Raw genomic sequence first — 72,089 nt, 5'->3', positions numbered from 1 at the left:
CTGTTATAGATCGGCTAATAGAGATTTTTTATATAAATTGGCAAATAAAGATGATTGATATAAATCAGACAATAGATATAAATCGGCAAATAGAGATGACTGATATATAAATTGAAAAATAGAGATGACTGATATAAATCGAAAAATAGAGATGACTAATATAAATTAGAAAATAGAGATGACAGATATAGATCAGAAAACAAATATAGATCGACAAATAGATATAATAGATATAGATTGGCAAATAGAGATGCCTGATATATAAATTGAAAAATAGAGATGACTGATATAAATCGGCAAATAGAGATGACTGATATAAATTAGAAAGTAGAGATGACAGATATAGATCAGAAAACAGATATAGATCGGAAAAATAGATATAGATTGGCAAAATAGATATAGATCGGTAAAACAGATATAGATCGGCAAATAGATAAACCAGAGATGAATTGAAAAATAGAAAGATGACAGATAATGATCGGAAAAATAGATATAGATCGAAAATACAGATATAGATCGGCAAATAGATATACCATAGATGAATTGAAAAATAAAGATGACAGATATTGATCGGAAAAGCAGATATAGATCGGCAAATAAATATATCAGATGATTTGAAAAATACAGAGATGACAGATAATGATCGAAAAAGCAGATATAGATTGAAAAAATAGATATAGATCGGCAAATAGATAAACCAGAGATGAATGAAAAAATAGAGAGATGACAGATAATGATCGAAAAAATAGATATAGATCGAAAAAATAGATATAGATCGGCAAATAGATATACCATAGATGAATTGAAAAATAAAGATGACAGATATTGATCGGAAAAGCAGATATAGATCGGCACATAAATATATCAGATGATTTGAAAAATACAGAGATGACAGATAATGGTAAAAAAAGCAGATATAGATCGAAAAAACAGATATATACCGGCAAATAGATAAACCAGAAATGAATTGAAAAATAGAGAGATGACAAATAATGATCGAAAAAACAGATATAGATCGGCCTTTTTCGGGCCTTAATGATTTACTATATGACCTTTTGTTTACAAAGCTGCGTGTAAGTTTGATGTCATTGGAAGGAAATGGGGCCTATAGAAAGAAGGGTGTTTATTTCGAGGTCCCACAGTGGGCACCAATTGTTCTTGTATGGATACCTGAAGGGAGAGCTCGTCCCTGGGAGTCGACGCCGAGTTGTTATTTTCGGTGCCGACCTTTGAGTTTTTGTGGAAGTCCGAGCTTTTTTTCAAGAAGATGTCCAATTGCGTAGAGTGTAAGCAAGGAACAAGGGGGGAGTGTACCTGCCAAGGCACTCCGAAGATTAAGTCAGTATTGAGAATTCAATGTCCCATTTGAAGATAAAATATCATACCTTTATAGGTGAGATAAAATAGGTCGGTTACGTTTCTATTGATCATCTGAATTGAAGAGCAATTAATAGGTTTTAACAAGTGATAATGTCTGATTGTAACGTATAACGCCGAGTTATAACGTAAAGTGTCGAGTTATGATGCATAATACCAAATTATTGTATATAATGCCGAATTCTGACATCAAATTTGTAATGGCCATATCAGTATATAATTTATAATTTTAAATATATGTACACATTTTAGATACTGTGACAAAAAATTCTTTAAACATATAAATCGAATACTGTGTATTTAAAATATGATAGAAGGTTAAACAAAAATATATCCGAGATATGACATAACTGCGAAATTATATATAGACTAGTTATACATAAACCAGTATCCAAAATATATGCATAACAAATTTAATGTTAATTTATTCGGAACATGTCTATTATTGGAACGATTTAATTATAATATTATATATCTGTATTATTGTATTTGTATAATTAATTAAATATTTTTTTTGGTGGCTTAGTTAATTAAATATTTGATTTAAAATATTAATAATTTAAATTTTAAATTAAAAAAATTAATGATATATATTTTTTAAATTTCTATCATATCCTGAATATATAGTATCCGATTAGCATTTTTAATTTATAGATTTTTGTGTTATAATATTTGAGATGTGTATGCGTATTTAAAATTATAAATATTCTACATATTATATATTTTTAATAAATATTATATTTATTTAATTTAAATAAAAAAATTTATATGATCTAATTAAGTCTTACTTACTTGTATTTTTTAGAGAAAATTTTACTCCCCTCTCCTGTGAGATGCTAAAACGACACTTCCCTCCCTTCTATTTTATAAATGTACATTTCTCTCTCTTCTAACTTTTAAAAAAACCTCATTTTTAATCCATTTTAAACTTTTTGTGTTAACTAATATTAACTTTATCCATTTTTTAAGAAAAAAAATTATTTTTAAAAAAATTATTCATTAGCAAAAATTTTATTTTTTATTATTAAATTTTACTTAATAAAATATTCTTTAATAAATTATTTTTTATTGATTAAATTGTATTTTTAAAAAATTTAATAATTATGTTATTTTTTAAATACCCTTTAATAATTTTTTAATTATTAAATTATAATTTTAACAAAATTTTTGTTAACAATTTGTTTATATTTTACTATTAATTTTTCGATATCTATATATTATTTTAACATTAAATAAAAAATTTTAGTAAGATTATTTTTCAATATCAATAAATATTAATTGTTATACATATTATCAGTGGTAAGATTTTTTTATTTAATATTAAAATAATTAATATAAAAAAATTAATAGTAAATATAAAAATAATTGTTAACAAAAATTTTAGTAAAATCACAATTTAATAATTAAAAAATTATTGAAAAATAGGTATCTTAGAAAAAAATAATTTAATTATTAATTTTTTAAAAATATTTCGTTAAAAATACAATTTAATTAATAAAAGAATAATTTATTAAAGGATATTTTGATAAGCAAAATTTAATGATAAAAAATAAAATTTTTGTTAATGGATATTTTTTCAAAAAATAATTTATTTTTTTCCATAAAAAATGGATAAAGTTAACATTATTAACACAAAAAATTTAAAATGGATTAAAGAGAAGGTTTTTTAAAAGTTAGAAGAGAGGAAAATGTACATTTATAAAATAGAAGAGAAGAGAGTAATATTTTAGCATCTCGGGAGGGAAGTGGCATTTTCTCTATTTTTTATGTGTGCATGTGACTATGAATATGTAGACTCTTATATAGAAATACAATCATGTACAAATTGTACAATTTAATAAAATGATATTTAAAATTTTATATTGCTGATAAAAATTATTTTAAAAATATAATAAAATAATAAAATATCATATATATCTTCTTAAAGGATTTCAGTAATTAGAGTTTGATTAGATTTTTTGTAAATATGATTATAAAAATAAGATTTTTATCACTAACATTTAATAATTTTAAGTTAAATGAATATTTTTGCGTAAATGGCCGAATTTTTAAATAATAAAAAAAACATTATGATGATCAAATTTTATAATAAGCATTATTTAATATCAAAAAACATTATCTTTGATATCTCCTGAGAATAAATAAGCATTATTTAATCAATTTGAATTAATTTAATAGTTAATTTAGTAATTTATTTAAATAAAAATATTTAATAATTAAAATAAATTAATCAAAAATAATAAAAATTCATTTTATTTAATATCTATTAATTATTAACAATAAATAAATATTAAATATAATTGATTGTTATATATAAGTTATTCAAATAAACAAGTCCAAACAAATAGTTTTGACCTAATTCACTTTACGCATTATTATCTTTTTTGCGCTTTTGCCATATGGTATTCTCCTTCGTCATTCCTAATACTTCGTCTTCTTCTTCTCCTTCTTTTTTGTTATTTTTCGCTTTCATTATCGTCACCACCACCACCACCACCACCTCCTCCTCCTCCTCCTCCTCCTCCTCCTCCTCCTCCTCCTCCTCCTCCTCCTCCTCCTCCTCTTTTTCATTGGAATTTCTTCTCTTCCTTCTTTTTCTTTTTTCTTCTCCATCATCTTCATCATCGTTATAGTCATCGTCGTCTCCTTCTTATACGTATCGTCATTATCATTATTGTTATCATTGTTATTGTTATCGACCCATAGAATTTTCGCCATATTGATGATATTGCCTGATCCAAAATTAATTTAGATGTGTTTTTGTTGATAATTCAGTCATTTTTTTGTGTTATTTTCAAAATAAGTTTGTGTGTCACAATCATTAAATAATTTTGGTACATTTCTGAGTTAATTAAGATTTGTAGCAAAATTTTGGTGTAAAGTCTAAGAAAATTATGTGTTATTATTAAGAAATTTCGGTGTACTTTTATTCTGATAAGTAGTGCATAATTCAAAATTCTTCTTCTTTCTCCTCCTCGCCTTTTACTACTTTTTATTCTTTTTTTATCATCATCATCATTTTTTTCTTATTCATTTTTTCCTTCTTGTTTTACCATCTCAAATTTTTTCTTGTTTTACTCTCTTAACAAGAATAAAAACAAAAAAATTAAACAAAGAAGAAAAAAAAACACATAATGCTGCAAATCTATTAGGAAGAAGATGAACCTACATTTATTCAACTAACAAAAGAAATAAATAAGAAAAAAGAAGAAAAAAATACAATATTAAAGAAAATATTTTTGTGTATTTGTAGCAAAATTTCGGTGTAAAAACTAAGACATTTATGTGTTATTGTTAAGAAATTTTGGTGTATTTGTATTCTGATAAGTTTTACATCATTCAAAACTCTTTCTCTTCCTCCTCTTCATCTTTTACTATTTCTTCTTTTTTTTATCATCATCATTATCTTTTTTTTTCTTATTTATCTTTTTTTCTTGTTTTACCTTCTCAAGTTTCTTTTTGTTTTACTCTTTTAATAAGAATAAAAAAACAAATGAAAAAGAAGAAGAAACACATAATACTGTAAAATTACTTAAAAGTGGATAAACCTACATTATTCAACTAAAAGAAAGAAAGAAATAGAAAAAAAAAAGAAGAAGAAAATTTATGCATGTTTTATTGAGTTGCATGCCTTTTAAACTCACACTGTCTAATTAAAAAATAATAGGGTGTATTTTAGTTTGTGTTTTGATATGTTTTTGTTTGTCTTTTGGTGTATTTAGTGTGAATTGATGTGTACTTAGTGCTGTTGTCTTTTTTATACTGTAACTAGATAACAAAATATTATTATTGTGTTTCTAATGTTATTTTGTATATATTTGAGTGATTTGTAACCGTTTTTGTCCATTTATTAGAAATTTTGATCATCAATTTTTTGTAACAAATTATAGAATTTTGTTCTAATACTTTTGGTATCATTTTATGTATGTCTTTTTGAACTCACATTGTTTTATTGTCTTAATAAAAATAAAAATAAAAAATTAAACAAAGAAAAAGAAGAAACATATAATGCTGCAAAATTATTTGGAAGATGATGCACCTACATTCATTCAACTAAAAGAAAGAAAGAAATAAGAAAAAAAAGAAAAAAATGCATTAAAGAAAATATTTTCGCACATTTGTAGCAAAATTTCGGTGTAAAAACTAAAAAATTTATGTGTTACTGTTAAGAAATTTCGGTGTATTTTTATTCTAATAAATTCTGCATAATTTAAAACTCTTTCTTTTCTTCCTCTTCATCTTCTACTGTTTCTTCTTCTTCATCTTCATCTTCTTATTTCATATTTTTTTATAAATTTTTTTGGAGGAAAGAATCAAACAAAGAAGAAAAAAAATATATAATGTTATAAAATCAATATATAAAAAAAGGAAGAAAAAAATGCAGCAACACTAACAACAATAAAAAAACGATGAAAAAGATGAAATATGTGAAGAAGAAGAAAAAAAGGAACGCAAAGAAAAAAGAAAAGGCACGCAAAGAAAAAGGAAGAGGAGGGAGAAGAGGAGTATGAAATACAAATGTTAAAGAAGAAATACGGAAAAAAAAAATGGCATGATTTCATGTGTATATTATGTAAGTGAATTTTATTATATTAGAATTAATTTGTTTAGACTTATTTATCAAAAAAATTTAAATATATAGTAAAACTGTATTAAATAAAGCAAATTCTTGCTTTTTTTAATATTATTATTGTCTAAATAAATATTAAAATCCGAATATCATCTTGTATCAATAATAATTAATTGATTAATAATAAATTTTTAAATAAAATTTTAATTTGTAATATATTCATCTTTGATGTATCCAACGAGCGCACAACCAAAAATACGAGCATGTGAAAATAAATGCAAAGATGAGTTTGTTTAGTTTTACCCAGAATGAAGCTTGTGAGACAACGTGGGGCAAGTCCTCAATTAATGCAACGGAAATAGCTACCTGTGTCGAGTTAGTGTGAACAGTCAATATTAGTGTGTTATTTTAGGTAAGCTTTGGTCCGAGAGATAGAAATTAAAAGATTGAGATAAAAATTAAGAGACAGAAACAAAAATAAATTTTAATATTTTATTTGGTGTAAAGTAAAAGACAGAAATTAAAATAAGAATAAAATTTTAATTTAATTTGTATAAAAAATAAAATTAGAATTAATTAATTAAAATGAAAGTATTTTAGGTATAAAATATTATTAAAGTTTCAATCTCTATCTCTAAAAATTTCAATTCCTTGTATCCTCACTTTTTAAAGGTACTAAAATACTAAAATTTTAGGAATAAAAACAAAAATTTTAATACCAATTTCTGAACTAATAAACATGATACTAAATTTCAATTTCTACCTCAATACTTCAAAACAAATGATACCTTATTTTCTATTTTTAAGTTTAAGATCCAAATTCTTTTGGGTGCTCTAAATATAATTAACCATAGTTGCTTGTGCACTTCCGGGATTATTTATTATTACTTGAATAAAAGCAATTTCATTCTTAATATGACCAGCTCTATAATACAACAAAACAGCGTGTCGGTGTTTTATTTTGTTTTTATAGTATTGATTAATTTGCCTTTGATTTCGTTGCAAGAAAGAATGTACGAAATTCCAAGGCAAATTGGGTCATACATTGACAAATCACATTACTATAATAATCAATCAATATAATTGATTCCGCGGCATATGAATTTTAATCTAGATGTGCATCACTATCATTCTTAAGATATTAAATAAGAATAATATTTAACCGATAATAATTTATATTTTATTTAATTTAATATTATGTATTTATTTTAATTTAATGACTGCAAACAAAAGATATAAAAGATAAAAAAAAAAAATCTTAAACAGTTACTGACAATTACTTTAAAAGATAACTTTTAATAAAAATAAATTTAATTCAGTTTTTGATCTTTATTTTTTTGAGATTGATTAGTCTTTGTACTAAAAAAAAAAGTTGATGTTATTTTTTTGGTACAAAAACTAATCAATCCAAAAAAAATCAAGAATCAGGTTGGATATTTTTTTTAGGAACCTCGTAATCTTTTCGAAATAATTGTGAAGAGTCGGATGAAGTATTCACTCAAAGATAAAATGATATTATTTTTGGCTTTCAAATTTTGTTCTATAATATTTTCGTTAAATAAATGGTTCAATTAAGAATATCTTAATTTAAACAAATAAAATTTAAATAATTATATATACAACTTATATATGTTTATATTTATTTTTATTCTTAATTTTTTAAAATTAATATATATATTTACATGTCATTAAATAAAACTTTAAAAATAAACACTTATTTAAAATAGAAAGAAGTAATTGATTCCGCGGCATATGAATTGTAGATACGCATCATCACTTCTTAATTTGGTTCATGACGGAGAAATAAAAAATAATAAAAGAATACTAAATAATTAAATATACAGAACATGAAAGTGAAGGAAATAGACCATCCTAATAATTAATAAATCAGCGTACCCAAATCTTGACTTAAGTGCATATTAGTATATTACAACTAAGCGGCCTTGTGAGCTTTTTTTGCAGATAATAATAATAATTATTCTCTTTTTTCTTTTTTCTTTTTTCTTTTTTTCATTTTATTTATTATTTTTTTTACGCGTTTACAAGTCTTCGACTACAACCCTGTCTGCTGCCAGAAACTTCCAAGGGACCATGCCTTTTGCTTTTACATTAACGGGATAATCCTTCCATTTACAATTTACAAAAAAAGAAAAAAAAAATTCTAACAAACTTTTAATTGCAAACAAATTTTTAAAATTATTATTTTTTGATAAATTGATTCATTTAATAATAATAATAATAATAATAATAATAATAAGATTAAAGTACTTTATTAATTTTTATAATTTAATTAAATTTATAATTAAATTTCTATAATTTAAAAATTTTTAATTAAATTTTTATATTATTAAATTTTGTAAATTAGATTATTGTTGTATAAAAAAGATTAGAATTAACAAATCATTTTTCTCTAAATTACGAAAGAAAAAAACTCATATTTAAGGGTTAAATTTCTAAACTTAAACAAACATCTTCTTATTTTTTAAATATTCTATTAATTTTAATATTTTTATAAAAAAATTAATTACAAAATTTAAAATAATGTAAATATTCAATTAAAAAATTTTAAATTATAAAAATTTAATCAATGTTAGAAAGTAATAGAATAATTTAATCTAATAATAATAAATTTGTTTATCAACAAAGGAAAAATCACAGAAATGAGTAATGTTATCTTAAATGCCATAAATAGCGACAGGTAAAATCCAACCTCTGAAAAGGAATACGATACGAAAAGTAGATTTTTATAATGTAGTATTTGGAGTTATTTGGAGCACACTGCTGGTGAAACTACTTATCACCTCTCATTCATTTCTATTTCTAATTGGCATATATGTTTAATGTTTACTCCACTAACCATCAATTTATGCCATTTCCTTGTACCAAAGTAATTAATTTTTGCCCTATTGACCTTACAACAATACTATATACATTAATAGTCATTATATGTTTGTATATATCTATATATTATATTATATATTTTTAATATATATTTTATATTATGGTGAATATTCTATATAAATAATTAATTTACGAATTTTTTATGTATATATAATATATATTTATTATTAATATAATAAATTTAATTTATTTTTAATATTTTAACTTGTTACAAAATATTTAATTTGAAATTCTTATATATGTCATGATTAATAATAAAATATTAAAAATAAATAAAACTCATCCATTTAATGATAAATATATTATTATTATTAAAATTACATAATATAAAATATATTTTATGATTAATAATAAAAATTAAAAATAAATAAAGATATTATAATAATAAATATATTTCATACTATTATTTTTATTACTATGATAATATTAAATATATATTACTATTTATGTAATAAATTTTAATTATTTTTAATATTTTTTATTAATCATAAAATATATAAAAAATTTTAATTAAATATTTTTGTAATAAGTTAAATTATTTAAAATGAATAAAAACTATTACAATAATAATAAGAATATATTTTGTATTATTTTTTATTGAAACAATAAAATAATTATCACTCATGTATATATAAAAGTAATTATTAAAGAATGTTTTAATTAAATAAACTAAAATAAACTAAAATATATGTTATTTAACTCTTGAAGAAAAGAAGAATATACGCTTTAGAAATAACAGGAAGAAGAATATTATTTAGATATCTCATCAAAAAGGAGTATCAATTTTTTTATAATATAAAAATTTAATTATAAATTTTTACTATAAAAATCTAATTAAAATTTAATGAAACTATAAAAATTAACATAATAGTGAAGCCAAAAAAATACTATTCTTCTTAATTTTTAATTTCATAATATTTACTATAATAAAGTTAGATATTTAAACCTTTTTAAACCAAGTTATAGCGCACTTTTTTAAATGTGTGTATACGTTACTTCTTCTCTTATTTAATTTGTTATTCTCTTATTTTTTTATCTTTTTTTATTATCATCATCATTATCTTTTTTATTTTCTTTTTTTTTATGTTCAAAAAATTAAAGAACAAAAATTGATTTATAACACAAAAATTTTAATACATAACACAATAATTTTTAAATGGCTAGATGTTTAAAAATATTGACACTCAATCAACAAAATACACATAGTATAAAATTTTAATATATAGTACATAAAATTTGGTACAAAACACGTAAATATTTAAAGGATTACATATCTAAAACATTGACACTCAAGCAACAATATATATGACACATAAATTTTGGTATACAGTCCAACTAACAATATATATATATATATATATATATATATATATATATATATATATATATATATATATAACACATAAATTTTAGTGTATAGTACAAATTTTTTTACATTTTATGTACAATACAAAAATATTTAAAAGACTACATATTCAAAACATTGACTTATCCAATTAACATAAAAATTTATATAATATGTACAAAAAATTTTTATATTATATATAAAAATTTGTTATATTAATAAAATTTTTACTATATACCAATTTATATGCTATATCAATAAATTTATACGCTCTCTAAAAATTGTGTTGAAAAAATAAAAAAAAAACGCATGTATGCATATTTTTTTGTTAGACTTATATCAATTATTGACTACAAAAACACTTATAGATATAACATCATTCTATTTACTATTTCAACATTTGATATATTTAAACATTTTTTAATGCAAATATATTGATATCACATTTTCACATTAACAAATATTGGAGGCACAAATGAAGCTTAGTAGTAGTAGTATGCTAGGGTGGCACAATTATCATCGAAGGCATCTCCAAAAGCTGAAAGCAATGAGTAGTAATCTAGAAACAGATAAAGTAAGTCCCAATCATGAGCAAAAGGTAAACTAATTAAATACAGAAAGTAAATAAAACAACAACAACAAACAAAATTTAAAAAATAATCACAATAATAAAGGCAGGAAAAGGGAAAGAGACAGAGTAAAAAAAAAAAAAGAGTTCTTGATGTCGCAATATATATAATTTGTTCAATTCAACAACAGTTTCTTTTCCTTTTACACAATTTCTTTCCTTGGAAATACAATATAAAAAAAGAAAAAAAAAAAAGAAAAGGGGGTGAGAGGTCTACAACCTTTGTTGGCAGACCCCACCCACCATTATTGCAACCTCCTTCTCCCAGCTCACAGATCTACACTTCCCACTTACCCCTCTCCCATTTCTTCTTTTTTTTTTTTCCCTATGCCAGATTCATATATATCTATAAATTCTACATTCCACCATCCCCATATGTGGACGTGGACCACAGCAATACTAATAATATTATTGATATTAATTATAATTAACAAAAAATAAATAACAGTTCAACAAAAAAGAAACTAAATAAGATTAGTAGTAGTAGACGAGCACCGAATCGAAAGAGAGAGAGCATGTGATGATGGTAACAATCAAGCGGAATCCTCGGGTTGCTCACTGGCGTTGGGAATTTCCTTTTTTACCCTTGGCTGGATCCCATAATAGCCAACGTACCACTTCACGAACTTCCTCAAACCAGAGGCGAGATCCGTGGTTGGCTTATACCCGAAATCCCTAAACGCCAGGCTGACGTTAGCGTGCGTGTATGGGACGTCGCCGTTTCGTGGCATCTTAATCACGTGCTTCTTCGCCTTCACATTCAACAGACTCTCCAATATCCCAACTAACTTCCCCACCGGCACCGGTGACGTGTTCCCCAAATTATAGATCCTCAGCTGCGCCGGTCCCCTCTTCTTCCCCCCGCTTCCGGTGCTCTTCTCCGCCGTATCCAGCGCCCCCACGCACCCCTTCACCACGTCATCGATGTACGTGAAATCACGCGCCACCTCCTTCCCGTCCTGCGTCTGGTAAACATCGATCCCCTTCCCTTGAAGAATGTCCTTCGTGAAAAAGAAGTACGCCATGTCTGGTCTCCCCCAAGGTCCGTACACCGTGAAGAATCTCAGCCCGGTGAGGGAAAGACCGTAGATATGGTTATAAGTGTGAGCTATTTCCTCTCCGGCTTTTTTCGTGGCGGCGTAGAGGCTCGCCGGTTGGTCGGTGCGGTGAAGCTCTGAGAAAGGGTTCTGTGTGTTGAGTCCGTAGACGGAACTGGAAGAGGCCCACACTATTGACGGTTGGGGGTTCGCGGCTTTCGCTACTTCTAGAAGGTTGACGAAGCCGGCGATGTTGGATGCCACGTAGGATTGGGGGTTCTGCATGGCGTAACGGACGCCAGCCTGTGCGGCAAGGTGGAGAATGTGTGTGAATGGAACGACATCGAAGAGTTTCTTGAGCAACGGCGTGTCGTTTAGATCACCTTCGACGATGAAGATTTGGTGCTTTGAGAGGAGGTCTTGGCGTGCTCGCTTCAACGACGGATCGTAGTATGAGTTGAAGTTGTCGAGGCCGAGGACGCCGTCGCCGCGTTTCTTGAGTGCGAGAGAGCAGTGGGACCCCACGAAGCCTGCGGCGCCGGTGACCAGCACCGACATGCCGTTGGGGCGGCGTGGGGTGGAGGAGTGGCGGACTTGCTTCTCCCAGGATGCGCCTCCCACGCCTCCTCCGCCGAAAGCGGAGGAGAGGAAGCGGTGGCGGTGGTGGTTGTTGTTGTTGTTGTTGTTACTAGAAGGAGATGAGTTGAGTGGAGGGTAGTTGAAGGTGAAGAGGAATACAAGGATAAGAGCTACGAGAATTGTTGCTCGGAAAAGAAGCTTGGAAGAAGCGTTCAAAAGTTTGGTGCTGTTTACTCTTCGGATGTAGCTGTTGTATCTTTCCAGCTTTATTGTTTTGCTTTTATCTGGAGGAGAAGCCATTCTTGATTATTGATGCTGTCACTACTGTGATTCTATTCTTCCAGCTATATATATTTATATGCTTGTGTGCTCTTTCTGATGAAGAAGGGCTGCAACTACTCAAATAAGTGTGTATTGAGTTTTTTTTCCTCTTTCTATATGTTTTTCTTTTTTGGTGAGAGCTTTTGTGTGTGTTTTTTTGAGGTTGAGCCCTGAAGCTTCGAGGGTGTGTGAAGGATCAATATAAAGGAGAGGGAGGGAAGGAGAGAGAGAGGAGAAGTAAGAGTTTTCTTGGGTTGGTGTTGGTTGGAGACCACTTTCTTAATTTTATTTTATTTTATTTATTTTAACTTTTAATTTAATTTTTTTATATTAAAAACTCTTGTCACATTGATGGAAAGTGATGGTGTTCATGTATTTAAAAAAGGGAAAGTCTTAGGGCCAGCAGTTTTTTGAAAACTTGGCCAGCATTTAACTATCAAGAGAAAATTGAATGATCCCACATCATTGGATTTAATCTCACACCATTAAAAACATTCTTGATGGCTACTTGATGGTTAAAAAACATAAAAAATGCTGGCCCCCTAGCATTGCTCTTTAAAAAATATCGTTATGAAATATAATTATTTGTTTTTTGTTTTAATATAATGTATGAAAATATATTTTATTGTTTCTAAGATTAAAATAAAAAACCTTTTAGTTAGCATTTGTTTGTATTTTTATTAATTTGTCATGTATTATCATTGTTAAACTACTCTTTTATTTTAATTCATGATAACAATAAAAAAAATTTTTAGCCCATAAATTCAATCCAAACAGAATACATAAATTCATTTATAATTTTAGTTTTTATTATTATCTTATCTTTATCTTATCTTTATTTGTTCTTATCTTATTTTTATTTGTTTTATCTTTCATAGGCTAATACTCTATATATATTTAGTTTTACCTTCATAATTTACAATTCAATTTAATACCATTCAATCAATTAATTAGGGGTATAAGTTATCGAACCAGACCGAAAATTATCGCAAAACCGAATCGAAAATTACAACAACCGACTTAAAAATTGAAAAAAATCATTTTTTTTTTACAAAACCGATTGGTTCGGATTGGTTTTTGGTTGGCTCGATAAAAACGAACCGAAGATATGCATATATTTCAATGTTTTAACCATTTTAACCTTTAACCTAACAACAAAAATTCTCAACCCCTGACCATTTCAATGTTTTACTCTTATTATTTTAGTTTATTGACTATTTTGAACCTCTAATTATTCTGATTCATATTCTTCTCATTAGGAATTAAAAACCGAAAAAATCAACCGAACTAAACCACTGTTGGTTTGGTTCGGTTCAATTTGGTTGCTGTAATGGAACATATCGATTCGCTTGGTTTTTGTTCCAAAACCGAATCAAACCAAACCGATAACACCCCTACAATTAACAATCAATACAAATTTCTTCATCTTTTCTTTTCCTATTCTTTCATAATTTTATCATGGTATCAGAGCCTTTGTATTCTCTTTGAGGAAGATACATAAGCTATCATCTTTCCCGTGAAAAATCACCCTGCTTTTTTTTTTCAACCTCCTCCCACAATGAATAATCAATCTTCGAATTTAGCTTAGAATCCAACCAATCTCTATTGCATACATCCAAGTAAAAATCTAACATCAGTCTTGGTTACCCTGTTCTAGGGGTGACAAACGGGCCTAAACCTGCGGGGCCGGCCCGCGTAACCCACCGAAAAAGGCGGGCTAGGCTGAAAAATCGAGACCGCCAAATAGCAAAAGTCCGCTTAAATCACGGGCTTTGGTGGGGCGGGGCGGGCTTCTCCGCCAGGCTAAGGTTTTTTTTTAGTGACGGGGTATTTTTGTAATTTTTTTGCCAAAACCTAACTTCCCCCAACCTAACTTACAAGAATATGAAGATAAAAATTGAGTGTTTTGATTTATGTTTATGTTATTTTGGAGACAATATTTATAATTATGTTTTGGATTATGTTTATTTTGCTTTGGAGAGAATATTTATACTTATATTTTGAATGAAAATTTGGTTTATAATTATATTTATTAGATATTTATAATTACAAAGACTTTAATGTTTGTGAATATAAAAATATAATTTTTTATGCCATTAGAAATTATAAATTTATTAATATGATTGTGAAATTATATATATTACTTAGTAGTTAATAATAAAAAAAGGAGGCTTAGCCCGCCAGCCCGCAGGGCGGGCTGGGATTCTAGGACCGCCTCACTAGGCGGGGTGGGGCGGGCTTCTCCGGTTGCCACCCCTACCCTGTTCTAACATAAAACAACTCTCATTCATGGAATAGTCAGTCTTGGTTACCATGTTCTAACATAAAACAACGGAATAGTCACTATGGCCTGTCTGCGCCTTCTTTCGGCAGTTCTGTATGTATTTTGTTTCAGCAGTGATGTCTGCATTCTGTTTAAGCACTGCATTCTATTTTAGCAATTTCATCTGCACTCTTATTGCGCCATACGCTCCCTCTAAAGATCAATTGTATTGCCCTCTACGCGTTTATTTTTTCCTTTTTTAGATCGCTGCTCAAGCACAACATCTCCTTTTATATTTTTACCGTCGGCAACTCTAGCTCAGCATCTCCTTTTATATTTTTGCCGTCGGCAGCTCTAGCTCCGCCGCACGCATCTCTCATCACCTCTTTTTTTCATATCCACAACTCGGATACTGATGGTACACTCAAATCTAATACAAATCGAATAATAAAAGGATTTGTCAGTGAAAAAAACGTAAGAATGAGAAAACAATGAGATGGTCCTGATTTTTCTTGTCTATCAAAAAATCTCAATATTTGAATCGAGGATTCACACGGTAAGACTTATCTGATCTTTTAAATTTTTGAAATGTTCTAATTTTTAGTTGCGAATAAATTCCAAATTTTTTTAGGGTATTTATTCCAATTGACTATTTCATCAAAAACTTACAGCAGCTTACCAAACAAAAGCTAAAAGAAAAAAGAGTAAGGGTATTACTGGCATAATATCTACAATTGGATTCAAAAAAGCATAGGCTTCGAGTAATTTTGCCAACAGAAAACTATTTGAATAAAGAGCGGAGTTAATATAAATACAGACCAAACTAAAGATATTAAACATAACAAACATTTTGTTCTTTAAAATTTGTACAATCTTTATTTATTGTCAAAATCTTTATTGTATATTTTTGTACATATAAAATGTATATATTCTAATATATTAATAAAATATAATATTAGAATTATTAAAATAGAAAATATTGCTTTTTATGAATATATAATATTTTATATATTAAATTATGAATATATTTAATAAAATTAAATGAAATAAATATATATTATAGATAATATATATAATAATAATTAAAATTAGGAAAAATAAAAAAAAATCAAATACGCATCTTCCTTAACAATTTGAACTTTTTCAAGCTGTGGATTATTGATATCTTCCATGCACTGATGTACTAGTTTGCGGGAGCATATTAAACTATTCTTCCAGCTTAACCCATGACAACAATAAAAAAATTAGTCTTTATTATTATCTTATCTTTATCTTATCTTTATTTCTTTTTATCTTTTATAAAACAATGCTCTATATATATTTAGTTTTACCTTCATAATTTACAATTTAATTCAATACAATTCAATCAATTAATAATCAATAAAAAAATTTTCATTTTTTTTAATTCTTTCACAATTTTATCAATCATTATTATTGTTTATTGTCACCTCCTATCAAACCTTTAAAAGAAATTGTAGGCGAAAAATACAAGATTTTATAAAAGGATAGGAACAAAATTGGATCATAATATAAAATTTGAGGTCATATAGCTATTATTATTTGGCAAGAAAATCTGCATCTACGGTAGTCTCTCTTAAATTCAAATTGAATAGAACATCCCAATTCAACAACAACATAGAATATGCACACTGATATAAATACAAGATATAATATAATATGATATAAGATATATAAACATACGAATTTTAAATTTTTATAAGATGTGGAGACACGATATATATATAAAATATAAGATATTTTATTAAAATTAATTATAGTAATATTTTGATATTTAATTGATATTAAAATAACAACGGTCAGCATAAATTATATATAGAAATATCAATTAAAAAATTTTGTTATTTATATATATAGCAATCTATTATATATATTTCTTGTAAGAATAAATTAGAATAACAAATCAAGCTGTTATATTAGGAAAAAATTTGCTGTGATTCGATTCAGTAGGGTATATATATACTGTGATTCGGTTCAGTAGGATATATATATATATATATGAAAGTTTATATCAAAGACAAGACAGGCCGATTACTATTTTTTATTATGGTATCAGAGCCTAACCTAAGAAACACACAGAATATAAGACGACCAAATAAACCATGGTGATAGAGACAGAGAAGACCATCGGAGACAAACCACACTCCTCAAGAGCAAACTAGAAGAAGACTCACTCGCCGAATGACTTCAACGCGAGTGATAACCTAGGAAACATAATCGCGCAGATGCAATTGTGTGGGAAAAATTATTACGAATGAGTGAGGGCTGTGAAAATTTCTCTTCGAGCTAAAAAAAAGTGGGGATTCATTGACGGGATTCACACAGAACCAAGAAAGAATGCACCTGAACTAGAAGATTGGTGGATGGTCTAATCCATGATCGAGCTAAGCTTGCGGACCATCATGGCGTATGCGGAGAATGCGAAGAAGCTATGGGAGGACATCAAAAAATGCTTCTCTATTGTGAATGGACCTCGAATACAATAGTTAAAAATAGATTTGACAAGGTGTAAGCAAGAAGGTGCGTCCATGGCTGTGTACTATGGGAAGTTAAAAATACTTTGGGATAAACTTGCAAACTGTGACCAGATTTCCAAATGCACCTGTGGTGGGTGCAAGTATTCAATTGGCTCTCAACTTGAGAAGCGGAGGGAAGAAGAAAGGGTTCACCAATTCCTCATGGGCCTTGATGATGTCGGCTATGCCACTGTGAGGTCGAGTATCCTTGCAACCGATCCCTTTTCTTCGCTTAATTGCATGTAAGCAATGTTAATTCAAGAGGAAAGGGTGCAGACAATCACAAAGTCAGCGGAAGAAAGGGGACTGGTTGTGGGACTTGCGGCGCATGTCGGCAACAAGGCTAGAGGTAGAGGTGAACATGGAAAAAAGGCCGTGACGTATTCCAAGTGCGGCAAAAATGGCCATGATGTAAAAGAGTGTTTTCAAATAGTGGGTTACCTAGAATGGTGGGGTGACCAGCCAAGGCACGAAGGAAGAGGCGCTGGCAGAGGATCAGGAAGACAAGGGATGCGCAACTGAGGGGCTCAAATGCGTGCTAATGTGGCGTGTACTAGATGAAGTAGAAGTCATGTGAACAACCTAGAAGAAAAGAATCTTGACATGACAGGTTTAACTAGTCTGAATCTGAGAAAATGACTTTGTGGATCATCAATAGTGGTGTTTCTAACCACATGACAGGTACCTTGAAAAATTTGTGTGGAAAAAGGACCTTTCCAGGATACCCAGTGAGGCTGCCTGACGGTGAGCAAGTGTTTGCTTGCAAACAAGGAACTGTAGTTCTTGACGAAGGACTTCAGTTGTAAAATGTCCTTTATATACCATAATTAAAATGCAACTTGCTTTCTATTCCACAATTGACTGATGAAGAAAACTGTGTTGTGCAATGCACTGACAAGTTGTGTATTATGCAAGGCTACACTTCGAGGAAGATGATTGGAGCGGGTGAATAGAAGAATGGACTCTATTGGTATCGTGGTGTGCACAAGGCTCAAGTAAGTCATGTCAAAGTTGAAAATCAATTGACTCTTTGGCATAAGAGATTGAGACATCCATCATTTAAAATTGAGCAAATGATCCCCAATGCGAGTGACACATGTACTAGCGAAGAGGTGAATAAATTTTGTGAAATTTGTGAAAAATCTAAACAAACAAGAGATAAGTTTCCATTAAGTGATAGTCATGTTTCGAGTATTTTTTATTTGATTCATTGTGACTTGTGGGGGCCTTATAAAACTCCGTCGTCATGTGGAGCCTCATATTTCTTAATCATTTTGGATGATTGCTCACGGACTGTTCGGATATATTTGTTAAAAGAAAAGACGGAAGTGTCTGTTACGTTGAAAAATTTCTTTGCTTTAGTTGAAAAACAATATAATAAATGCGTCAAAATGGTGCGATCCAATAATGAAATAGAGTTCATGTGTTTAAAGCAATACTTTATGCAACAAGGAGCGGTTCATCAAACTTCGTGTGTCGAAACTCCACAACAAAATGGAAGAGTAGAGCGCAAGCACAAGCATATTCTAAATTTTGCCCGGTCTTTGCGATTCCAAGGTAATCTCTCTATTGAGTTTTGGGGAGAATGTGTTTTAACTGTTGGGCACCTAATCAATCTCACACCATCCTCAGTGTTGAAAGAAAAATCTCATATGAAATTATTCATGTAAGAGTTCCCAATTATGAACACCTGCGAGTGTTTGGTTCTTTGTGTTATGCTTATAATCAAAGTAGGAAAAATGACAAATTTGACAGTCGAAGCAGAAAATGTGTGTTTGTTGGGTATCCGTTCGGGGAAAAAGGATGGAAGTTGTTTAACTTGAAAAATGAAGTTTTATTTGTCTCTCGTGATGTCCATTTCATTGAAGGTGTGTTTCTCTTCCGTGAAACCTAAAGAGCAAACTCGCGAGTTGACCAAATTGGGCCCCCAATGCTGGAACATATTTTTGAAGAGGACACTCCAATTGGGTCAATTTTCACTTCCCCCACAGCTGAGCCCATTCCTCCAAATCAAAATGAGACTCTAGAACATTCATCCACTGCACCTAACATGAAAGACAAGGGGGGACATGATCTCCGAGACAACCCAGACGAGGACGTCGATGTCCCCTTCAAAACTAGCGCCAAGGAAATGGTGCTGATCTCCGATCTGCCACCAGCCATAACCGAAGTCCCCCATTGGCCATGGACACCACGTGAAAACGTTCTCCATCAAGCTGAGTGACTTTGTCACCACCGCAACTGTCCAAAAGAGCCCCTCCTACCAGAATCCAACTTCATCAACTTCCTCAGGTGTGTCTCATCCTATACAAAACTTTGTGAATTGCAATAATTTCTCTGACCAATACCACATTTTTCTTGCTTCATTACAAGCCGAGTAAGAACCGTGGTCCTTCTCCCAAGCTATCACAGATTTGCGATGGCGAGATGCCATGTCCAAAGAAATTCAAGTACTGAAAGTTAACAACACGTGAAAGTTCACACCTCTTCCTCCAAGAAAGAAAGCTTATGGTTGTAAGTGGATTTATCGAATTAAATACAATTCTGTTGGGTCAGTCGAGCGATTCAAAGCATGGTTGGTCATCCTAGGAAATCATTAAGTAGAAGGACTAGATTACAATGAAACGTTCTCTTCGGTGGCAAAGATGGTGACCATTCGAACAACTCTTGCCGTTGCAGCAGCCCAAGATTGGAAACTTCACCAAATGGATGTCCATAATGCCTTTCTGCAAGGCGAACTTGATGAAGATGTGCACATGAAGCTCCCACCTGGGTTCCAAGTATCTCAGCCAAGCTTAGTGTGTAAACTTCAAAAATCCATCTATGGCTTGCAACAAGCTATGCATTGTTGGTTTGCAAAATTATCCTCTACCCTTACTCGATTTGGTTTCCAGCAGTCACAAAATGACCATTCATTGTTTAATCTCTGTAAAAATTATGTCCACCTGGTTGTTTTAGTGTATGTTGATAACCTTGTGATTTTAGGAAATAATGGTGATGCAATTAACAAATTCAAACAGTACTTGCACAAGTACTTTCACATGAAAAACTTAGGGGACCTGGAATATTTCTTGGGGGTTGAAGTTGCTCGATCTTCCAATGGAAATTTTCTGTGCCAGTGGAAATACGTCTTGGACATCATCACTGAAGCAGGTTTGCTGGCTGCTAAGCCCGCAGTTACTCCGTGTGAGAAAAATCACCGCTTGGCATCCGCTGCTGGCCCTATTCTCTCTGATCCTAGCATATATCGCCGCCTCATTAGAAGACTCATATATTTGTGCTTCACTAGACCTGACCTCACCTACAGTGTTCATGTTTTGTCCTAGTTTATGCAGAACCCACGTACTGAATAATGGCACGCCGCTTTATGGGTTGTTCGGTATCTAAAAGGACATCCGGGGCAGGGCATACTTCTACCTAGAGAAAATGATTTGCAACTCTATGGCTAATGTGATTCTGATTGGGCTGGCTGTCTGTTAACATGCCAGTCTCTTGGGTGGTTCATCCAATTCGGTATCGCCCCTATCTCGTGAAAACCTCAGAAACAACAAACGGTCTCTGCCTCTTTTGCTAAAGCTAAGTACCGCTCAATGGCCAAGCCAACCAGGGAATTAATACGGATAAAGGATATACTGTTCTCGCTACACGTGTCTCATCCTGCTCCCATTAGCTTGCATTGCAACACTCAAGCGGTGCTCCACATTGCTAAAAATTCAGTCTTACACGAACATAGCAAGCACATCGAAGTCGACTCGAAGTTGATTGTCATTTTGTCCAGGATGAAATTATACACAATCGACTCTTACCTTCTTACATTCCTACTCATCTCCAATTAGCTGATATTTTCACCAAGGCCCTCGAGACGAAACAGTTTTGGAAGCTCTTAGTCAAGTTAGGCATTCAAGATTTACACACGCTAACTTGAGGGGGGTAACAATAGTCAACATAAGTTATATATGGAAATGTCAATTAGGAGGTTTGGTTATTTATATATATAGCAATCTGTCATATGTATTTCTAGCAGGAATAAATTAGGATAATAAATCAAGCTGTTATATTAGGAAAATATTTGCTATGATTTGATTCAGTAGGGTGTATATATATGAAAGTTTGTATCAAAGACAAGATAGGTCGATTACCATCTCTTATTACAAAATATAAATTAATTTTTTAAATATTTTTAATGTTTTTATTTAATTATATAAAGTATCTAAAATATCTTTTTGTTTTAATAGTTAATAATATGCAATATTTTTAAATTTATTTTAAGAATATATGTTAAAAATAAAATTGAATATATTAACATGTGATAGTATTTAAGTATGTCCAAGTGTGTTCGAATTTTTTTTATTAAAATATAATTAAACATAAAAAACACGCATGTCGGACAAATGTCAATAAATTTTGTGTTTAAAATTTATCTGACACACAGACACAATAACTCAGCAAAATATTTATGATTTATAGACATCAACATATCTTAAATTTTTCTCACCAAGACCCAAATCAGAAGATTGTTCAGCAAATGTTTTTATCAAAATTTGATTATCACGTTATGAAAATAGTTTAGTTATACTAATATAAAAAACTTAATTATGCTACTTTGAAGCATTTGATTATACTAGTGGTTGATCATTTTATTTAACAATATATTAAATAATATATATATATATAATATGACTAATTTAATAGATAATTTATAATATTTATAGAACATTTGTTAATTCTCACAAATGAGAAGGAAACGGATAAAAATTTGTATGTTTTACTTTGTTAAAAACGTTAAATTATTTCACTAATCAAAGGTATATAATAATTAGGGTTAACTATGATTTTGGTTCTTAAGGTATAGGTCGAAATTTTTTTTCGTTCTTAACCTTTTTTGCACACAAAATTATCCATAAAGTTTAACTTAGTTTTAAAATCGTCATTCAAACCAAAATACCCTTCCTTTTTTCACCAAAATACCCAATTTCTATTCTTCTTTTTCTTTCATCTCCATCAATAGCAACAATAATAATAAAATTACCAACAACAAAACAACAACAATAAAATTAGAAATACAAATCTTAGAGAAATGATTTTGTTTTTTCAGATATACAAAGCTCAGATAAATGTAATACTATGCATTGCAGCACCAGAAGATCAAAGAAATCAGAACACACAAAAATCAGAAGAACAAAACATAAAGAAATCAAAGAAACAGAAGAATAATGAAATAAGAAGCGCAGCAATAATAAGAACAAAGAAACAGAATCCGAATCAAAAACACAATGAAATCAGAATCAGAATCAGAAATACAAAAATATAAAACCAGAATCAGAAGCAGAAGCAGAACGAATAAAAAACAGAACACTAAAATCACCGGTGGCAAGGAGTAGGGCGAGGACCAGCCGAGGAGTAGGGTGAGGATGCAAAGCGGCGGCTAGGACCAGAAGCACCGGCGGCAGTGGCGCCAGGGGCGAAGCACCAAGTCACCATCCTCCACTGAGCCGCAATCCGTCGAAACCTCTCTTTCACTCTCAAGTCAACGCACATTAAAAAATTCGAGAAAATTCGGTCATTAAATAATCCAATCATTGAGCTTTAGCTTCAGATTCCTAGGTTTCTTCCTTCGAATCCAATCCAGCAAATCAGAGCAATTCAACCATTCGAAACCGAGTTGAGAAATAGTGAGATAGGTTAATGGCGGACTCGGACAACGAGTCAAGAAGTGCGCAGAACGTCGGGAACAATAACAGCGAGCTGTCGCTGCGGGAGCAGGGCCGATTGCTATCGATCGCGAACGTGAGCAGGAACATAAAGAAGGCACTTTCTCCTTCTGACTCTGATTCTCGACGGCGACGGCGGCCCCAAATCTTGCCAGCAGCACCGTCCCCCCTTTCACCTTTCCCCTCTTCTTTTCTTTCCCTTCTTCTTCCTTCCTCTCTCCCCCTCATGTGATCCTCCCTTCTTTCCTCTTATTCGTTTTTTTTTTATTTATAATTTTTTTGGTTAGGGATAATTTAGTAACAAAAATTAAAATTTTGGGAAAAAAGATAATTTTAAAATTAGGTTAAATCTTAAGGACGATTTTGTATGTAAAAAAGGGTTGAAAACGAAAAATTTTTTTGACAATTTTTTAACCCTAATAATTATTATAAGAGATAGTAAATATTTATTTTCTCTCTCTCTAAAATTGTGTACGTATATATCAAATCTTATATTTTTATGAAAGCAGAAATAATGCTATAATATTATTTAATATTTAATTCAAATATAATATTTTAAATTATTTAAATAAATAAAAAATTATTTTGTGTTAAATATATAAATAATTAGATTTATTAAATAATAATATATAACAAAGAATAATTTATTCTCAAAATTCTTAAGGATATGAAAGGCAATTACTACCCGAATTTACGACTGATCTATTTATTTATTGATAATTTTCTAAAAAAGATTCCATCTACGACGAGTATTTTGAGATGCTTTTATTATTCACGCTCATATGTACATTGTTACATACTTAAGGCTGCATCTATTTATAAACAAAATAAGGTAAGATATTAAAAATAAAATATAAAAAATAGAAATATAAAATTTAATATTTTTATAAAAATATAATAATAAAAAATATAATTATAAAATTTAATAAAAATAATAAAAAATTAAAATAAATTATATTTTTTATTAATATTTTTATTTATATCTCATCTATTAAATATAATTTTATATTTATATATCTCTGTTTTAATATTATGTCCATATAAATAAATACAGATAGACTGTTTGAAATTGAGGTATAATTTGCTCTAACTGTCGAATTAGGGATATAGTGAACATATTTATCAAAAAAAAAAATAAAGAAATAAAAAAAAAATATATATATATATATATATATATATATATATATATATATATATATAATGTATTTATACCATAAGAGTATTAAAATTAAATCCTATATATGATAACACGAAGCAGGGAAATTATATATTTAAGAACATGAGTGAATCTCAATTGTCCTGCAAGAAGAAAATATTAAGCTTTATTATTATTATTATTATTATTATTATTATTATTATTATTATTATTATTATTTGGCAATGCCAGCTAGCTATGGATCATAAAATGGTGATGGCCACCATGTGCATTACACGTGCTCAGATGTCAACCCTTAGGTCTAAATTCACACAACCAAGTTCAAGATCTCCACACAGGGAGCTACTCTTTTTTCTTATTTTCAACTTTCTTTTTTTTTTATTTTACATTTTTAATTGGCAATAGTGTTAAATTGTTTGTTAGAAAAGCATTATACAATGGAGAGGTTTGGCCAGTTACCAAACCACATAGAATTTAAAAGAGAATGTAAATGGATAATGATTTTTTTTTATGAAGTTCAATCTATAATGACTAATGAGATTAATTAATACGAAGATTTCATGTTCCATGCTGTAATAAACTACAACTGTAGCTGCAATATTAATTACCACAATGTATCTTGCAATCACTATTAATTTTTTATATATTGTATTTAATTTTTTAGAAAAAAAAGCAAAAATACAATATGATTTAATTAATTATGAAAGCATTAATTTAGTTGACTTTTAGGTGATGGAAGAGATTGTAGAGAAAGAGTCTGATCTTCCTAGTAATGTGAATGATTTATTGCGTGAGTATTATAATTATTTTTCGATGATTTATTAGAATGTTGTTAGTTTTTAATACATGCGTATTTTATTAGGTGATATTGATGTTGATTTATACGGCGGCCATAGTAGTAGTCTTTATGCTACATCTCTTGATTCATCTGCTCAAGAAGGTGGAAATGAAGATGAAGATAGCCCTACCAAAATAAATATGCAATAAGTTCTTGTGGATTTTGATGATTGATAAATCATTAAATCTTTATGATATTTAGATATTTTTTTTACTATTTAACTTTTGAGACTGTATTTTGATAAGATCATATGAATTTGATTGACATTTCATATAATGTTTTAAATTTGAAAGATAATTAAAATTTATATTAAACTATAATTATATTTCATGATATTTATTATAATTTATTTATTATTTTATTTTGAAACGATTTTTTGATTGAACTATCGATTGAATCGGTTAGACTAATAAACCAATAAACTAATAATTAGAACGGTTTAATAATTAGTCCGATTTTTCAAACCTTAGTTATTCCATATAATTTTTTATAAAATGATCAATTTTTTTCACAACAAAATAATAATTACATTTTTTTGTAACAGAATAATTAAACATTTTCATTGTAATATAATCGAACTTTAATTTTCATGTACTAAAACAATAAGCTACCACTATATTTTTATATTTCTATTTATATTTGTATTATAAATATAATGTAATTTAATTATAAATGTGAATAAAATTTGATTATATTATTTGTAAGATTTGATTATATGGATATATAATCATGTTATATATATATTATTCTATAATTAGCTGATTAGTCATAGGTGACTTTTTATATTTATATAAAATAATTATAGTTTTGAATTCAAAGAGATTTTAATTTATCAACAAGTTATAATTTAAATAACATAATTTTTTCATACTCATTTAAAAGTCGTGAATTCGAATTTCACTTTTAATTTTGAAAAAAAAAAGTTGCATTTTTAAAACTTCAGTGAGCACTCAAAGTGATGAATAGGGTTTCAAAGTCTAATCTGATTTGCATACTCACATTATACTATAAAATATGGATATGGACAATGGACCAATAAAAGTAAGTTATTTTATGAAATTGTGTGAGACCGTTGGCCACCGACAATAATATTAAAGTATAGATCGTTTTCATATTTGTCGATTGTCATTATTAATTAAGAATTTACAAATATTATAATAACAGTTACTAGTTACCAACTTTTAATGTTATGACATTTTACGGTCATCACGTTAAACGAAACAATCAAAACCACAAATTAGACTAAAAAATAAAAGAAAATTGATGGCTTACTTATGTAATCTTCGAAATTCAATTCGATTCTAATTAATACCAAGAGTGTAGTGGCAAGTTTAGGCATTAATTAATTTATGTTTTCTGAAGTACTTAGCTTAATCTGACTAGGAATTTTGATTACTTAATTAAAAAATGAGAACTGGCCTTGGTCGGCTGTCTAAATCATCGTTCATGGATTTATTCAAAAATTTGCATAAAACTAGATTGAATGCCAATTAAAAACTTTATATCTATGTTCGTTGATATACGTAAACCTTTGCCTCAACTAAAGTGATAGTAGTATACAATATCGACAATTTTTAAATGTGATGCACAAGATCAACATGATGCAGTGCATGCAGGTGATAATTACGATTTTGGTATTTAAGGTATAAGGTTGAAAATTTTTTTTATTATTAATTTTTTTTATAAAATTATTTCTAAAGTTTAAAATTAAATTTTAAAATTTTTATTTTTATTTAAATATTAAAATTTTGAATCAAATTATTTATAATAAAAAATTTATAAAAAAAAGTATTTTTGCTCCTGCGAAGAGAGAAGAAAAAAAGAAAAAGAAGAAGAGAAGAAGAAGAAGAAGAAGTTGTTTAAGATCCACTTCTGTCTCCGTTTCCGTCGCCATCTTCATTAAGGTAAGGATAATTTTAAAATCAAGTTAAATCTTAGAGACAATTTTGTATGTAAAAAAAGATTGGGGACGAAACAAAATTTTTTGTCTATATCTTAGGGATCAAAATCATAATTAACCCTAATAATAAATAAAGTAACTAAAATTACCTACATTGTTTTTAATTTTTTGAAAAGTAATTTTAGAACTAGATATTTTTTATATAATTTGAAATTTAAAAACTGATTTTCTTAAAGCTTTACTTATTTTCGTAAAAGTTTATATAGATACATGATGAAAATAGTTTTTTCAGTATATAAAAAAAAGGTTGATACACAAAATATATATCTTTGGTTCTTCTAAACAAAATATAGCTTCCTTCCAATATTTGTTAATTTGCAAACCATTTTGATTCAATATATCGGCAAGATTCGTAAAAGCGCATGACAAAAAGAAGGAGATTGAATTATACTTCTAAACTTTTTTAAATATGTAACACGAACTTAAAATTTTTTTCAAGATTTGTATGCAGTAAGAAGTATTAGAGTGTCATTATCAGTTCAAAAACTTTGTATAAGCTTTCTTAAAATATATATGAGATATTTATTATATATTATTAATTTTATTATTAAAATGTATTATATATTATTTTTTATTGTATTTAAAATTAATTTTTTTAATTAAAGAGTTTTTTTATTTTTTCAATCATTCTATCTTTTTTATATCATTATCAATAACTAATTATAAATTGACAATAAAAATATATAACATGATATTCTCTAATTACATTAAAACTAAAATTAAAATATAGTTATATTATATATTATTATATATTACTATAACTAATTTAATAACTCTCTTATTAAGATTAAGAGAAAATATTTTTCTCTAAAATTAATAAACTCCATTCTTACATTTTCTCATCTACTTCTCTTCCTTTTTCTATTTCTCTCTACCATTCTCACTATATATAATTTATATTTTATATTTTATATTAGTAATTTGACAAATCAAAATGTGTCACTAAATATTTTTCATTACAATTAAAATAAATTTTCTTTCAAAATTAACAAATTTTCTCTTTCATTCTTCTTTTTTATCTTTCTCTTTCTTTTCTCTCACTCTCTATTTTTCTCTACTTTTCTATTCTACAAAAAGATTAATAAAATAATATAATTTAAATAAAAAATATTATTATTATATAAATATTTTTTAATTTTTTTATTTTAAAATTTCACCTCTTATCTTTCTACTCTATATTTTTATTTCTCTTCCTTCAAATATTTATTATATATAATCTGGAGAGAATACTAATGTTGTGATTAAAATTAGAATAAAGATTTAATTGTTTAAATAAAATCAATTTTGAGTTAATTTTATAACTATTAATATATATATTTTTTGCTAATATCTAATTATATTTTTCATACATGGAGAGAAAAAATATTATTTTTAATAGCAAACATAAAAATTAATTATTTTTATTTGTGCAACAGACGTAACACGTAATCAAATGTAAAAGTATATACGTTAAATTGTTTCAAATTTTAGACAACGAATGTTAAAATTAAATTCTTTCATATGAAAATAATAACTAAAAATCTTATTATTTATTTTTTTATCTAGGAAAACCCTGGTCTTCTTAGTCGACAGGTACTTTTGTCCTCTATAACTTTTTTGTAAAAATTGTTTGATTCTATAAATTTTTTGTACCATAATCTATAATATCAGGATAAAATCAATATAATTTTAAAAAAATTATATTTTTGTAATGTTATTACAGATAAAAATATTAATATTTTTAAATTTTAAAGCACATTTTTTCTAAAAAATAGAATAACTTTAAAAAACTTTTAGAAGTGTACTCTAAGATAACTTAAGTTAAAACGTATTTTCGGACACCACATAAATGATAGGCTTTAAAACAAAGAGTTAAAAGGTTCAAAAGATTGAAACAAGTGATGTATATTGGTTTGACCTAAAATGCCTATCTCAAATTCTCAAGTAATTGGAGTTATACTATTAGAATAAGTGTATAGTGAATATTCTTTTCTTAAACTTTTTTTTGCCTCAGCTTTGACTCGAATTGAATCGCAATCCAATATAAAAATTTTAGATATTTTTAGAATTATTATAAATAGAAGAGGTATATTTTCTTTTAACCATATGAAAATGGGAGAGAAAAAAAAAAAAAAAAAACAAAATGATGGTGAGAATGGGGAGAATAAATGGGTGCATGTTAAAGAACAAAATTCAAGAATCTATCGAGATCAATTCTAAACGGGAGAATCTTATGCTAAGAATTAGGGAGAGAACACAAAACATATAAAAATCCAAGGGCTAGTGAAAATTTCAGAAGATTGAAACAAAGCTCATTTATAATGTTTGTGGATAATATCCATCGATTAGTGGTTAATTATGAGAAGTTTTTAGTAAGAAGAGATAAGTTGTTAATATTTTTCTATCGAAAAAGAAACGATTGAATATCCCTTATAAGTTTGTTTTTGTCGGGTACGCCTTCAAAAACCATACATAGAGGACAATTAATGGCATTGACGATTGGGAAGTAAGTGGATTACAACTAATGACGGATATAGAAAATTTTTTAGCAGCTAGAAATTAAAGTATAAAGTTATTAGATAACAAAATAGAAAATTAAACTCTAGTCATCTTTGATATTGTCATCAATAACTAGAAGGATCAAAATTAGTCCATTATTTGTAATTTCTAATCAATTTGTTGATAATTTTTGCAATATCTGTTTCATAATTTTTGAATATTCTGTCATTTCTTTCCAGCTAAGTATTCTAGGTGATAACACAAAAACCAATTAACTATCTATTGTGTTCATCCTTTTTAGCAGGAGTCTTTGTCTGACTTTTAAAGTGTTGCTTAATTGTTCCTAGAACAGACCATAGTTTTTTTATAAGAGAACAACCAAACACACCACACCTGCCAAGTAAACTCACAATCCAAAAATAAAAGGTAATCATTCTCAGAATTCTTTTTACACAACACACAATTAGTATCATTTTGACCAAGAATACCAAATCTGCTTAATCTATCTTTAGTATTGACCCTTCCAATGTAAACCAACACAAACCAGGTGAATAACTGCACTTTTGGTGAAACCAACCCCTTCCAAATGGAACAAGTGAAGCAATAATTGAAAATGTCCTCCGAGAGTATTTCAGCCTACGAAACTTGCACAAAAGAGTTAGTAGAATAAATGTCTGATCTATCAAATTTTCACACTATCTTGTCCTCTCTCTCGAATGCTAAATTGACAGATTGTATCACTCCATAAAGCTGATTCACTAATTCTAACTTCTATTGGAATAGTTTTCTTCTCCATTAAAAATTTCATATCCATTCTAACACATCCCAAAACTCACAATCTCTAATTACATATCCGCTTTGGTTTGAAACGAGAAAAGTCGTGGAAAGATGTCCTTCAACATACCATAGCCCAACCAATTATCCTCCCCGAATCGAATTCTTCTTCCATCCTCTACCTCCAAAGACAACCCTCTGACAATCTTATCACTCACCTACTGATCTTTTATCTGTAGCTGACAAACATTCCTCCATGGACTTCCTCTTTTAGGTATAGGCTGACCGGAGAATGGAATATTGGGTTCATGTCATTTTAAGAGGACATAATTTTTTTTCATAATGGACAATCTTTCTTCGAAAACTGTCATCACCACTTAAATAATAGTGTTGTATTTCGAACAACTGCATCTCCCACTCCTAATTCTCCTAGCCCTTTTGGAGCTTGCACAATTTTTCACTTCACTAAAGGTATTCCGTGCGTGCCATCCTTTCCACTTCACAAAAACCTCTTCTGCAAAGAGATTAACTTCTCTACTACTGTTCTAGACATCTTATATAAATTGAGGTAGTAAATTAGTAGGCTATTCAGCACTAATTTAATAAAAATTAACTTACCAATTTTATTGAGTATTTTGACTTTTCACAAACTGAATTTCTCTTTTACTTTGTCATAATATACGAAAATTAACATGTAACTTTAGATATAAAAATTTAAACCATATTAGTCATATTTTTAATAATTTAATTAATACATAAAAAATTATGTTAATTTAAATTTTGTTTATTTTAATATTTTAAAAATATTGCATAATATGTTTATCATTAATATTTAGTGTCTTATTAGACATTACGTATTCATTTATAGAAAAACTATTAAATACTAGCTACTAGTCTTATTTATATTTTGAGAATCTAGGCTTTACTTTCAATAATTAACTAATTAATTTTTTTATTGTTATTTGTTTTCATAATCTCAATGGATCCATCTCTGATAACAACTATCAATATCAGAAGCTAAGTATAAGAGATGGAGTCAATTTCAGATTCTTCTTTAATAAGAGTCATTTCAATCAATTATGAAATTTCTTTGAAAATTTCATGTTTAAAATAGACACAGTATAAATATTTGTTTGGTCGTTATTAAGTTAATAAAAAAAATTTATTAATTTTTTTTATTTTTTAGTATATTTAATAAATTTATAATAATAAAAATAAAAAAATATTTTTGAAAAGTTATAATTTATACTTTTTTTTAATATATTTCTTTTAAAAAAATATTTTTTACATAATAAATAAATAAAAAATATTTTTATATTATTATTTTAAACTAATTAATAAATAAATTTTTTTTACATAAATTATATAAATATAAAATTATTTTTATTTTTTATAAAATTTTTTAAAAAATAACTCAAATTTAAAAAAAAAAAGAAAATCATCCAAAGACGCCCTAAGAATATTATGTCCCTCTAACAATGTATATACATATGATGATGAGGGAGAACACGGCGCCATATGAGTGAGCATGTGAGTAGAATTGATGCATGTTCGTATTCGCACCGACGGCAACAGCTTCAGAATCAGCATGTGTCCATTCACTCTTATGGTTTTTTTGTAATTTCCATCACTTCCTTTTTCTCAACTGTCTTCCAAACTCATATATATAGACACACACACACAAACATAGCCGCAAATAATGTTACACTTTCGATCTAGTTGCAAGAAGATGGATTCATTCATGCATGTCATCTGTCAAATAATTCTTTCACTAATGTAGTCGATAGTAGATATACACATGTTCTCTTTCCTTCTTTGTTTATTCTACCTTTTTTTATTTACTTTCTATTTATAAGGAACTTTATGTGAATTTGATATCTCAGAGTCGTTAGATGATTTGACTAAATTTTTATCTAACAGCTTTTAAGTATCAACTTCACGTGAAATCAACCAATTTGAGTTGGTCGAGTGGTCAGCTCACTCGTCCACTTAAACAAGCTGCCTTGTGCATGCAGCAATCCATAAACCAGCCGCAAACCCTTAAATGAAGCTCCTATCCACGACGTATTAGTTCTTAACCTGTCGGATTGGGGGATGCCGTGGACAACAAAAAAAAAATTTTAATACAGAAAAACCGCGTTTGTTTGCTCTACAACCAAGATACACATTAACAGATATAGTATGTGTTTGATATTATATAGTACAAATTTTCTTCTATTATGTACGCATTGCTAGTTTATCGCTATGTACATCAAGAGTTTATCGCAGTACTAGTTAACTATTGCATCCATAATTTACTCTAAAATGTGCAGTTTACGATTTATTCTGTAATGAGTTATAAGATCTTGAGGGAATTATTACCATAAAAGTTTGTTGTTAGAGTGAGAGTCTTATCCAGTTTTATACCATCCCTGTTTAATTATTAACATTCCAACGGCTCCATTTAGTGGCACTTAACTAGATTTTCTGTCGTTTTTCAAAACTCTCTATGGTGGGTAGTTCTTTTTAGTCGGACAGCTCTTAATAAGAGCACAAACATAAAGAGTTACAAAATATTTGAAGAGTAGTCATCACTGAAAACATTATCTGTCATGGCGAAAGAACTCAAAGTCTTATCATTTAATTTGATGCATTGATTTTTTGTTGTCAGACACTTTTTCAGATATTTATTAAAATATCAATGGAATGTATTCACGGACTTATCAAACCCAACAAAAAAAATAGATCGGATTAAGATTTTACATTCGTCAAACCCGCGTCGCCAAATCTATGACATTTAACGGTTGGACAAGCTATCTACGCGATTAAATTTTTTTTTTTAACAAAAGAAAATGAACACTGCAAAAAAAATATAAAATTTAAAAATTGCAATTTTCAAACACATTTCGTCCAATTTTTTTTTATTTTATTTTTTTATTTTGTTTTAATCTGCACTCATGTATACATATATATATATATATAACATAGTTTGTTTCTTAAAACAAAGATAGTTCTATTGTTTTATATCATAAATTATTTTTATTTTTTGTGTTGTAAATATTGTTGTTGTTTCATATTTCTTTGTTTATTTAAAAGTAATTGAAACTATATTTTTTTTACTATAAAAATATGTTTAAAACCGTCGGAATTATTGGTAAAATCCTTTAAAAAATTCGATAATAATAATATTATTACCGTCAAACGAATTCTGATGGTATAAACATCATTAGTAAATGATTACTAACGAACTTTTGGTTTTCGATGCTAATTACGATCGGCTTATTCTGACTGTAATTATTTATAGAATGACTAGTTTGATTTGTATTTACCATTAAAAAAATCCAATAATAACGTTGGCGACATTTTCATTGTTTTTGTACCCTAATTATTGCCGAAAATTTTCGTCCAAAATTCCAATAGTAATATTATTCAAGAAAAATAAAATTAAAAAAATTAAATATGCCGTCGGATTTATTATCCCATGCAAAATCTAATAGTAATATTTTTAATAAAAAAATTATTTTTTATTTAATATTTTTATCTATGATTACTATCATTATAACCTGATTAAACCAAAATAAAGATTAATGAAAATGAATTTGTTTCATTAAAATAAAAAAATAATATATAACCTGAAATAACAACTGCTAATAACAAAATAAGTAATACTGTAAATGAAATAACAGATAATAATATGAAACTATACAAAAAAAAAACACTAAATTCTATAGGTCCTCATAATCATTGTCATCTTCCTCTTCCAGATGGTTTCGCTGCTGGTCCTAATGCGGCAACGCTGTAATAGGTGCTGCGATGTCTGAGATGGTGCAAATGTAGATGAGAAGGAGCCGCCTCTAGCGCCACTGTCTTCCGCGTATATATGCTCTTAGTAGGTAGCTGTCTGCTCACACAAATTTACGTCCTGCGGATCTACAGGGCTAGTGGCCAAGGTGGAGGAAGCCCTGAAGGTGGACTTTGCGCAGGTTTCTGGTGAAGAATGACCTTACTCCAAAGATGTGGTTCTTTTATGGCTCAGATGCGGTCTGACATCACACAACATCAGGATCCACCACGAATTCTCTCGAGGGGTTGCCATTGTCTATGTCTGCTGAGATTGCTATGTCGCAACCTCTAAGTTATCGATGTATAAATCCTATAATATTTAATGTGAATGCCAATATAAGAGGTCATATGATAGTATGCTATTAAATTCTATAAAAAGTCGATTACTTACAAAAAAAAGTCCACAGATCACTGATCAGGTAACCTCTCTTTGTTCTCCTTGAGCGTGTCGGTGTGCTTGAAAACCTCCAGCATCAAACAGGATGATGCAATAACTTTCTTTGCACATATTAGATAAGCATATTAAAACAAGTGACAATTAATTAAAGAAACAAAATAAAAGTAGCTAAGCATATTTAAAAAAGTTATACCATTTTAGCCTTTGTCTTTATAATCGTGGCCGAACCCGTTGTGTACCTCAATGCCCTGTGAACCTTATTCGTGGCTTGACGATGTTTGAAACCTTCATCTATCTCCCATTATACATACATCCGCCTTCTTAATGTCAGGTCGAAGCCACTGTATCAGGTGGTTCCTCCTCATTGCACGTCCTCTAACATCTACTAAAAACACTTTTGTCCTGCAGTGATGGATGGTCTTCTTTATCATATGGTTGTGGGCCTCATCCACGTAAGTTTCTTCTACACAATGAAATGATAGATGGTTAAAAAGTGATGTCATAAAATTATAAGTGAAATATAATTAATGTTAAATAACTAACTTACAGCCCACTAGTCAAACCATCTCTTTCTGACTTTAGGAGAACCTTCTTGTAACTGGGTCAAGGATGGTCATAAAGCAACTTGATAACATTTATACACACTCTTGTATACAAGCATTATTAATCGGTGCAAACCTAAGATGGGATAATTTATACTTAGTAAAAAACATACATTAAAAGAGAACCAAATATAAATAATATATACGAATTAATGAAGTTTATTTTTTACCTAATCATGTCATCAGATCAAATCAACGTCTTAGTAACCTGCGGTAGTGCGGGATCTGGCTAGGATACGTGGGAGGAAGCTGGTATTGCTATAGAATAGGCCATAGGAGGTGGCGTGGATGTCAGGATTTGCTGAGGAGGTGGAGGCAGTGGAGGAGTCCACTCTGTCTCAGATCGAGGTTGAACAATAGCTACAGGACCCCAATAATTGGAGTTCGAGACTATAATGAAAGACTCGTCTGATCTCCTAAAACTTGTGTCTGCTGTAGCCTTACAAGCATAACAAATGTAGTCATTCCAACAGTATTGAGCGCATTTCTAGTAATGTCATTCTCGTATCCTACATGTCATTATTTTTGTTGCATTCATATTTACAACTCATGCACATTTCTCTATCTTGTATTTATTTCTAAACAATATATAAATCTGATAGCAAAAGTGTGTGAATCAATGAGAGAGTATTTCTGCTCAAATTCTATCGGTTAGGCAAAGTGTTATAAATATTTGGTTTATATCCTGACATATGTTATATACTTTTCTATCCTGATACATCTATATAATACATATCTTTGAAGTTAACGAAAATATAGATCTGAGTAAGAATGATATTATGAAACAAAAAGGTTTGATCTAATACACTTTGGATAACGCATATCTCTGAATTATATTAGATATATTTCTAAGAACATATGATATTATGTTGTTGCCCTGAAATATTTTCAATATTGTTACTCTCATATAGATTTAATCTTATATATTGGATATTATTTTTTAGAATAAATAAAATTATTAGATTTATATTTTGTTTGTCATCATAAAAAAGGAGGAGATTGTTTGTTCTATATTTCAGTTTGAATTTTGAGAATCAACAAATAATAAATTTAAAAATCTTAAAATTTCATAAATTCACTTCTAGCAATTTGCTAAGTTTCTAATATACTAAATAATATATTTTTAAGTAAGTAATTGTAAATCAAATTTGAATAAGATTTAAGAAGAATATTTTTAATTCTCAAATATATATCAGAATGTAAGTCTGAATTATGTATCAATAATCTCATAAATAACATTAGCTTAATTCTAAAATCTGAGGAACTAGATACAAGACACTTTATTGGTAGCATATTTGTTGGTCTAGAAATTGTTACTAAAATTTCAGTTCTGTTTCTAAAATTTTAATATTTTAGTACTTTAAAAAAAGTATGAACACATGCAACCAAAATTTTTGAAAATAGATACTGAAACTTTAATAATATTTTTTATACTTAAAATATCCTCATTTCAATTAATTAATTTCAATTTTATCTTTTTTTAAATTAAATTAGAATTTTATTCTTATTTTAGTTTTTATCTCCTACTTTACACCAAACACAATACTAAAATTTATTTCAGTCTCAATTTCTTAATCTCTATTTCTCTATTTAATCTCTCAGTTTCAATCTCTCTTCTAAACGCTACCTTTAAAATCTTCAAAGAACACTCATCATATTCAACGAGTTAGAACGTGTTGAGCAATAATGCAAATTAGAATGTTTAAAATTTTATTTCATCTTATACTAGATTTACAAACAAAATATGAGATAGTTCCTATGTTTAATATATCTGAAAACTAACTAGGGCCTTTAGAATATTTAAAGTGTATCCATACATAACATTTATTTACTGTAATCTAATCTATTAGTAATAATGGAAACCATCTTTCAATTTGGACAAAGAGTTATCCCTATTATATCCCTTCATATTTAAGGTTACTTTCAAGATTAATCCTGAGTGGGTCGTGGTAGAGGCTGGAATAATACTGTAACTACATACAATTGTTTTTGTTAAATACACTACATATTTTAAAGTTGAGGCAACATTTAAAAAGTGTTGCTTAAAAGCTGATAAAAAGTTACTTTTGATCTATGGCAACACTTTTGAATCTAAGACAACGTTTTTGGGCGGCGTTGCATATGCAGCCGTTGTCTTAGATCAAGGCAACACTTTTTTGTTTTAAAAGCAACGCTTTTGAGAACAACGCTTGGTAAGTGTTGCCTTTGGTTGAAAAACAACAACACTTCAAAGGTGTGTTTGAGACAACACTTTTTCAGTGTTGTCTTTTCTCTTATATTTTGGCCACTCTAAAAAGTATTGCTTATTTGCAATAAAATGCAACCCTTTTACGTGTTGCTTATAAGTTTGAATTCGCAATACTTTAAAGTGTTGTCCATTAGTTATGAATATGCAACCCTTTAAAGCATTGCATTTTCTTTTGGATATGCAACCTATACAAGTGTTGCCTTTTCTTTTGAATATGCAACCTATACAAGTGTTGTTTTTTTTTTGGATTTGCAACCATACAATTGTTGTCTAATATTCAAAATATGCAATTAATAGAAGGGTTGCCTCTTTGGTAAAAATAAAAGTTACTTTTTAATAAAAATACACAAAAATAAATTATTTAATAAATAAGAGACAAAATAACTAAAAATAAAATTTATAAAAGAGACAAAATAACTAATAATAAAATTCTAATTAAAATAGATATTAAAAGGTTTAATTAGTATTTGAAATACATGTTCATCAATAATTCTCAACAAAATAACAAAATTCTTGTCTAACAATAATTGTCATAACAAAATAGTAAGTAATATTTATCAAAAAAATATCAATTTACTTGCATATTTTATATCCATGCTTGACTTGTCTCATATGCTAAATCTGCAAATAATACACAATAAAAAAGTATAGTATTAAAACTGAAAAATTATAATAAAATTTTTTTTATGATATTAAATACTATAGATATAAAAGCAAATTACCAGCTCATACTTTAGGATCTTTATACGAGAGGAGAAGCAAATTAAAACATGTTTAAAATTAGCAAAACAAATTAAAACATGCCACTCAAACACAAATTACAACAAATAGTACAAGTTTCAAATAGTTGTAAACTTAAAAATATCTCCGGAGAAGTCCCGTTGACCTCATTTGAGACCATAATTATCAAATTACTTTCCCTCGTTTACAATGAATGAATTAGCACGGGATGGTTTCTAACATCTGATGCAAGCAAATAACGTTAGATTAATATATCACTCAACAGGTTGTGCTAAGGGTTAACATTGTAGTAAAGAAGTTAAAGAGTGTGTAATACCTAGGACTATTTTCAAAGCTTCTCAAATAGTACCCTCTGGGATGTTGACAAAGGGTTCCTACCCACAACAAGTGTAATCAACACTGAGAATTTATAATAGTACATAATTTAAGACATAAGTTGAAAACTTAATATTGTGAATCTTTTTCCAGTTAAGAGAAATAACCCAAGGGCCAAGGCATCCCATCGCGTAGCCTTAACTCCCAGATAAAAATGCCATTATCCAGTGGAAAGCAAACATGAATGATTGAGTTCACTATATCATGCAGCTTCAAAACTTCAATTAATAAGATACTATAATCTGTATTGGACAAGGGAAGCTACAAGAACAGAAATTACCATAGACTCGTGCAGTGTTTTTTTTTTAAACCTTCTCTAATGTAACAAGAAGAAGCAGATTTATTAAACTTATAGGAACTTTCTGCGGACTACTCATATCTTCATCACCACACTAATTCTAAAGCCAATCCCGTTGGATATATTGGTTAGAGAAGACCTTAAACAAACCTTAAAGGTTGTAATTTATAAAAGATATTAAATCCAACAGCATCAATAAATATAATAGCAAATCTTAGACTTCAGATTCAAGCATACTTATTCACAGTAGTTTTTGCAAGACACCCATCAAAATCAAATGCAGCAATTTTAGGAAGAGCCAAAAAAAAATAGAGAAATATAGAAATAGTTAAGAAGATAAGAATTAAGACCATAACAATATAAACATGATAGACTTTCAGTTTTTCACCATTAGACACTAAAGCCATTACTAGGTCATCAAATAAACAAGAGAAAGGGAAAATCTTACCTTGTAGTTGCTCTTCACTTCAGAAACTGAAAAGTTAATTTCCTCTACTGCTTCAATGTCTGATTCACACAGCTGCATGCAATAAACATGAAGAACAAAGGGAGTTAACAGCTTCAATGTCTGCTTAATCAAATCCACAATTTTGACATGTGTGGAAACACATGCTTGCCTTCCTTCACTTTGTATCCCTGCCTTCATCTTTTTGTATGTCCTCTATAGCTTTATCAACCTATCAAAGAAGTGTACACACAAATAGTCAGTAAAATTTGAAAAGAGACAGGTTTGATTAAGTTCAATAACACAAAAAATTGGAAAAGAAAGAATAACTCATTATACTGGCATCACAAGTTAACTTTTCTCTCCGACATAATCTCTCTCAACATTTATATTTGATTTGTTTTTTAAAGAAATAATGGAAATCTCACCTTCTTTTGAGACTTGTCATGTGCAGCTACCAATATCTTCTTCAAAGCTTTCTGGTTAGTACTCTGAAGAAACAAAAAACATGCCAAACTTCACCTCAATAAAGTTGATACAAAATTCTCATCATAAGCTTCAAAATTCAAATTGCAATATTAACAAACTTGACTCATTTTTCACTGGTTGCATCATACAACATTATAAAAAAAATGCATATTTATAAATTTCTTGAAATTTTGGGAAGGGGGCGGGGGGATGTTCTTAAATTGAAATGATAACGTTAAAAATTTGTTTCACTGATTAGAAAACTAAAAGAATAAACTGTTGCAAATATGATAATATTGAAAGGCTTCCTTGGAGCAGCACATAAAATAGCCACTATTCACTTGGCAACTCTTTGGATATGAATCCAGTAGTAGGATCAGTTGTGCTGTGCAAGCCAAGGAGGCAAACTACTTTTAAATAACATTTATCTACATAATATTATTTGAAACAAGAAGCAGCACATCACATAAAGACCAAATTTGTATGAGCAGGCACAACTACCAGCCATAGGTTCAGCAAGCATTAGAGTCTCTTCCGAAGCTCCTATTAGTACATTACACGTTTGGTGTTTGTATATTAGATTATACAGTGAATATGAAATGGAACTTGTGGAGGTGAACTTATAATTCAACTGAAATGTTAAAGGGAACCAGATATATGGCATTCAAATGCTAGATTCTTGGAAATAATATTCATGTGATGTGATCATGTCTAATTGTCTGATAAATTCATAACCAATCCCTGTTGCAATCATCTTCCTAGTTCAGCACATAATGCAGTGTGCATGCTTGTGTTTATATCACAATCAGTGTTTGTGATATGATTCTACACCAGAAGCTTCAACTACATATAAAAAGTCTAATTACTTGTTGAAAGCTATACTTAAATTACTTGTTGAATCACAATCCAGCAATGTAGCAAGCAACAGATCAAAACAGTAGAGTAAAATCTAATTAAGCTGATGAAGATTGCAATATTAAGAAGGAAAGAACATTTCAAATAGTGCGATCAAGACCAAAATGAAAGAAGAAATTACGAAACCTTACTGCCATCAATCCCGAATTGGAAAATAGTGACCGATTTTAGCGACCAACTAGATTGGCTTTGTCATCGGTAGCTAAATCGGTCACTAATTGGATTAGTTGGAGGGGTCCTAGGGTGCTTCAAAGCATTTGGCAAGGATTATTAGCAGGAAAAAAGAATGATTATATTTAGAAAATAAATAGAATGTTGATAGTTAACGAACCTTTACTGTAACGGTGGTTCCAGCATTCCCTCGAAGCCTCTGTGCTGCAGCTTCACTATCAAGGCCATTAAGCCTCTCCCCTGCATAATCAACATTTATTAATAGAAAATCAGTTGTTTCTCTTCAGACCCATAGTTTAATCCCCAAAATAGACTTAGACAAGCCCAAATTTGATGAAATGTCGTATCAGAAAGAAAATGTTTAGCAGCATAAAGAAACAACCCCAGGATTCTATATAAGGGAACATCTAAGCAATAAGCTTGCTAATTCTGGCATCTTTAAATGAATAGCTTCATCAAAAAGAAAAGAATGCAAATCAGATATTTGTTTGATACCATTTATCTCAACCAACTTATCCCCTTGATGAATACCAGCACGAGCAGCTGGACTGCCTTCAATGCAGGATAAAATAACCTGTGATTTCAACTCGAAAATCAATGTGTATGTTACTAGTTGATATTAAGAGATAATATTGTTACAGTAAGAAACTCACGAAGCAGCAGATGAAAAGGTTCTATGGAGTAAACTGAAATGAGTTTCAAGAATGGGAAGGCGAAACCAAGTTTTCCTTAAGCAGGGGTAAGTCTCAATAGCATAACAATTGACCTCAGAATAATCAGCACAAATTTTTAAAGTGGTTCGCTGCAGATCACTAACCAAATGTCCTTGGTACTCCTGGCAGCCACAACACTGTCCCCGGCAGCCACGAACACGGCTGAGCAACTCAAAACAGAACCAGATAGAGCGGCGGCAGCCTACAGCAACTCCGGTGAGCTTCCTCAACGACAGTGGTGGCAGGAGCTTCGGCGGTGCTAACCGAGGCTTGACGGCGGCAGGAACGGCGGCGGTTGAAGCTCAGCAGCAACGGAGACCAGGCGCAGCGGCGACTCCACACGCGACGGTGACAACGACGGCTTCACCTCCTCCGCGCGCGCTCTTTCTTCTCCGTTCGTGGCTATGGTTCGCGCTCCCTTCCGTTCGCAGTTCTGTTTTCGACGCGGCTCAAGGACGATCGGCGGCGACGACCAGATCTCCAGCGACGGCAACGAGGATGCACGACGATGCCTTCTCCCTCCCAGTCCTGGCTTGCGCTCGTCACTCTCTCCCATGGCTCCCTCCGCGAACGCGCTCTCTCTCTCTCCACGGTCCGACAACGACGCGACGGCGGCGATGAGGCACAGCACGCCGGTGCGATCTTCTTCTCCGCTCTCCTCTGCTTTCCCCAGATCTCTCTCTCTCTCTCCGGTGATGGCGGCGGCAGGACGCAGCACGGTCCCTCCTCCCTTCCCGATCTCCCTTCTCCCTCGGATTCCCCCCTTTCTTCTTTCTTTATTTCTAATTATTGGAGTTAGGGTTTCTAATTGAAAATAGGACTTCCAATTTTGTTTTGAACTATAAGGATTTGAATCAGTAAATCAGTAAATAATATATAAATTATAAAGATGTATTTTGTATTAAGTTAAAAGAAGGAAAAAATATTTTTTGTTAAAATATTTAGAAGGTAGGTCAAAATTTTAAGGAGAAAATTTTAATTTATTTTTGGCAACATTTATAATAAAAAGTTTATTAAAAATTTAAGAATAACACTTATAAAGTGTAATATATAAATATCATAAATGTTGCTTATTTAATTTACAAAAGCAACACTTCTTACTTGTACTTTTAATTTATCAAAAGGAATAGTTATGATGTGTTGTTAAAAAAGAGTTGCAACAGCTTTATTTTTATGTAATAAATATTAAGTGTTGTGTTTAATTAGTTTAGACAACACTTTTCAAGTGTTATTTGTAATATATGTTACAATAGCTAAGAAATGTTGTAGTGATATAATTTGTCTCTAACAATAAACAAATGCAACTTAAAAAAATAATACTTCGATCAATATAAAAATTCGACATCTAAATAAATATAAAAAGATTATGTCATTTGAGTTATAATTGTTGAATCTCATCAACTCATCTTTAATTTATTAATAGCTGGTCCACTATTCATGCCATGTACCAAACCTTCATATCTATCTCATTTTAATTAGGGCAACATAGAAAGTGTGGCTTGTTTTGATGGTACAAACTACAAAGCATTGAGAGGATAATAATTTGAAATTATTTTATTTAATTTAGTATTTATAATTTTATGTACCTAATAGTTATAATTATATATTTATTATATTTAATATTATTCAATTATTTCAGTAATAATTAAGAGATATAAAATAAAATAACTTTGAGTTAATTTGTGTTTATTTTTTATTATCTCCTGTATATTTTTATTTTATAAATGTTCGTGTCAAGCTTTGGGAATTATTTTGAAAGAGAAATAATATTTAATTGAAGTATTTTTTTATTTCTTTCTTAGTGAGCCAAACTTTTTTTCTTGCTTTTTTTTTGTGTGTTTCTTTTAGGATGCTTTTCTTTCTTTTGTATTACTAAAATTAATTAAACTTATATAATTTAGTAGATCTACCTCCCCTTATGATTTTTCTTCTTTAAATTCACACCATACTTGTTTTTGAACTACTTATTAGCTTACAATTAAATTAAAATAATTCGAATATCTGAATTTTGTACGTAATAATTCTTTTGAATAAAACTTCCTTATAGAAATTAAAAACATTATTTATTACATCCACAAAAAATTGTCTCTTTGGGATAGGGGTGGCAATGGGTAGGATAGGGTAGGGTTTGAAGTCAACCCTAACCCTATCCGTAGGTTGAAATTTTTATATAAATTCAACCCTACTTTATCCGCGGGTTGAGAATATCCCAACCCTAACCCTACCTGTTCTCAACCCGCGAATATTCGACCCTATCCGCGAGTTACAAAAGAGATACAAAATTATTATATAACTTCATGATAATTTAAAATAGAACTTATTTTTATATAAAAGAAGTATTAAATTATCAATTAATGATTTTTTTTAGTGGCTAAAAATCTTTTACATTTAGTGAGAGGTCTTTGATTCAACATGCATTTAAAACATATTTTTATATAAATATATAACATATACATATATAGAGTGCGAGTTAGTCGTATAGGATTGAGACTCAACCCGCACCCTACCCTATTCGCTGTGGATCGGATTAACAACCCTACCCGAGCAAGTGGGGTCGGATTTAGTACCCGCAAATACGATACCTGTTGCCACCCTACTCTTAGGAATAATTATAAATCATCATCTCTTAATTAAGTGGAGTATTCAATCTTTGTCTTTGACATGAAAAATTAATACTCTAGACCATTATCTCATTTATCAAGATACCTATTAGGAATAACTAAAAAAAATTAGTTACCATAGTCAACGGTAAATACATTAGTTATAGAAAAAAAAATAATGTAGAAACTATCTAGCAAGAAAGGGGGTAATTGAATTAAGTGGGGCTTTAATTTAAAAATTGGAGCTAACTACATGGTGTCATTTTCCAATAGTGGAAAGTTAGATGCCATAACTAGGTAGGGGAAACGCATAAGAAGGTTCATAAGCCAAAAGCCACAAGCATGAAAGCATAGGGTACCTTACAAATTGCTTGGAACATTGTGGTCTCTGTCCCTTCTTTATTCTCTGTCACACACATCAATTTATACGTCTCCTCTCTCACATGCCAATTAATACAAATACAATCAAGTAGGCCACACAAATTTCACATACAAATGGGTTTCCCATTATTTACTAATTGAAGATCACAAATATATATTCGATATAAATATATACAAAAATATATAGATTTTTAACTTTTTAATTCGAAAACACATAAGTATATGATTATTTAAAAATACAAAATGTCCTTAATTTTTTAAAATATAAGATATTTAAGTTTTTTTATTTAAAAATATATAAAAATAAATTAGTCTTTTGAAAAGATTTAAATGTCTCACATTTTAAAAAATAAGATATTTTTATATTTTTAATTATTAGAAAAAAATTTATTTATTTTTGAAATAAAAAATTAGAATTTATTTATGGTTTACCTAATATAAAAAAAATAAATATTCTCAATGTTGGAGGTGGATCTTCTTCAATAAAAAAAAATGAATAATATCTAATATTTAATCTCACATTTTATTATTTTTTTTATTTAATTTTGATTTTATTTATAAAATTAAAAATAAGAGATTATATTTTATTCTCTCAAATATTAAAAAAATAGAGAAAATTCATTTCTGTGAATGTTCTCTTCTACTAGTGGAGTGATAGGTACGGCATTAAAAGTAATGGTACACTGCAAGTTGAAGTGTTTAGGACATGATATCATGGATAGGCAAATTAATATGGGGACGAGTGCATTTAATTGATTATTCTTTTCATTTCAATTATTTAGTTAAGATAATTTGCAAAATTTTATTTGTTAAAATGTAGTCTCAGCCTTTATCCACATTAGATCGTTGAGATTTAGAAATATTTAAAAATCATTAGTAATATTTATATTGACACCACATACAATTTGTTATACATTTTTTTATCAACTTATATTGACAACACCAGATAAAAATCGTTGATATACATTTTTTATGGTATATAAAAGATAAATTTGTTACTTTTTAAATTTATTATCTTATATTTTTTTTAACAAAATTATCAGATATTATATAATAATTAAATATTTTTACAATATAAAATATCCAGCCAGTTTTTTTTAATGAACACTAGATATATATTTTTTATAACTAATTAACGGTTAATTTTTTTTATATTCATATATTATAGTTGATAGTCATTATATACCATTATCTCTTAATTTATAAGTATTTTCTGAATTTTTTGTTGAACTCGTATAAAATTATATATATCTTATACCTAAAACTAAATCGCTACTTATGAATGTTTTACAAAAGATAAAAATTCATGTGCAGTTATTTTCAGATGAAGTTAATAATTGAGAGCCGTTAAATAAAAATTCAGTTAAATCATTCAACGACTATCAATTATCAACTTCACATAAAGTTGACTGCACCTAAATTTCCACCTTTATCTAATTTGAACGTACCAAACCAAAAGAATATATATATATATATATATATATATATATATATATATATATATATATATATATATATATATATATATATATATATATATATATATATAAGAGATCATAATAAACAGAATAAAAGTATTACTATACCAATTTATTTGCAAGAAAGAAGCGAGATTGTAGGATAGTTATTGGTTACATTGATGAATGCCTATTTTATGGTTTTGATTTCATTATGCATTGCTTTGATTTTGGAATAACTTAATCTTCACTCCCATCTTATTGGCGGTTCAGATTTATAAACTATCAAATAAATTCAAAATAATATCATATTCAAATGAATGTGAATGGCAAATCAATGATGCAAATTGCAAAGCTATTACTTCCATCACAAGTTACAAATATATATAGCATCAAACGTAACATGCAATGAATGATTATGTTCTAAAAGAAATATAGGTAGTTATTCTTAAATAAATTGAAAAAAAAATTAATAATTTTAAAAATAAATTAAAACAAAATTAGATATTAAAATCAAATTTCTTTTTGGGAGGAGGGAAATTTAGTTGATCTCTCCTGATTAATTATTACATGCAAAATTATTGAATGGCCCCATCTGATTATATATATATTTTTTGGTCAATTTAGGTTTTAATATGCATTTGTATTTGTTTTTAATAGTGAACATTTTTATGATTAGAAAATTATATTCAACAAAATTAGTTTAATTTGATCTGATTAATTTTAAAGTTCCAAATTGTATTAATAATTATTATTTAATATTATTTAAAAATTATAATTTAAAATCAAATTAAACACTATTTATTTAAACTCAATATAAATATTTAAACTAAATATAAAATCAAAATATTGATTAAAATAATATAAAATGTTATGATTTGAATTTTCCATTTATTTGGTTTCGAAAAAATAATTAAAGATGAAGAAATGAATATCTAAAAAAATATTTTTTTATGAAAAATAAAAGTCTCTATTCTTATATTAAGAAGATATTTTCATATTAAATACAACTTAAAATTCTAATTTTTTTTTTGAAAAAATCTAATTAAATGAAACTAATTTAACTCATAAAATTTTAAATTTTAACATTTATATAGAGTTATATTTATTAGTTTCATTGAAATATATAGTATTTAATTTTAAATTATACTTTAGTATATCTTAAATAATATTAAATAATTAAACTTTAATTTAATTTCTTACTTTTAAAATTAATTTAATTAAACTACCTTTGTTAAAAAACTCTCTCTCTCTCTCTCTCTCTCTCTCTCTCTCTCTCTATATATATATATATATATATATATATATATATATATATATATATATCACAAGTATGCAACTATATTTAAAAAAAAACGTATAGTTAGGTGGAGTCCATTAAATTTGGTCCATAATCTAGGGAGATTCATCCAATTTTCCTCTTCCAAAAAGAAAAGTTTATTTTGGTATTTAATTTTGTTTTAATTTATTTACAAAGTATTTATTTTCTTATTTATTTAAGAAGAATTTTCAAGAAATATTTGAATAGCTATCATTTTTAACAGACTAACACTTATTACCATGCATGTATTTCTTCTTTTTTTTTAGTTAATAAAAAAATATTTTAGATTTTTATTCATAAAAAATTTTATTTTATAAATTTAAATTAATAGAAAAAGACATATAAATATTTGTACATTATATATGTAACATAAAAGGATATATGTGAGTGTTTTAATGAAAAGTATATTTATGACATAATAAAAATCAATCCAAAGTAACTTAAATTTATTTTATTTTGTATTTATTAATTACTGTTAAAATAAATTATTAATATTAGATAATAATTGTACAATAATAAATTTTACATAAATAAAATAATTGCCACCTTAGCATTACTCTTCAATAACTACGTTGAACTTGCAATGTAAATTTCGGTCAATATGGTAAGGAATGCTGATAATAAAGATATGAAGTTACATCGACATTACATTAATCAATTCATTAACGTAGTGATTATGACCCTATAAACTAAGATATTCTTTGAATACGATGAATACGAGAAATATCTTACTCTAATCTCTATTTAGAATTTAATTATTTTCTTGACACCACGGTATCTAGGAAATGAGTTATCATTCTTGTCTTCTTAACGGTCTATTAAATTGTATTTATTTACAGATATAATATATTGAGATAGAAATATAAAAATATAAAATTATATTTAATAAATAAGATATAAATAAAAATATTATGTACAAAAATATTAAATTAATATATTTTATATTTATTTTAATAAAAAATATTTTTTATTTTTTATTATTCTTATTATTTTATAATTATGTTTTTTTGTATTATATATATTTTTAAATTTATTGAATAAAAAAATAAAAATAAATTAAATTTTTATAATTTATTTTTATTTTTTATGTTTTATTTACAGGATTTTATTTTATTTCATTCTCAGAACCAAACACAGTTTTATGGTTTAAAATTGCATTATTATTCTACTAATCGTTAACATAGTTGTTAGCTTGTTGCACAAGCATTTCTTTTCTTTTATTTCTTTTCGCTTTTTATATAATTGTCTGCAGTGAAGGGTTAAAAAATTACGATATAGTCTCCAAATATAAAATTCAGGCCGTAATAATCTTGTTACAATCAAGTAATTTGTTAGAACTTTAATTATAGATGCATCAAGGTCATAATAAAAAATAATAGCAAATGCCAATAAACTCCAATTAAAACAAGTTGAAAATATAGAAAAAGTTTTTACAGCAATTTTAATGTGGATATCACAAAAGTCAGAATAATAACACTCGCAACTATATCATTATATATTTGTCACAATAACTTAAACTCAGTTTAAGCTAAATTACATTAATAACATTTAAAACGACTAAAATCCCAACCAGAAATTATAAAAAGAAGAATAATATATTCATGTTATTTTACAAAAATACAATTTACTTTGTACGATTAAAAAAATGATAATTTTAGCTATTTTTATTATTTGTTCTTAACCATCATTTTTGTCTCTTAAAGGTAAGATCCTATGTGGCACGTTAGATTATGATGAGGCGTTCAAGCATTGAATTTAGATAAATAATCTTTTTACTAAAATTTTAATTAGGATAAATACTTTTTTACAAAAAATTTTGTAAAAAGACTATTTATCCTAATTTAATGGTTAAATAACACATAAAATATAGGTGAAAATTCAGGTAAAATTGACTTCATGTAAAGTTGATATCTGAGAGTCATTAAATAAAAATTTAGTCAAATCAATCAAATCATCTAATAATTCTCAAATATCAATTTTACATTAAATTGACTGCACTTAAGATCTAAATATTTGAATCACCATATAACTTAAGAGTAGTATAAAAATTTGTAATATCCTAATGACTTAGGACATTAAAAAAATATTCTACATAGTCAATAATAATTTAGATCTTAAAGAAAAAATATTTTTATCATGTATACCTAAATCACTAGAATATTATAAATTTTTATAATACTCATAACATCTTTTAAGCCATTTTTTAAAAATTTTTTGTATTAGAATAAAATATATTTTTTAATTATTTTGTATGAAATAAAATATTTTCTTTCATTTCTAAATTATTATTGACTATGTAGAGTATTTTATTTAAAATTTGAGTACATGCATGTATTTACCTAAGTTATTAGAATATTACAAATTTTTATAGTACTCCTAATATTTTTTAAGCCATTTTTTTAAATTGTTTTGCATAGGATAAAATATTTTTTGTAGTATACTTTAAATAAATTTATTAAAAAATATTCATGAACTATTAAAAATGGACAAAAGAGTATTGTATGGAATTCGAATTGATAGATCACAAATATTTTAAAGAAATCTCGTAATTAAATATTTTGTTAGCTTTTTTTTAATGTATGAAATAAAATATACATTTTTAATTTTTAAATTATTAATTTTTTAATAAATTATTAATTTTTTAATAGCATAGAAATTATTATGTGTGTAATTCGAACCAAGTTGGTTCGAATTAGTGTGTGCGTGTGTGTTGTGTATAATTCGAACCTATTTGGTTCGAATTAGTGTGTGCGTGTGTTTGTGTATAATTCGAACCTACTTGGTTCAAATTATGTAGAAATGGAATTCGAATTTAATTGATTCAAACTACATATAAACATGCATTGGTGAATTCATGAAACAATTTTTATTTTGGCTGATTCGTGTAAAATTTTGGTCCCTTAATTTATTATTGTGATTTACCCTTCTTTTTGGAAGGAGGGAAATTTAGTTGATCTCTCCTGATTAATTATTACATGCAAAATTATTGAATGGCCCCACCTGATTATATATATATATATATATATATATATATATATATATATATATATATATATATATATATATATATATTTGGTGATTTTAGGTTTTAATATGCATTTGTACTTGTTCTTAATAGCGAACATTTTTATGATTAGAAAATTATATTCAACAAAATTAGTTTAATCTGATCTGATTAATTTTAAAGTTACAAATTGTATTAATAATTATTATTTAATATTATTTAAAAATTATAATTTAAAATTAAATTAAACACTATTTATTTAAACTAAATATAAATATTTAAACTAAATATAAAAACAAAATATTGATTAAAATAATATAAAATGTTATGATTTGAATTTGTCCATTTATTTGGTTTGGAATAAAATTATTAAATAAAAAACCTCTCTCTCTCTCTCCCTCTCTCTCTCTCTCTATATATATATATATATATATCACAACGCAGCTATATTTAAAAAAAAAAGGTACAGTCAGGTGGAGTCCATTAAATTTTGGCCATAATTTAGGGAGATTCATCCAATTTTTCCTCTTTCAAAAAGAAAATTTTATTTTGGTATTTAATTTCGTTTTAATTTGTTTACAAAGTATTTATTTTTCTTATTTATTTAAGAAGAATTTTCAAGAAATATTTGAATAGCTATAACTTTTAACAGACTAACAATACACTTCTCACCATGCATGAATTTCTTTTTAATTTATGTAAATTTTACATAATCTTTTTTTTATTTGTATTATGCTGAAATTCTTCTTCTTTCGTTTAGTTAATAAAAAAATATTTTAAATTTTTTGTTCATAAAAATTCTTGTTTTATAAATTTAAATTGATAAAAAGAGATATATAAATATTTGTACATTATGTATGTAACATAAAAGGATATATGTGAGTGTTTTAATAAAAAGTATATTTATGACATAATAAAAATCAATCCGAAGAAACTTAAATTTATTTTATTTTGTATTTATTAGAGAAAATTTTACTTCTCTCTTCTGTAAGATATTAAAATGATATTTTTTTCCTTTCTATTTATAAAATATACATTTTTCTCCCTTATAACTTTTAGAAAATCTCATCTTTAATCTATTTTAAATTTTTTGTGTTAACTAATGTTAACTTTATCCATTTTTCAAGAAAAAAAATTATTTTTTACAAAATACCCTTTAGCAAAATATTAAAATAATATATATTGATATCAAAAAAATTAATAGTAAAATATAAAAAAATGTTAACAAAAATTTTGATAAAATTATAAGTTAATAATTAAAAAATTATTGAAGAGTATTTTAGAAAAAATAATTTAATTATTAAATTTTTTTAAAAATATTTTGATAAAAATACAATTTAATCAATAAAAAATAATTTATTAAAAGGTTTTCTGGTAGGTAAAATTTAATGACAAAAAATAAAATTTTTGCTAAAGGATATTTTTATACAAAATTTTTTTTTGAAAAAAGGATAAAATTAACATTAGTTAACATAAAAAAAATTAAAATAAATTAAAGAGAAGATTTTTTAAAAGTTATAAGAAAATAAAATGTATATTTTATAAATAGAAGAAAAAAGAATGTCATTTTAACATCTCGTAATAGAAGAAGGTAAAATTTTCTCTATTTATTAATTACGGTTGAAATAAATTATTAATATTAGATAATACTTGTACAATAATAAACTTTACATAAATAAAATAATTGCCACCTTAGCATTACCGTTCAGTAATTACGTTGAACTTGAATATGTAAATTTGGGTCAATATGGTAAGGAATTGAAGGCTGATAATAAAGATAGGTGTTTGCTATGGTACGATGATAAATTTATATGTATCGATACGTTTAAAATATAGACAAATAGTAATAAGCTACGTGGAATTTATTTTCCACGTCAGCATTTAATTTTTTTTAATATATATTATATCACCACTTTTACTAATATATCCCTTTAATTAAATAAAAATAAAAATATATTTTTTATTTAATTTTATAAAAAGTCTTAAACATCCTTATTTTATTTGATTAGACAAAAATACCTTTTTAAATCAATCAAATTTTAGAATTCAATTAATCCTAATTTTATAGTTTCAATTAATTTAAACAACAAAATAAAAATATATTAAAAAAAACAAAAATCAATCGTTCTTCGTCTTCTCCAATTTCCCTAATCATTCATCCCCGCTAGTTCAAACAAAAACCCTAAATCCCAAAACACTAATCCCATTAGAAAACTAAGAAAGATCGCCAAAACGGAGAACGTCAATTCCTTCAACACCAACATCAATAGTGAACCATTCTTTTGCAAAATCTGCACCGAGACCAAAACAAAAAAAAGAATCTTTTACCACAATCAGTTGCAACCACTCATTCTATACAACTTGCATGGTAAAGCACGTTTCCTCCCAGGTTCATCGCGTTAAAATTCATTGTCCAATTTGCCTAAGCAGTTATTTGAACGTCGAGGAATGTCGCAATATTCTTCCAAAAAAGGTTTTCGATCTGTGGGGAAAATTATTGTGTGAAGCCGGGATACCTGAGGCTGACAAATTCTATTGTCCCTTTAAGGACTGTTCTGCGTTCATGATTGATGACGGTGACCACAATAGCAGAAAATTGGCCAGAAAATTTATGTGTCCTCATTGTGATAGAATGTTTTGTGCACAGTGCAAGGTTGCTTGGCACCATGGAATCAAATGCAAGGAGTTTCAAAGTCGTAACAAAGACAGGATGGAGAAGGAGGATGTTATGCTGATGGGGTTGGCGAAGAAAAAGAGTTGCCAGAGGTGCCCTTTTGATATGTTTTCCTTTGCTTTGGAGGGGTGAATGATAAGGGAAATTGGAGTAGACGATGAACGATTGATTTTTATTTATTTTAATATGTTTTTGTTTTGTTGTTTAAATTAATTGAAACTATAAAATTAGGATTAATTGAATATTAAAATTTGAATGATTTAAAATTAAAGGATATTTTTGTCTAATCAAATAAAGTAAGGATGTTTAAAATTTTTTATAAAATTAAATAAAAAATATATTTTTATTTTTATTTAATTAGAGGGGTATATTAGTAAAAGTGGTGATATAATATATATTTAAAAAAAAAAATAAATACTGACGTAGAAAATAAATTTTACGTGACTTGTTACTATTTGTCCATATTTTAAACGTATCGGTACGTATGAATTTATCATCGTACCGTAGCAAACACCATAAAGATATGAAGTTATACATCTACATTACATTAATCAATTCATTAATGTATACTGACTATGACCCTATAAACTAAGATATTCTTTGCATACGACGAATACGAGAAATATCTTACTCTAATCTCTATTTAGAATTTAATTACTTTCTTGACACCACGGTATCTATCTAGAAAATGAGTCATCATCTTTGTCTTCTTACGGTCTATTAAACAGTATATACAAGACATTGAGATAAAAATATAAAAATATAAAAATATAAAATTATATTCAAAAAATAAAATATAAATAAAAATATTATGTATAAAAATATTAAAATAATATATTTTATATTTATTTTAATAAAAAAATATATAAATATTAATAAAAATATTTTTTATTATTTTTATTATTTTATAATTATATTTTTTATTATTATATATTTTTTTTAATTTTTTGAATAAAAAATAAAAAATTAAATTTTTATAATTTATTTTAATTTATCGCAAAAAATATAAAAATACTAATTTTTTATTTTTTATATTTTATTTACAGTCTTATGGTTTAAAATCGCATTATTATTCTACTAATTGTTAACATAGTTGTTAGCTTGTTGCACAAGCATTTGTTTTCTTTTATTTCTATAAAAATTCAGGCCGTAATAATCTTGTTACAACAAGTAATTTGTTAGATCTTTAATTATAGATTACATTAAGGTCATAATAAAAAATAATAACAAATGACAATAGACTCCAATTAAAACAAGTTGAAAATATAGAAAAAGTTTATACAGCAATTTTAATTAATGTGTATCACAAAAGTCAGAATAATAACACTCGCAATTATATTATATATATTTGTCAAGTCACCAAAAAAATATTATATATATTTGTCACAATAAACTCAGTTTAAGCTAAATTCCATTAACAACATTTAAAAAGGATAATGATACCATAACGATTACAATACGCGTTACAAATTAAAAGCCTTATAAATAAAATTTTTTAAAATAAAATACGACTTATAATTAAAAAAAATCTTATTAAATATAGTTTATTTCTGTGTATTTATGTATTTTTGAAGATGATGATAATAGTTGTTGTTGTTAAATATGACTTATTTTTTTAATTTATAATTTTAAAAAATTCTTAAAGAAGCCATGCTTGTTGTCTGTATATTTTTGTATACTCTTATATATTGTTTGTAAATCTATATACTATTTGAAAATGATGATAATAGATTAAAATAAATTAAAAACGTGGGATTCAAAAAATTAAAAAGGAGTTCGTCGAAGTTAGGCGAACTCTATCATTTTTATAGAATTCGCCGAGAGTGCGGCAAAGTTGCTCTAAACAAAAAAATATCGTATATAAGGAATTAAAATTCAAAAATAGTGTTTAGAAAAATATGATTTTTTTTATTTCTAAAAAAAATTCCATAAAATATAATTTGTCAGGTAAGATTTTGCTGTTAAAAAATTAAAACAAAGTTAACATCAAAATTTAATTATCTGACAAAAATAATAATTGTGAATTAAGTTGTCATTTTTTAGACGCAAAAAGGCGAATTATCTTTTCGCTAAATACATCACTGCTAAAACAATGTGAGTCGAATAGTTAATAATTAGTTACTGTCTTTTCTTTAATTTTGTGTGTGTAAATAAATTAAGATTATTTACTTTGGCTTTGTGAAAATCATTAAAGGCAAGATTGAAGAAGAAGATGCGTATTGTTGGGTGGGACCAAGAGCTTTGACTTTATTTAACAAGCTTTAGAAGAAAGAGAGAGATATGTCTCCCCACAAAAAGAACACTCAAATTTATATCCACAAAAATAGAAGTCGACACGACATGTAATAATAATGAAAACATACACTATTTGATTTTTGGCTCTTTTGGTTAATTGGCATCCAATGGAAATTCACCATAACAAGACTCAATGTAGCTTTGCCCTATTCATATGATTACAACATTATGTTTGTTTAGTTTTCTGCCTTCTACATACCCTTCTTCTTCTTAAGTAGTGTCAGAGTTTATTGTACTCTCTTCTAAGGTACATTTAGACAAACTTTACAAATCATGAATTTATTATGTCACATTTATGATATATTTATTTTCATCTTAGGTAATTAATTGAATCATGCTGCTGATTTGATAACTTTTTCTTTTTTTAATATTGGAGCTTAATTGGTGTAACCCACAAAAAATAGTAAAAAAAAAAACTGTGTTTAACGTCGTTGTGAAAGTTTTTGATGGACGTTACAAAATGTCACTGTCATTTTTCTTTTTGCCAATTAAAAAAAAATAATTATGCAAAACTTCACTGTCCTTCTATATAAAAAAAATTTCACTCTCCTTTCATGTGAGATGCTAAAATGACATTCTCCTCTCTTTTATTTATAAAATACATATTCTATTCTTTTATAACTTTTAAAAAAATATTTTTTTAATCTATTTTAAATTTTTTGTGTTAAATAATGTTAATTTTATCTATTTTTTAAAAAAATATTTTTTACAAAAATACTTTTTAGCAAAAATTTTATTTTTTTAAAATTATATCATAATTTAATAATTAAAAAATTATTGAAGGGTATTTTAGAAAAAAAATTATTTAATTATTAAATTTTTTAAAAAATATTTTGATAAAAATACAATTTAATCAATAAAAAAATAATTTATTAAATGGTAAGTTGGTAAGCAAAATTTAATGACAAAAAAATAAAATTTTACTAAAGGGTATTTTTGTAAAAAAATAATTTATTTTTCTTGAAAAATGAATAAAATTAACATTAGTTAATACAAACAATTTAAAATGGATTAAAGAAGAAGTTTTTTAAAAGTTATAACAAAAAAAAGAAAATTTAAAAATAAAAAACGAAACAAAACAACACGTCGCATACATGTTATTGAGTGAAACCATATCCAAGTTAATATAAAAACAAAAGCAATTAAGAACCAAACCAAAAAGAGTAAATCTTAGCGTATAGCTACCTTTTGATCTGTTTAATTTATCCCATTTTTTAATGTTCCATATGGTTAGTTCCATTGTTCTATCTTTTATCCTTTTGCATGATTGAGAAGGAGATTCGTTGCCATGATAATTGGTACTTTTTTAGTCAATAATTTTGAAAAAAAAAACATGTACTTATTATTCATATATGTGAGAGTGCCTTTTTTATTTCATTTTATTTATTATTATTTTTCATTTCATTTCCAATTGCCACCACCTTAAGAAATGAGTTGTCGTTTTCCATGTTGTTAAATTTTTCCTTCTGGCTCTTGATAGCAACTTTTGCTTCTTATCTTTTCTAGTGTCGGCAGGAGCAGAAACTTCCTTTATATTATGCTAATAACAATAATTAATTGAATAAAGCAAATTATTTAGACAAAGCTTCCAATGTAATAATTATCATCTGTCCAAATGCATTAATATCTACTTGTGCTTAAAAGTTTAAAATTTAGGACAAATATATTAAATATATATTAAAAACTAATTGTATAATTAGTTATTCGTATAAAATATATACTAAAATATAAAATATATTTTAAAAATGAATTAAACAACATATATTTATACATAAATATATGATGATTGATTTGATAACTGATTTTTTATATATATAAATAATATTTTTTTCAGATTAATATGTTTACCTTGATATAATTTATTCAATAAATATGAAAAGCTACTTATATATAAGATTTACCTTGATATATATATATTTCTATGCAATATAGTTTGTTTTTTATGCTTGTTTTAGTTATGTTAGATATTAGTATGCCATATAGATTCAATCTTAGTTGACATCTTATTCAATGAATATATGATTAAAATTCATCACAATTATTTGGACATCTTTTTAGTCCACAACTGGGATTATTCGGTGATAACTGACCTGAAGTTTTAACAAAATTGTATATTTTAGACAAGGATCGAATTAACTCTAAACACTTGTTTAACGAATGTGATCTGAGTCATTTCTTTAATTAAACCACAATTATTTAAGCAAATGGACACATAATATAAACAAATTAATTAAGAGTATACATCACAAAAATATCTCCGAAAATCTTTGATGCGGTAAAAAATATCTTTAAAAAATTAAGTAATAAAAATATTATCGAAAAAATTAAAAGCGCAACAAAAGTGTTTTTACATAAAGTCAGCTCGATTCTATTAACGAATACAATCAAAGTGATACGGACTTATTTTATGTTGAGACATTTTTATCGTGTTTTTAAATTTTTGAGAATATTTTGTTAGGGAATATATTTTTGGAGGATATCTTTTGTGGTTAACTCATAAATTATAAATTTAATAAAGAAAATATCTACTCTTCTTTTTCCTGAAACTGTTTAAGATTAGTGTTGCAAAGAAGTCATGCATGCAATAATTAACCAAACTTTTCCTTGGAGATCATATCAACCATTCAATTTCGAAAAGCATATTTGAGATAATTAAATATTAAATTCTTTTCCTCAATAAAAAAAAAAAGAAAAAGAAAAACTAAGCCTCAACATATGAAGTGTTGTTATAATAACTTGATCTATGAAACAAAACTTGTGCAATTCCAACCCTAAATCTTTATAAATGAATAAAAACTATGTCCCTTCCCTTCCCTATGATCATAATATAGTAAAAACCCTTAAGAGAGTTTCATGGTTACCACGTCCTGCTCAAAGGTATAATTAATGGTGAGAGAGCTGTAAACATCACGTGTTACAGTGATGGGAACTCATTTAATTTGAATTGAATGAGAAGTTCATTATTCACCAACTAATAATGGAGCTCACCCATGCCATGATCTTCAATCATGCATGCCTTTTCATATACATATATCACATCCTTGGGGAAATGATAAAAGAGAGAGTAAATCAAGATTTATTGTTGTTAAAAGTTAAAACTACCCAATTAACTAACACACACTACTTTCCTGTTGGATGTCACATTAAATTGAATGTTGCATTAGTTATTGGGAAATAATTAAGACAAGGATTACCCTCGGTCTCTAGTTTTCAAATGAGTTTAATTAGGAAGTCAAATTTTTTAACTAATGTAAGTTAAAAAAGTTTTATTTTAAATCCTAAATTTTAAACTTTTTAAATAATAAATTTACAATTAAAAAATGGCTGATATTAATTACTTAAAAGTTGCCAGGTGGTAATATGGAATTGTGGTTGATCCTTTTTTGCTTCAAATGGGTTCTTCCGACAATATAAAATGTACTTTAAAAATTACTAGACTTAAATATGTATGAGTCTCTTAAAAAAGTGGTACATACCTAATGTATAGTATGTATAAGGTCATTATAACGGTGATTATAGCGACTATGATATTTTAAAAAGTGTTGCTAAAATTAAAGTAATATTTTTTTATTATTAAATAATATTTTTTAAAAAGTGTTACTTAAAAAGTATTATCAAAATATAAAAGAATGTGACTTTAATTTTAATAATATTAACATAATCACTGTAATCATTATAATATAATCATACTAAAATCTATGTGCGTATAATTATTTATAGAATAATGTTACATATCTAAGTCTTTTATTAACTAAGTTTAACTAAGCTAGTCTAATATAAAAAAAAATCAGTTATAACTAATATTATTTTAAATTTTATTGTTTAACTTAGTTGGACTTAATTTATAAAAAAAATTAAATGTGTTACATTACTCTTAAGAATTCGAATGGTGGAACAATGATAGTGTTGAAACCCACTAGGTACAAATAGTCTAATACAGTATGAATCTTTTCACTTACTTCTGAAAACAAATGCATAAATTAATCTCCTAAGTTCTAACAATTAAAAAAATAGTGTATATCAATACTTATATCAGTTATATGCTAAACGGCTAACGCGTTTTAAAATATATAAGATTCAATAAACGGTATCAACATAAGACTTGTTAGCTTGGCCTTGAATAGGTTGGATGACATAGTATCTTTCAACTGAGCAACTAAATCTTAATAGACTAATAATTTAACTAATAGACTCATTTAAATTGATTGTAAGTAGACTAATAATTTAAATAAATAGATTAATCTAAATTGATTACTTATCAAAAATTAATTTATCATGAATCTCAACTGTATTTAAGGGTCTATTATTAATTAATAAATTACTGTATGTACAAAGTAGAATTCGAACTCACAATATTTAATTAAACATACGAGTAACTTGACTAACTCAAACTAGGTACTTGTTAACTTTATTTATTGTTTATTAGAGTCGGCCTTAGAACATTAAAAGTTTTTTTTGGTACAAAAACAATATAGCAAGAATTATGGAAAGCCCAAATGGGTGAACGACAAATATTTTATTTCATAGCAAAGATTTTGATATTCAATTGATGCTAAGTTGCGAACCATTATAGCGGGAATTACATAGTTACTTTTAGAAGTTCTGGAAGCTTTTAATCCCCTATCACAAATATCATGGGACCAGGGTGTGATATTTTCAAAGATGTTTGATGCTTCATGTATGACAAATTATTGAACATTAATTGAGGAGTAATTTTCAACCAAAGTGATCATTGCCTTTCCATTTACAAACATCAAACCTAAAAACGAAAAGAGAAGAAAAAAAGACAAATAATGTTTTAACCAAATAAATAAATGAATAAAATTACAATTTTATTTTATATAGAAGCAGATAAAATTTATAAATTGACAAATCAATGTTTATGCAAATTTATAATTATATAAGAGATTAATTTTAATTCACTGATATTGTGAAAGTCAATCATATTCTTAATAAACACTTTTTCTGACATAATAAGTAATTAATGTCGTTATAAAACTTTTGTATACTAGACAGGATAATAAAACTAAAGCTATTAAACAATTAAATAAAATATATTTTGTTTTTGTATTAAATAAAATTTCAACAGAGAAAAGGAAATATGTGTGATAAAGCCACTGTAAGTGATCCAATAGTGAGAAATTAGAATATAGGTAAGTAAGTTCAAAATCTTCATTGCTACCAATGTAACCAAAAATAAAAATAAAAAGATTTGCTGAATCAATTAGCAGTTTTAAGTCAAATTTTCATAATCTGACTCAAATAAATTATGCAATTAGTTCTAACTTCTAAGCAGTTTGATTTCTTGGGGCATTCACAATAATAAACAGACATTTAGTACACAACTACACATACATAAATATAAATACTGAAAAAGAATAGAAGAGATTTATGATTAGAATAAACGAAAGGAAATTCATTACACAGAGTTGGAGATATAGTCATTGTTGCGGTACATCTTCCACTTTGCCACTTTTATCAGTACTTTCCACTTGGGCCTCTGGAAGATCTTTAATAGCCTGCAGAAGAATAAGTGTTCTAAGTACAAAGATTGAGATGGCCAAAAAGAAAAAAAGTACAAATATTGAGGCCATTATTTATTATTTGTTTTATTCACAATATACAGTTTGAAATTAAAAAACATTTGTCATTTAAAAATGGATATTGCCATTCTTATTTTAATATAATTTTTTGGAAGAGTTTCAAGTGTACCTATTAATTGAAATTAACGGTTAAAATAACTAGAACACCAGTGTTTTTCTCGGTACACTTAAAATTTTTCCTAATTTTTTTCTACAAATTTATACAAACATACAATACGAAAAATTCAAGTGTCGAGTAATATTATTAAAAATAGGAGTAACATCATTTTCCAGGTCATTTATAAATCCAATACAACATTTATTAAGCATTTTTAATTTTTATCATTCACATAAGGTTAATCCACAATGAAACATTTACACTATAAACTAATTATAGAATAAAGAATATTTTAGTAAACTACTTTGTAACTAATTCTTGATTTTAGATTCTTTATTAGATTGAAAACAACTAGACTGACAGATACTGTGCACAGTGCACCAGAGGAAGTAGTTTCCTAAAAAGATGAGGTTAAGAATGTTGTTGAGCGGTGTACTATCCAATCTGTACTATTGTTGTTAGTTGTTACCTGAAAGAGATGCCAGGAAGCAAATGCATCTGTGGCTGCATACTCTAATTGCTCCTTTGACAAAACAGGAGTCTCCCAATTCCCCAGTCTTATTTTGTTTGGCTTTTTAAGCTGCAAAACTTAACAAGGTTGTTATATATTCCCCCAACATTTTTCATCATTACCCTTTTCCTGAAAGTAGTACAAAGTAGAAACAACTATCTACCCCCCGCCCCCTTTCTCACATTTTGCTCTCTCCTCTGCAGCAATGATTTATTTTTTCATAAAGAAAAATAAAATAATTATTTTAAAAAGAACAATGTCCGAACATTCAAATGCAAATTAAATACTTGTGGCCATAACTATTCGTCGTAAAAGCAGGAATACAAATAACCTGGTCCTGATGAAGAGAAAATGATAAAAAAAAATGTCAGGAGTATTGTATTCATTTTTGTCATTTGAGTGTTTCCAAATTCCAACTTTCTACATATTCTCTTGCCGTTAAACTGCATTATGAAAATCCAACCAGACCCTAAATATATATCTAAAAAAAATAATGAAAGATAGGGATTGGTGTGTTAGAACAAAGAGAACGACTTGGGGCTAGTTTGGACTTTGGATAAACAACTTAATTAAGTTCTACTGAAAAAAGAACTTGAAATATAAGTGCTTATATTAAAAGTAGTTTATAAATAAGTAATTTTGCATTTGGTCTTTTAGTCACAATAGTGTTTATTTTAAAATGAAAGTGATAAAAAGCTTTTTTATTATAGAACAAGTCATTTTTTTAACTTCTCCATAGGCACTTTAAATAACTTTTTAAAAAGTCACAAGTTAATTTAAAAGTTGTATCAAACATTCATGTTGTAACTTTTCATAAGTTAAAAAAAATCACTTATGAACCCATTCAGACCGACCCTTAATGCTCCTAAGACACAATAACATCCCAATCAATCATTGTGTTTTTTAAATGCATGAAATAAACGGATAGAAAAAATAACTTCTATTAACTTTGGGAGATTCCTATCCATATTTCTTTGTTTAGATTATTGAACAGATAGAGGGAAAAAATTACCATTAAACTGCTACTCTTTAGTTAACATTACTTATGCATAAATAATACTTAGGAATATAGAAAAAGAATTAATTGGTATTAACATGTAATTTTGCATGGGTTTAATAGAGAGGAATGATTGCTTCTCTATGTGTGGCTAATTCAACCCAATGAAGCCACCACTTTTAAAAGGATTCTACCATGTGAACTTGTATTAACCATCCATATTGAAAAAAGCGCAAAGTGCAAACTGTTTCTTTGTGGCATCAGGCATTAAGAAACTGAAACAAGATGCAAGAAAATCGGACTAAGAACAAACCTGTTTGGATAAAAGCTTTTCAGCCAAAGATGCAAGACCCCACTGATGTGGACTTCCGCCTAGCTTTCTATTAGCATGAAAAGAAAGATCTTCCAAGCCTTTAACAGATATTTTATAGTCTCTAAAAACCTTCGCAGCATCGCCACGAATCCCAGCTCCAACCTTGCACATGTCAAACATTGTATTAATACCTAGTACGTATTATAGTTGTTTGCTGCCCATAGACAGAAAGGAAAAATAAAAGAGGTGAATTCCGGCTCAACAGAAAAACCTTCAAAATTAAAGGATCTTCAAGCAGGATCTGTAGATTTTTAGGGATTCCAGAATGAATTAGATGTAGAACATGACAATGGCTAGTGCCATGACATATCTGCATCACTGCTACTTTCCCAGGTGGAACACCTACAGACAAAGGAAACAAAGCTTTGAAAAAGAGGGATAAATGGATAATCCTAAAAATCAAGAAGAAGAACCAATCATGTTATTGAGTAAAATGTGGACTTTCAATCCTCAATCCATGAGGCTTAACCTTTATTTGAAATAACACGTGATTAACAGGTGTGCTATTGTGATGCGCAACTATTTGTGATTAATATGGCATTGGAAACATATAGACTCTTATGTAATAGCATATGGTATAGTATTTGAAATTAAATTATACATGTCTTTACTCACCATTGCAGAGTGTTGACAGGTACCTAAATTCCTAGCCCCTAAAAATTTCTTTCACAAGTTATTTCAGTTACCCTTTCTCTTGGGTTTCCTACAACTTCAACCACCTTCGACCATATAGCAACACAAAATAGAGAAGCTCTGCCGTGCAAAATTCCTAGTGATTACAAACCAATGCCAGGTTCTAGACTAGTTAAAGCATCTTAGATGATAAAAATTCCTGAACAAATACTATTCAAATACAAGCAGGCAAAATGGGGAGGCAAAATATATCCGTTCACTGTTGTTCACATACTAAACCAGGGATTAGAAAAATCTAAACATCAGATACACAATCTATGGTATTGTGTTAATGCTGCAACTCGACTAACCCCAATGGCACCAGATATATTACTAATTGAAAAAGGAGAAACAGCTGAACTAACCGCTTCTGAAGCTAGGTTTCCACTCAATGTCAAATCCAAGTGGAATTTGCACCATCTGTCTTTTCTTTTCTTCAAGAATTTTCAATAGCTTTTCTGCAGATTTCTCTACATCAGCAAACGTCCTACTATACATAATTTGGCCAGCAAACTTTATTACAGGCAACCGCATCCTTGAGTAGCCTGAGTGATAGTAGAAAAAAGAATAACAAGTTCAATTACAAAGCATCCAAAATCAAAATAATATAAGGCAGAGCAGAAGTGTTCATGGGGTTCACTTCAAAGTGAACCATATACAGAGATTCAAGCTTCCTGGAAGTTGCTTAAGACAATTTAATTATTACAATCCTAAGCTGGTTGAAGGAACCCAGGACTTAATTAATCAACATTGGAGATTCCAAAAGAAGACTTAGACTCTGACAGTAGCAAAGCCTTATCGGTTGCTCGTTTCAAGGTTTGTAATTTAATTCCTATGAATTTTGCCTTGATCAAACCTCGAAACAAACACCTCCTTAGAGGAAAACAAGAGAAATTCCACAGAAAATTATTAGATAAATGGGAATACATAATATGAATCGGATTGGAATCACACATCAAAACATCATTCAGTGTTCTTACCTACTGTCATGAACACATTATTGTGTTCATCGCTGCATACTCATATTTATTTTGTTATCCATTTTTTTGAACAAAAATCTAAGTTTATCGAACTCTGATAAATTATCATGGCAAAGTATGAAATAAAAGTAATCTTATTTGTTATGCCTGTGTACTGAACTACCAGCATTGTTCAGCTAAGGGACACAAAATCATAACGTGTTTCAGAATCTGTTAAAAGCAGAGAATAATAGGAAACCTAACCAAACAAAACTATTACAAAATCAATTGAAACTGAAGCAACAGTCACCAATAGAAACAAACAATAGCGGATTAGCAAAAAAATGAAATGACAAACACCGAATGGAGCGAACATTGAAACCTTCAAGCTCTGAAAATGGCAGAAAGGAATAATGAGATTCTAAAAGAAACATAATAGGACCTTGGCAAGGTGACAAGGAAAGGGCATTAGGGTGCTGAAGAGCGACAAGTGATCTCGGCAATCGGCGGCGGCGGTGGCTCCGACGAGCAGAGTTATCGGGAGATGCGTCGTCGCCGTCGTCTTTAGCGGCGGAGGAATCGGAGAAAGGGCGCTTGTTGTTGTAAAAGCGGGATTCGATGGCTTCGATGGCGCGAAGGTCTTCCTCTGAGAAAGGCTCGTCTTGTTCCCAGTCGCACACGAACGACGAAAGTGGAGGCAAAACGACGCCGTTTTGGGGTTGATGTTGGAGATTCATGTCGTTCACATTCTCTCTCAATTGCTAATCTATGAGATGGAGGGAATCTAGGCTATTTTGACTATTTTCAAGGACTATAGTTCTTTTGAACTTTGGTTTTGGGGGGAGAGAAGAAAAGTTCAATTTCCACCGAGAAATTGTAATTTGAGTTTTGAGGTGTGCTAGTTTACCAACGAAATATAAATTTGGCCACCCTCAACTAAAAATATGTAGCCCTTGCTTATTATTTTTTTTGTTTTCAAAGTATCCCTCGACAGCTCAAGAACTAATCCGTTACAATATTGAGCTCCATTTTAAGGATTTGTCACTGGCCAATAAGTTGCTGCATGCACAAGGCAGGATTCGAACTTTCGACACTTGCTTAAGCAGACTAATAAACTAACCACTAAACTAACCTAACTTAGTTTACTTGTTTATTATTTTAGTAAATCATTTTTATTGGATTCTCGATGACTCGTTTTTCCAAAAAATTCTATTTACTTTTCCTAAAATTATTTTCTTTCAAGACTTAAATATCGTGCGTTTGATTTGGCTCCAAAAATATATTCTCTCCTTTTTTTTTGCTACGAAATGTAAAGTTCCTTTTGTATACTATTTATCCTCATCAACCCTTCAATAAAATCGCACTGTGATAGTTAACTCTTCCAGCGATTAAGTTACCATGGCCGTTGAGATATGTAGTTTCTAACTTTTTTTGCAGTTTTATATTAGTAAACAAACATTGTTTGTTCAGATATGACTATTGATTGTTTTACACTTTACTTCGATTAAATCAATTTTGAGATTCAAATTTTGATTCGATAATTATATCAATATCGGTGATTTTGACCATTTTAGAACTTTTGTCGGATTGTGAAGGACACTGAGGAGTGAGAGGAAACATAGACGGTGTGACACAATTAGTTTTTGTTTCAGAATTGCATCAATTTAATTTTAATTTGTCTGTAAATTTTATTGGCTTGCAGCTAGGGATGGTAATACCACCTGAATCTGCGAGTATCTATTCCATTTTTATCCATTCGGAGCAGGTAATTACCCGGCCCGCACTGGAATGAGTTTTTAGCAGGGCAGATTCTTGTGAGGAGCGGAGCGGGGTCGGGTTTAGGTAATACCCGTCATGCATATATATAATATGTATTTTTTTTAGTGACTGCATATATATAATATGTATAATATATATAAAATAATTAGTAAATGATTAATAATATTGTATTATATTTAAATTTTTACTTTAATTTATGTTACGTATGTGATGATGGTTATATAAATTTTGAAATTTAATTTTATTTATTAGATTTTAATAATTATAGGGACGGATAGGAGAGGGGTGGGTACCCGCAGATATAGGTTAGGATTTAACGTTTTACTACTCGCGGATAGAAGTGGGACGGGTTCTATCCAAGTTGTTGTACGGCAGGACGGGATCGGATGAGCATAAACCCGCCCCATTGCCACCCCTACTTGCAACAAGGGTGGAACGCACAGAGGTCCGTGGGCCATTACACGGCCCGTGTGATGACCTTTTTATTTAAATAAAATAAATTAATTATTTACTCAAATAAATTGATTTGTAGATTTTTACTTTTTTAACATTTAAGGTGCGTTTATTTATAACAATAGGATAAGATAAAACACTAAAAATAAGACATAAAATATAGAGACACAAATTTTTGTATTCTTATATTCTATTTAGTAATAAACTAAAATAAATTATAAAATTTAATTTATTTTTATTTTTTTATTAAAAAATTTGAGACGGCATATATAATAATAAAACTTATAAAATAATGACATATACATATGTATTACCCTAAAATCTTTGGATACAATATAAAAATATCCATATTGTGGGTAACACCATTAAAATAGAGAATCGGAACGGATGAAGCTAAAGCACCATATATAATATAAATATATTTTAGCCAAAATCATGCTGCAAGCACGAGTAGATAAACAAAAAAAATAAAATAAAAAAATATTAATGATATATATACATAACAAAATTCAAAAATGCTTTTATAAATTTTTTATGCAAAGTTAATAATATCTAATATGACTTACTTACATTGTAAGAGTCTCCATAAACAATGATTGAACAATCATGAGCTTTGAGAACCTTTTTTATGTTTAAAAGGATAGTAGCGTAATATGCTAATACCTGCGCTGAATTTAAATATCCCCTAGTACTTGTATTTCTCGAAGTTTCTTTGTATGATTCATTTGAAAATGATTTTCCATAATACCTATGCTGTTGAGAATAATAGAGTAAACTATCATTTGTATCCACGAAAGTTGAAAATGCTGACATATCTATTCATAAAAAAAAGAAATTACCATTTGTACCCATAAAAAAATTGTTTTTACAGGTAAAATTATCCAAACCCTAAAAAATTAAACAAAATTCATAAATTACCCTTATCTTCACCACCACACCACCTCCTTCACCCAATCACCTTTCCAACCCTAACCCTCTTCACCCAGCCACCACCCCTCTTTCCCTTTCTAATCTCAAATTCCACCACCACCCTCTTCACCCTGCCACCACTTCTCTTTCCCTTTCTAACACACTCTCACCATTACTTCCCACTCAGTCTCCACCACTGCTTCAATGGCTCCTTGCCACACCCTCCTCTCTTTCATCCTCACAGTCACAACAACACTTGCTGTCGCTTCCCCAGAGAAGAAGAGCACCTTCACGGTGCAAGTCCACCATGAAGCCAAGCCCTCCATCTTCCCAACCCACAAGTACTGGTACGAATCCTCTCTCGCTTCTATTATCAACCATGCTACTGCAGCTGAAACCACCACCACCACTGCCATCCTTCACACTTACGACACTGTCTTTCACGGCTTCCCAGCAAAGCTCTCATCTTTAGAGGCCCAGAAGCTGGAATCCCTGTCCCACGTTGTCGTAGTGATCCCAGAGCAAGTCCGCCAACTCCACACTACCCGCTCGCTGCAGTTCTTGGGCTTCAAAACTGCCGACAGGGCCGGCCTCCTCAAGGAGACGGATTTCGGTTCAGATCTCGTTATTGGAGTCATTGACACCTGTCCTGATAGAGAAAGTTTCAACGACCGCGACCTCGGCGCTATTCCTCCCAACTGGAAGGGCAGCGACAATGGTGGTTCTACGACGCAGAAAGAGGTGAAGAGGGTTGGCTATGGCGGCGATAAGGTAGCGTGAAGAGGAGGGTCTCTGACGCGGTAGGCTCTGGTTTGAGGCCGATAGTGATGGTGGCAAGGAGAAGCTGGTGCGGTGCTCCTGGGCTGGCGGAGGTCCGCGACGTTGCTAGCAGAGAAGAGTGAACGATGATGAGGAGGGTGAGACGGTGGTTTGTGGTTGATGTTGGAAATGGGTGGCTGAGAACATTGAGAGAGAGATGAGGGAGGAAGGAGATGATAGTGTGGAGAGAAAGGTAATTTAGGAATTTTGTTTAATTTTTTAGGGTTTGAATAATTTTGCTTGTAAAAATAATTTTTTATGGGTATAAATGGTAATTTCTTTTTTATATGGGTAGATATGTCAACGTTTTTAACTTTCGTGGGTAAAACTGGTAGTTTACTCATAATAATAATACAACATTAAGTTAATCTCTTAGTTAATTAGTGTGTGATATAAATAACAATATAAAATGCATATAACAACATAAATAAATTAAACATAAAAATAGAGATAATATATATTTATTTCATCTATTTAGTCGTAGACAGAAACTTACACAACCCCGCGAGGATAATTATTTCGCTTCTAGAGCGCTCAGCCTTGTGTCAGAAAGAGATTGAGGGCTAAGAAAATGAGTGAAATCCTTTTTTGCATATTTACTTAGGTTATATTGGCCACAGAGTTAAGGGATGCATGCGATGTTATGCTTTGATGTAAAGCTAAGTGAAAAAACCAATCCAATCAAAAAGACTATCACTACCATTCTTCTAACTCGATCATCAATTTCCAACAAATTAAAGAACTACAGCTACTTGAAAGCAACTAATACCCCATGCACCTTTTTTAGGACGTTCTTACATTTTTCATGTTCTCTATGAAATAATTTTAAAAATTAAATAAAAAAAGAAAAAATTTTCACTATAGTTTAGTGAATGTCAAGCATGCGCTCCAAAGAATCACAATTAATTATTATCTCAATGTATATAAGAAGAGCACCGAAATGAAAAATGTTGTCTTTAAGAAATCCAGCTGTGACGATTCCGTCTTCTAAATAAATTTCAGTATTAAACCTAAAAAAAGGGTGCCTCCAATTTAGAACCACCCGATTCTTAAAATCTATCACATATCTTTGTTTAAAAGTAATATAATTTTTGGGTTTATAATTGAAATGGTCTAATCTTTGAGTGTAAGACATGTTAACAACATGATCATGATACTGTGTTTTAGTATTTTGTGAAATTATTCCTAGTCTAAAAAATTTAGATCCTAAAACACAAGTTGTTAACTAAAAAGATTATTAGAGAAAACCACTTTGATACTAATGCGTGCATTTTGAAGATTCTAATATCTTTTCTTTTTTCTTATGAAGTGAACGATGAAGAGTCTAAGAAAAAAGAAAGAAATGGTGCAAGAAGTGAACAGAAGTGACTGCAACTTATATAGAGGGGCTCTTTCTTTCTTTCTTTAATTTCTTTCTTTCTTTGTCTATCTTTTACATGAGTGAAAATTAAATAAAGAGGCTCTCAAGAAGGAAATAATACTAACCAGCTACTTAAACTCTTAAAGGTTAAATAGTTTTCTCTTCAAAATAAATGCTCCATGTACAAATAACAACTCTTAAATGGTCTTAAAGTTTCTTTTCCATGCTAAAACCACACCCCACCACCACAAATAGCAACTCTATTTTTGTATTTACTAGGGAATAACCCGTGCGATGTACGAAAAATGCTTAGCACAGTAAAAAAATATATTAATTGCACGAAAAATGTTCAGTATGAAAATAAAAAAATGTATTATATATACATTTAACATAATGCCAACCATTAATCAAGTTAAATTAACATACGTAGATTTTTTTCGTTAAATGAAAAATTAAAATTATCCCTTATGTATTAATTACTAATAGTAAGAAATTTTTTTATGTCATATTACATAACAAAAAATAAATTTTCATGTCATTGTATAAAAAAAAAAAATAGGTTCAACAAAAAAGTATTATATGTCTAAAATTTTTCTACTAAATTTATACAATACATATTTTACAATGATTCAAGAAGCTTACTAAATTTTAGTTATTTCTAAAATCTTAATACTAAATTTACACAATTTTACTACTAAATTTTTCTGTTCATAGCATATTACAAATTTATACAATACATATTTTACAAAAAAAAAAACTAAAGTATTATATATTTAAAATCTTATTATTTAATAAATCTAACAAAATTAAATAGTCTCTTTTTTCTTTGACAACCTCTTCTATAATTCAATGAGTCTGAAAAGAAAAATTTATAAGTCAAGTTGAACGTAATCAACTATTTAGTTTTAATTATGTATTATAACAAATATTATATTTTATTTTGTTAACTAAATGTTATATATACAAAAAAATTAATTTATTAAACATTATATACATTTTCTAAAGAATAACCCACGCTACGTTTGGAATGTCTAATACATAATGCTACATTAATATAAATAAATAACACAATGAATTAAAAAATTTAAAAAAAAAAGTAAAAAGGATAGATAAAAAAAATACTACATAATTTATTTGCATTTTGAATAATTTTATGAGTTCAAAAATCATATATGTTTAACACCTATAGATAATATAAGAAAACAAAAAAAATTATATAAACAACAAACATTAAAAACACCAAAATTGATAAATTTTGAACGCTTATATTTTATTATTGAGAAAGTCTAGAGGGCCAGCAATTCTATTGAATTTTGGCCAGCATGTAACCAGCAGAAAAAGGTGAGCCATTGGATGAAATCTCATACCAATCTCACACCATCAAATCATCATTGATGGTTAGTTGATGGCTAACAATCACAAAAGTTGCTGTCCCCCTAACATTGCTCATTATTATTTTCAAAATGTTATAGATATTATATAATTACATGATATTAAATTTAATGCTAATTTATATAATTACATAAATTTTTATTTTTATGTGTTTTTAGTACATTATTCGTATAAAATACAGAAGATACTTAATATATCATGCTTAGTCTTATATCTATATAAACACTTAGAACATAGAAAGTATTTAAATTAGACATTCAAAATGCTTAGTCTTTCATCTATGCTTAGCTATCATGCTTAGTTTTACATCTATAAGAAGAAAAAATTATGTTGCTATTAAATATGTTAAATGGATAAGTTTTATATTAGTTAACCTGTCATGAGAAGCTTCAGTACCCTTATAAGTAGAATTTTTTTCAATTTCAATTAAATTTACGTGATAATTTTAAAAATATTTGGAACTAATTCATTATATATTAGTAGTTAAGGTAGTTAAAATTTTTTACTTAACAATTTTATGATATCTTAATTAAGAATAAGGTCAATCAATCTAATGAGACTAATTACCAAAGATTAAATTATTATTATAAGAGAGTATTAATTCATTATGTATCTCCACATAGCCTTCTATTATTAGAACACAATAAAATTTCTAAATTATCAACTATGTTGTACGATCCATAGCATAATTCTTCGAGCGAAAATAAGGATACTTGCATTATTATTGGTATTCATAAAAAATTTTGTAATTTATTATCCCTCTTGA

At 28.2% G+C, this 72,089-nt stretch overlaps 4 protein-coding genes across 5 annotated transcripts; 1 reads left to right on the top strand and 3 right to left on the bottom strand.

The window, feature by feature from the left end:
* Nucleotides 1-10,908: 10,908 nt before the first annotated feature.
* LOC112795687 (UDP-glucuronate 4-epimerase 6) lies at nt 10,909-13,402 on the bottom strand. The gene has a single exon (XM_072234829.1). It carries the CDS (start codon nt 12,735-12,737, stop codon nt 11,355-11,357), a length of 1,383 nt encoding a protein of 460 aa, XP_072090930.1. The 5' UTR covers nt 12,738-13,402; the 3' UTR covers nt 10,909-11,354.
* A 20,633-nt stretch (nt 13,403-34,035) lies between these two features.
* Nucleotides 34,036-53,053, bottom strand: LOC140184518 (uncharacterized). The gene is made up of 12 exons (XM_072236284.1): nt 52,947-53,053; nt 42,112-42,506; nt 41,772-41,968; nt 41,450-41,528; nt 41,115-41,194; nt 39,829-39,891; nt 39,404-39,632; nt 35,464-35,732; nt 35,239-35,369; nt 34,885-35,154; nt 34,686-34,792; nt 34,036-34,604 (listed from the first exon to the last, which is right to left on the bottom strand). The coding sequence occupies exons 1-7, from the start codon at nt 53,051-53,053 to the stop codon at nt 39,579-39,581; spliced, it is 975 nt and encodes a 324-aa protein (XP_072092385.1). The 3' UTR covers nt 34,036-34,604; nt 34,686-34,792; nt 34,885-35,154; nt 35,239-35,369; nt 35,464-35,732; nt 39,404-39,578.
* A 6,843-nt stretch (nt 53,054-59,896) lies between these two features.
* Nucleotides 59,897-65,603, bottom strand: LOC112795686 (3'-5' exonuclease). 2 transcript variants are annotated; one of them, XM_025837782.3, is made up of 7 exons: nt 65,054-65,603; nt 64,018-64,197; nt 63,192-63,322; nt 62,921-63,082; nt 61,569-61,679; nt 60,823-60,918; nt 59,897-60,158 (listed from the first exon to the last, which is right to left on the bottom strand). In XM_025837782.3, exons 1-6 carry the CDS (start codon nt 65,346-65,348, stop codon nt 60,841-60,843), a joined length of 957 nt encoding a protein of 318 aa, XP_025693567.1. In that variant the 5' UTR covers nt 65,349-65,603; the 3' UTR covers nt 59,897-60,158; nt 60,823-60,840. The 2 variants fall into 2 exon arrangements, with proteins under 2 accessions (XP_025693567.1, XP_025693566.1); XM_025837781.3 differs by lacking the exon at nt 59,897-60,158 and having other exon boundaries at nt 60,597-60,918.
* Nucleotides 65,604-67,956: 2,353 nt separating this feature from the next.
* Nucleotides 67,957-68,532, top strand: LOC140184517 (subtilisin-like protease SBT1.5). The gene has a single exon (XM_072236283.1). The coding sequence runs from the start codon at nt 67,957-67,959 to the stop codon at nt 68,530-68,532; it is 576 nt and encodes a 191-aa protein (XP_072092384.1).
* The last annotated feature ends 3,557 nt before the right edge of the window (nt 68,533-72,089 follow it).

This window comes from Arachis hypogaea, chromosome 4 (assembly GCF_003086295.3).
Source record: "Arachis hypogaea cultivar Tifrunner chromosome 4, arahy.Tifrunner.gnm2.J5K5, whole genome shotgun sequence".
In the NCBI taxonomy this organism is placed as follows: Eukaryota; Viridiplantae; Streptophyta; class Magnoliopsida; order Fabales; family Fabaceae; genus Arachis; species Arachis hypogaea.
Note: the sequence above shows the minus strand (reverse complement) of the source record. Positions and strands in the feature narration are given on the sequence as shown.

Bases quoted from the DNA above. Each gene is read 5' to 3' on its own strand.
- LOC140184517 (XM_072236283.1), top strand. From the start codon at position 67,957: ATGGCTCCTTGCCACACCCTCCTCTCTTTCATCCTCACAGTCACAACA.
- LOC112795687 (XM_072234829.1), bottom strand. From the start codon at position 12,737: ATGGCTTCTCCTCCAGATAAAAGCAAAACAATAAAGCTGGAAAGATAC.
- LOC112795686 (XM_025837782.3), bottom strand. From the start codon at position 65,348: ATGAATCTCCAACATCAACCCCAAAACGGCGTCGTTTTGCCTCCACTT. The intron at 63,323-64,017 runs GTTAGTTCAGCT...CTTTGTCTGTAG, and splicing joins GAAACCTAGCTTCAGAAGCG to GTGTTCCACCTGGGAAAGTA. The intron at 61,680-62,920 runs GTTTGTTCTTAG...TAAGTTTTGCAG, and splicing joins AAAAGCTTTTATCCAAACAG to CTTAAAAAGCCAAACAAAAT.
- LOC140184518 (XM_072236284.1), bottom strand. From the start codon at position 53,053: ATGAGGACACATAAATTTTCTGGCCAATTTTCTGCTATTGTGGTCACC. The intron at 41,529-41,771 runs GTTAGTGATCTG...TTGAAATCACAG, and splicing joins AGGAGTACCAAGGACATTTG to GTTATTTTATCCTGCATTGA. The intron at 39,892-41,114 runs GTTCGTTAACTA...TTGTTTCTTCAG, and splicing joins GAACCACCGTTACAGTAAAG to AGTACTAACCAGAAAGCTTT.